This window comes from Sciurus vulgaris, assembly GCF_902686455.1.
Source record: "Sciurus vulgaris genome assembly, chromosome: 11".
Classification (NCBI taxonomy): Eukaryota; Metazoa; Chordata; class Mammalia; order Rodentia; family Sciuridae; genus Sciurus; species Sciurus vulgaris.
The window spans coordinates 67,498,965-67,571,053 of record NC_136472.1 but is presented as its reverse complement, the minus strand read 5'-3'; the positions used below and the strand labels follow the sequence as shown (position 1 = coordinate 67,571,053).

The 72,089-nt window shown below is 40.8% G+C and overlaps 7 protein-coding genes across 7 annotated transcripts in view; 1 reads left to right on the top strand and 6 right to left on the bottom strand.

Annotated features, from left to right (window-relative positions):
• Positions 1-43: 43 nt before the first annotated feature.
• On the bottom strand, positions 44-988 carry LOC306640491 (olfactory receptor 51I2-like; the record flags this gene model as incomplete). The annotated part of the gene is made up of 1 exon (XM_079104774.1): positions 44-988. The coding sequence occupies one exon, from the start codon at positions 986-988 to the stop codon at positions 44-46; it is 945 nt and encodes a 314-aa protein (XP_078960900.1).
• A 16,304-nt stretch (positions 989-17,292) lies between these two features.
• LOC306640482 (olfactory receptor 51I2-like) lies at positions 17,293-18,240 on the bottom strand (the record flags this gene model as incomplete). Its single annotated transcript, XM_079104765.1, has 1 exon — positions 17,293-18,240. One exon carries the CDS (start codon positions 18,238-18,240, stop codon positions 17,293-17,295), a length of 948 nt encoding a protein of 315 aa, XP_078960891.1.
• Positions 18,241-28,448: 10,208 nt separating this feature from the next.
• Positions 28,449-29,405, top strand: LOC306639854 (olfactory receptor 52D1-like; the record flags this gene model as incomplete). Its single annotated transcript, XM_079103550.1, has 1 exon — positions 28,449-29,405. One exon carries the CDS (start codon positions 28,449-28,451, stop codon positions 29,403-29,405), a length of 957 nt encoding a protein of 318 aa, XP_078959676.1.
• Positions 29,406-38,868: 9,463 nt separating this feature from the next.
• On the bottom strand, positions 38,869-40,425 carry LOC306640425 (ubiquilin-1-like; the record flags this gene model as incomplete). The annotated part of the gene is made up of 1 exon (XM_079104703.1): positions 38,869-40,425. The coding sequence occupies one exon, from the start codon at positions 40,423-40,425 to the stop codon at positions 38,869-38,871; it is 1,557 nt and encodes a 518-aa protein (XP_078960829.1).
• A 13,741-nt stretch (positions 40,426-54,166) lies between these two features.
• On the bottom strand, positions 54,167-56,203 carry UBQLN3 (ubiquilin 3; the record flags this gene model as incomplete). Its single annotated transcript, XM_079104700.1, has 1 exon — positions 54,167-56,203. One exon carries the CDS (start codon positions 56,201-56,203, stop codon positions 54,167-54,169), a length of 2,037 nt encoding a protein of 678 aa, XP_078960826.1.
• Positions 56,204-61,829: 5,626 nt separating this feature from the next.
• On the bottom strand, positions 61,830-63,650 carry UBQLNL (ubiquilin like; the record flags this gene model as incomplete). The annotated part of the gene is made up of 1 exon (XM_079104701.1): positions 61,830-63,650. One exon carries the CDS (start codon positions 63,648-63,650, stop codon positions 61,830-61,832), a length of 1,821 nt encoding a protein of 606 aa, XP_078960827.1.
• A 2,247-nt stretch (positions 63,651-65,897) lies between these two features.
• The window catches only part of LOC306639853 (olfactomedin-4-like), a gene marked incomplete at both ends in the record, with an annotated part of 6,969 nt that continues 777 nt past the window's right edge, over positions 65,898-72,089 (bottom strand). The window contains 5 exons of the mRNA XM_079103549.1: positions 65,898-66,621; positions 68,212-68,371; positions 68,755-68,920; positions 69,110-69,346; positions 70,180-70,332. Of these exons, the coding sequence (XP_078959675.1) occupies positions 65,898-66,621; positions 68,212-68,371; positions 68,755-68,920; positions 69,110-69,346; positions 70,180-70,332 (1,440 nt within the window). The remainder of the gene's footprint in view (positions 66,622-68,211; positions 68,372-68,754; positions 68,921-69,109; positions 69,347-70,179; positions 70,333-72,089) is intronic.

The following is a 72,089-nucleotide window of genomic DNA, read 5'->3' as shown; positions in this document are numbered from 1 at the left end:
TTAAATTTGTGGAGTTAAGGAGAATTTTCAACATGTCTTTTGCTCAAAACTTGGCTCCTAGAAATATTTTGCAAAGCCTTCGCTGAATCTCTTTGGTTTTGATAGAATAGATGACAGGGTTGAGCATCGGAGGCACAAATAGATAAATAAGGGACATGAGTGTGTGTACATATGGTGGGGCATGCTTCCCATAGCGTGCAGCCATGGACACGCCAACCTTGGGCACATAGAAGATGAGCACAGCACACATGTGTGACACACACGTGTTGAGCGTCTTCAACCGTTCCTCCCTGGAGGCAATGGCAAGCACAGAACGCAGGATGAGCACGTAGGAGAGGAATACCAGTGCAGAATCCAGGCCAAAGGTAGAGATGACAATGACTAAACCAAAGATATTACTGATGGTGACATCGCCACAGGGCAGGCGGATCAGATCTGGATGCAGGCAGTAGGCATGGGAGAGCACGTTGGCCTTGCAGAAGGGCAGCCTCAACAGAAGGAAAGGCAGAGGGAAAATCATGCAGAAACTGCGGACAATAGCAGACATGCCCATCTGCACCACACGGGCATCAGTGAGCACTGTAGCATAGTGCAGGGGGTGACAGATGGCCACATAGCGGTCAAAGCTCATGACCAGCAGGATCCCAGATTCAATGAAAGAGAAAAAATGAATGAAGAACATTTGGGCCATGCAAGAATTGAAACTGATTTCTCTGATGTGGAAGCAAAAGGTGGCCAGTACTGTGGGCAGCGTGGAGAAAGACACACCCAGGTCATTAACTGAGAGCAGGGACAGGAAGTAGTACATAGGCTGATGCAAGCTCTGCTCCTCCTTGATAATGAAAAGGATCAGGCCATTGCCCACAATGGAGACAGTGTAGAGGAGTCCAAGGGGCAAAATCATCCAGTGCTGGGAGGCCTCCAGCCCTGGGAGTCCTGTCAAGGTGAAAGGAGGCAACCCTGAGCTGTTGTGGGCGTGTCCTCCCATGCTGCACTCCTTCCTAGATGGTAGGGCCACAGGCCTGCAAAGGAGACAGAGGTACACTTATACTCCCTTGCACTTGTGTCTAGCACTCTTAGATAAAACTCTAACTCTTCCTCTGTTCAATTCATGGCTCTCATTTTTTCAAGACAAGAGAGAAGACACTCCTTTGTCACTACTTCCTCAACTCTGTGCCCATTCCAGAGCAAACCACTTGCTCATTAGACCACAACCTTCCTCTTCCCAGTTTTTCATGCTCTTGGGCCTCCACTACCTTGCTATGACTCCCAGCTCCCTAACCCCATAGTTACTCGTTTCCTCCATCCTCTCACCAGATGGAAGGTAAATGCACAGGAAGATGGATGTTCATGGAGTAATTCATCAGGATGTGCTGGACTTCCACCTTCCCTCCCTTTGCATCATTCTATCCATTCAGCTTACAGCACTGCTTTTCTCCCTGAAGAACTTAATTCACTGAAAGTAATTTCTTAACAAATAATTTCAGAATCAAATACTCTCTATTTCTTAAAACCATGGAATTAGTATGTACTTGTCTACCATACAGATTTGCTTTTCATCTGTTTTTTTCTCTGATAATGAAGACTGAGACATAAAATCCATACATCACTTTTCCTCCTCCTTTTCCTTTGCTCACTGCATTAAACAAGATAACAGTTGACTAAAATATTGACCCCAAAGTGCCTCTCTTAGCACCTTTCTCCATTTCCGAGTCAAGATATCACATTATCAAGCCATAACTGCCTCCTAATCTATCCCTAGTTTCTCTCTAATTTATCTCTAACTAAAGTGGAACAAATATTTCTAAAGAAAACTGTGAAAAATGCAATTCTCTTATTAAAACATTAAATGGTCCCTCATTATCAATTGACCAAAATCAAACTCATTAGCCTAGAATGAAGTCCCATTTTAATGTCAGCATTAAATCAACATTTCTCTCCTTGATTCTCAAAATTCATTTCTTCTTTCCTGCAGATACCCAGATCTGTCCACATGCTCTCATTTTAAACCTTAATACAGGATGCTCCTCGAGTTTCCCTGTTTACACACACTTGTTCAAATCATCTTCCATGGCTGATCAATACCAGTAGAGGTGAAGCTCCCCACCCCACAGAGACCTAGAGTACAGCTCCTACTGTGTACACTTCTCTGTCTACCCTGCATTACAGTCTTGTGAACCTTGTGAATAAAAATTCTGTACCACCATTTCCAAAAATTCAACCTTAACTCTTCTTTGTGGTTTCAGTCCTACTAATGCTGTGCTGACTGCAAGGGCTTCATCAGGGTTAGTGAAAATCCAGAGTGAATGGTTATCAGAACTCCTGGGACCAAAGATGTTGTACCTCTGAATATGAAAGGCTGCTCTTCCCTCACCTCCAGCCTCTCATCTGTGTTGGTTGCTGCACCTGTGTTCAAACCACCTCTTCCTTTGTTCTCAGGATGCACTTGTTTTCTTCATGCTGCATCCCTAGGCCCCCTTCCCACTACATCTTTGTTTACCTCTCTATGTAATTAAAAAACTCACCTATTTTGGAATCTTTGAGCATAAGTAGAATCTTCCCACATAGCTTCTAAATAGCCAGGATTTTTTGTACCTTAATAACAATTTTTTTTCTGAGGAAAATATAGAATGTGTATTTACACCAAGGCATGTCCTTCCAAAGTTCAGCCTGATGGAGTATTCCTTTTGAGAGAATAGTGTAGAAAGTAGAAAGCATGGTGGGATTTCAGAGACCAAGAGCAATGGATAGAAAATGCAGATGTGGAAATGTGATGAGAGAGAGAGCACTCATGTAAATAAATAAATAAATAAACAAATTGAAATAGGTGCAGGGTTTTCTTCAGATTGTCATATTGCAGCCCTCAGTATATCTAAGAACAGAATTCCTCAGGACCTGAATTTGGAGCTTCTAACACATAAATTGACCTACCGAAGAGAAGCCTTTGCAGGGAAGTTGCTGTATCTTAGCACTTGGAATTTCTAAGCCAAGAGTAGGTGGCTTATGATCTGAATTTAGAGCTTCTGAAACTTCAACTTACCTACTCGAGAGAGCTCTTACTTTGAAAGGAAGAGCAGAACTGGAAGCTCTGCATGCCCTGCTCATAGCCCACAGTTACCTCTGCCAACTCACTGGTCTGAGCAATATATGGCTGATTCCAGGAAGTCCCTTATGCTGCTTTCAGCTCAGGTGTTCACGGACTTCTGGGAATAGAGAACATCAACAGTGTTCCACACCTCCCTGACAGGTCTTTCATGTCCCATGAGCAGGAATGATCTGAACTTTGTAACTAGACCCTCATTTTAGAAGTAATTGGAAATATCTAACTAGATATCTCAATTATATATCTCATTAGTGGCAGAATGATAGTTATATCTTTTTCATCTAATTCAGTTGATGTCCTGCCCACTCTACACCTATGATCAAACCCACAGGAGTCTGGATAAAAAGAACACTAAGAAGAGAGTTCAAGCCATAAAACTAAGTTTCAGCATTTGAGTTTACTAGAACAAGTGAAATTCTCACCTGGATCATCCATGAAATTGACCCCCAGCATGACGAAAACTGGTTCACCATGCCTGACCAAGCAGAATGTGGTTATATCTCAAATATGTTCCTTTATTAATGAGGTATTGAGAACACAGTACTGTGTTGGTTTCTTCACAAATGCTTAAATACCTAGGCGATAGAGGCTACTTAATAAAGTTCAGCAACTGATTTGGAGTCAAGATTGACCACTTGCCTTGAGAAGGTGGACCTGGCTTTGAGTTCAGATTCTTCCACTGGTCTTGACAAAGTCTCTAAACCACAGTTTCATTTTTCACCCATAGTTAATAATCTCATATCACAGAATGATTGGCATGATTACGAGAGTGACTCTGTGGGAAGCAGGAAGCCCACTGGCTGCCATACAGCATCAGTGGAAGTTCATGGTTGGGTTTCAGTTCCAGAAATTAACTCTGAGTGTAAACACCTAGAGCAGACATTGAGCTATGTGTTCAGACTAATAAGAATAAATACTTGGAGTAGCCTGAAGAACTTAATTACAGGAAAACACTAGCAGATACAGCTGGAAGGAAGAGAGCTTAGTAACAGCAGGCTCACACTTGAACCAAACCAGGGAGAAAGTCACTTTAGAAAGTCCCTCTCGGTTTTCAAGATGGCGGCCTAGAGGGTGGCTGCATTACGTGTTGCTCCAGAACTCAGGATTCAAGAGAGGAGATATTGAGACGCTTGGGACCAACTCAAAGTAGCCGGGTGACTCTCACCCCCTGGGGGGGCATCCCGGATGGGACGGGGGTCCCGGAACGCAGGAAACTTTGTGAAGTAGAACTGCCGGCGAGACGCCCCTCCCCCCGCTGGAGCGCCATAGAGGAGGCCGGCGGCACAGCGCTGGGACTCGGAGCAGCCACTGGGGCTCCGGCGGCTGCCCGGGGGAGGAGAGGCGGGGAGAACTGTGTGGACTCAGGACACCAGGGCCTGCCCTGAGGAGGAGGAGAGGAGCGTGGCCACTTGGATTCGGAGAGACTGCGCCAGAGCTGCAGGCGGTTGCCAGAGGAGAAGCCGCGCGGCGAGCTGTTTGGAATCAGAACGACGCTTCTGAATCCCGGGGCCTGCCCTGAGGACGAGGAGGAAGAGGAGCAGCCGCTTGGATTCGGGCGACTATACGGGAACTACAGGCGGTTGCCAGAGAAGGGGCTGCGTGGCGAGCTGTTTGGACCCTGACCACTTCTGAACCCCGGGGCCTGCCCGGAGGAGTAGGAGAAGGAGGAGAAGGAGCGCGGCGGGTCCTTTGGACTCGCAGTGACTGCATTAGCGCTCCAGGCGGCTGCTCAGAGGAGAAGGCGAGTGGTGAGTTATTTGGTCTTAAAGTGACAGCTCCTGAACACAGGGGGGCTGCCTGGAGGAGAAGCGTGGTGGGACGCTTGGTCTTGAGGGACCACACCAGAGCTCCGGGCGGTGGCCCAGAGGACCCGTGCAGCGGGTCACGTGGATTCAGAGCCACTCAGAGGGACTGCTCCTGAACACCCGGGGGGTTATCTGGAGAAGGAGGAGGAACGGGCAGGGTCACTTCGACTCGGAGTGATTGATTGCCCCGGGCTACGGATGGTTGGTGGGAGGAGGAGGCACGAAGTGAGTTTCTTGGACTCCTAGTGACCGCACCGGCATACTGGGCAGCTGTCTGGAGGAAGAGGCCTGTGGCGGGTCTCTGGGACTCAGAGCGATTGTTCGGGGCCACAGGTGGCTGCTCAGAGGAGGGGCCACGCAGCCAGGCGATTAGGTGCAGAACACGGTCCCAGGATCTAGGAGGCTTCTGGGTGGAAGAGCCGCACAGAGACAGGCTTAGGGCGGAGCGAAGGTTCCAGGCCTATGGGCAAATTCTCTGAGGAGGGGCAGCCTAAGGAGATTCATCTGCGAAGGGTGAGGCTCCCAGGCCCAGGAGGTAGGGCCGGGCCCCTGGAAACTTTGCAGAGGAAGGCAGCCCAGCCCAGGCAGTAGATGTAAATTGAGGGGAACCTCTAGGAGGAAACTGACCAGCGAGACCTCCCCACCGGGTGAGTCTTCCCTGCTGGGTGAGGTTTCCCACAAGGACGGTAAAACCAGAGGCTCAGGCCCAAACAGGCCTTGCCTCAGCCCACAGCCTAGGTCCCCTTTGGATGACCATTGGTCAACAAGTGGAGGCACCTCTGCCCACTAGCAGGGAATATACCCCACCTGAAGGCCACCACTCCTAGAGAGGCAGCTTCCTTGTGGAGCACCGCATTATCAACCTCCTCCAAGACTTCAGCCTACTGAAGGCTAAGAGGGGATATATATAGAAATCTTCAGGGTCATTGTAAATCAACAGAGGAAATCTGCAATATCTCAGCGGTCCACTGATATCTGAACAACATGAGAAAACAAGGAAAGAAAATGCTGCAAACAAATCTAGATGTCACATCAATAAAACCCAATGACAGCATGGCAGAAGAAATGACAGAAAAGGAGTTCAGAATGTACATAATTAAAATGATCAGAGAAGCAAACGAGGAGATGAAAGAGCAAATGCAAGCATTGAATGATGAGATGAAAGAGCAAATGCAAGCATTGATTGATCGCACCAATCGACAGTTAAAAGAGCAAATACAGGAAGCAAAAGATCATTTCAATAAAGAGTTAGAGATATTGAAAAAAAACCAAACAGAAATCCTTGACATGAAGGAAACAATAAACCAAATTAAGAACTCCATAGAAAGCATATCCAATAGGATAGAACACCTGGAAGACAGAACCTCAGACATTGAAGACAAAATATTTAACCTTGAAAACAAAGCTGAACAAACAGAGAAGATGGTAAGAAATCATGAACAGAATCTACAAGAACTATGGGATATCATGAAAAGGCCAAATTTAAGAATTATTGGGATTGAGGAAGGCCTAGAGAAACAAGCCAAAGGAATGAACAACCTATTCAATGAAATAATATCAGAAAATTTCCGAAATCTGAAGAATGAAATGGAAAATCAAGTTCAAGAGGCTTACAGGACTCCAAATACACAAAATTACAACAGACCCACACCAAGGCACATTATAATGAAAATACCTAACATACAAAATAAAGACAGAATTTTAAAGGCTGTGAGAGAAAAGAACCAAATTACATTCAGGGGGAAACCAATACGCATATCAGCAGATTTTTCAATCCAGACCCTAAAAGCTAGAAGGTCCTGGAACAACATTTTTCAAGCCCTGAAAGAAAATGGATGCCAACCAAGAATCTTATACCCAGCAAAACTTACCTTCAAATTTGACGATGAAATAAAATCCTTCCATGATAAACAAAAGCTAAAAGAATTTACAAAAAGAAAGCCAGCATTACAGAACATTCTCAACAAAATATTCCATGAGGAAGAGATGAAAAACAAAGAAGCAAATCAGCAAAGGGAGGAATTATCCTAAAGGAATTGTCAAAAAAAGGAGGAAACAAGTTGTGTCAAACAAATAAATAAACAAAATTTTAAAAATGAACCAAATGACCGGGAAACCAAATCATATCTCTATAATAACCCTGAACGTTAATGGCCTGAATTCATCAATCAAAAGACATAGACTGGCAGACTGGATTAAAAAGAAAGATCCAACAATATGTTGCCTGCAAGAGACTCACCTCATAGAAAAAGATACCCATAGATTAAAGGTGAAAGGATGGGGAAAAACATACCATGCACATGGACTAGGCAAAAAAGCTGGAGTATCCATCCTCATTTCCGATAATGTGGACTTCAAGCCAAAGTTAGTCAGAAGGGATAAAGAAGGTTATTTCATACTGCTTAAGGGAAGCATAAATCAGCAAGATATAACAATCATAAACATCTATGCCCCAAACAGTGGCTCATCTATGTATGTCAAACAAATCCTTCTCAATTTCAGAAACCAAATAGACCACAACACAATAATACTAGGTGATTTTAACACGCCGCTCTCACCACTGGACAGATCTTCCAGACAAAAATTGAGCAAAGAAACCATAGATCTCAACAACACAATTAATAATTTAGACTTAACGGACATTTATAGAATATTCCATCCAACCAAGAGTGAATACACTTTCTTCTCAGCAGCACATGGATCCTTCTCTAAAATAGACCATATATTATGCCACAAAGCTAATGTTAGCAAATACAAGAAGATAGAGACACTAGCATGTATTCTATCAGATCATAATGGATTGAAGTTAGAAATAAATGAAAGAGTAAAACACAGAAACTATTCCAACATCTGGAGGTTAAACAATATGCTATTATATGATGAATGGATAACAGAAGATATTAAGAAGGAAATTAAAAAATTCTTAGAGGTAAATGAGAACAAAGAAACATCATATCAAAACCTCTGGGACACTATGAAAGCAGTACTTAGAGGGAAATTTATTTCATGGAGCGCATTTAATAAAAGAAGTAAAACTCAACAAATAAACAACCTAACACTACAGCTCAAAGCCTTAGAAAAAGAAGAACAGAACAGCACCAAAAGTAGTAGAAGACAGGAAATAGTTAAACTCAGAGCTGAAATCAATGAAATTGAAACAAAAGAAACAATACAAAAAATTGACAAAATAAATAGTTGGTTCTTCGAAAAAATAAACAAAATTGATAAACCTTTAGCCACACTAACAAAGAGAAGACGAGAGAAAACCCAAATCACTAAAATTCGGAATGAACAAGGAAATATCACTACAGACAGGATGGAAATACAAAACATAATTAGAAGCTATTTTGAAAATCTATACTCCAACAAAATAGAAAATTTCGAAGACATCAACAGGTTTCTAGAGACATATGAATTGCCTAAACTGAATGAGGAGGACATAAACAATTTAAATAGACCAATTTCAAGTACTGAAATAGAAGAAGTCATCAAAAGCCTACCAACAAAGAAAAGTCCGGGACCAGATGGGTTCTCAGCCGAGTTCTACAAAACCTTTAAGGAAGAGCTCATTCCAATACTTCTCAAAGTATTCCATAAAATAGAAGAGGAGGGAACCCTCCCAAACTCATTCTATGAAGCCAATATCACACTGATACCTAAACCAGACAGAGACTCATCAAGGAAAGAAAATTTCAGACCAATATCCTTAATGAACATCGACGCAAAAATTCTCAACAAAATTTTAGCAAATCGCATACAAAAACATATTAAAAAGATAGTGCACCATGATCAAGTGGGTTTCATCCCAGGGATGCAAGGTTGGTTCAACATCAGGAAATCAATAAACGTAATTCACCATATTAATAGACTTAAAGTCAAGAATCACATGATTATTTCAATAGACGCAGAAAAAGCATTTGATAAAATACAGCACCCCTTCATGCTCAAAACACTAGAACAAATAGGGATAGTGGGAACATTCCTTAATATTGTAAAGGCCATTTATGCTAAGCCCATGGCTAATATCATTCTAAATGGTGAAAAGCTGAAAGCATTCCCCCTAAAAACTGGAACAAGGCAGGGATGCCCTCTTTCACCACTTCTATTCAACATCGTTCTTGAGACTCTGGCCAGAGCAATTAGACAAACCAAAGAAATTAAAGGGATACGAATTGGAAAAGAAGAACTCAAACTATCCCTGTTCGCTGATGACATGATTATATATTTAGAGGAACCTGGAAATTCCACCAGAAAACTCTTAGAACTCATAAGTGATTTCAGTAAAGTAGCAGGTTACAAGATCAATGCCCATAAATCCAACGCATTTTTATACATAAGTGATGAATCTTCAGAAAGAGAAATTAGGAAAACTACCCCATTCACAATAGCCTCGAAAAAAATAAAATACTTGGGAATCAATCTCACAAAAGAGGTGAAAGACCTCTACAATGAGAACTATACAACACTAAAGAAAGAAATTAAAGAACACCTTAGAAGATGGAAAGATCTTCCATGTTCTTGGATAGGAAGAATTAATATTGTCAAAATGGCCATACTACCTAAAGTGCTATACAAATTCAATGCAATTCCAATTAAAATCCCAATGACGTACCTTACAGAAATAGAGCAGGCAATTATGAAATTCATCTGGAAGAATAAGAAACCCAGAATAGCTAAAGCAATCCTTAGCAGGAAGAGTGAAACAGGGGGTATTGCAATACCAGATCTTCAACTCTACTACAAAGCTATAGTAACAAAAACGGCATGGTATTGGTACCAAAATAGAAAGGTAGATCAATGGTACAGAATAGAGGACACGGACACAAACCCAAATAAATACAATTTTCTCATACTAGACAAAGGGGCCAAAAATATGCAATGGAGAAAAGATAGCCTCTTCAACAAATGGTGCTGGGAGAATTGGAAATCCATATGCAACAGAATGAAACTAAACCCATATCTCTCACCATGCACGAAACTAAACTCAAAATGGATTAAGGACCTCGGAATCAGACCAGAGACCCTGCAGATTATAGAAGAAAAAGTAGGTCCAAATCTTCATCTTGTTGGTCTAGGACCAGACTTCCTTAACAGGACTCCCATAGCACAAGAAATAAAAGCTAGAATCAACCACTGGGATAGATTCAAACTAAAAAGCTTTCTCTCAGCAAAGGAAACTATCAGCAATGCGAAGAAAGAGCCTACAGAGTGGGAGAATATCTTTGCCAATCATACTTCAGATAGAGCACTAATCTCCAGAATCTATAAAGAACTCAAAAAACTCTACTCCAAGAATTCAAACAGTCCAGTCAACAAATGGGCTAAGGAAATGAATAGACACTTCACAGAAGAAGATCTACAAGCAATCAACAAACATATGGAAAAATGTTCAACATCTCTAGTAATAAGAGAAATGCAAATCAAAACCACCCTAAGGTTCCATCTCACCCCAATTAGAATGGCGATTATCAAGAATACGAGCAACAACAGGTGTTGGCGAGGATGTGGGGAGAAAGGTACACTCATACACTGCTGGTGGGGCTGCAAATTAGTGCAGCCGCTATGGAAAGCAGTGTGGAGATTCCTTAGAAAACTTGGAATGGAACCACCATTTGACCCAGCTATTCCACTCCTTGGCCTATACCCAAAGGACTTAAAATCTGCATACTACAGAAATACAGCCACATCAATGTTCATAGCTGCTCAATTCACAATAGCCAGACTGTGGAACCAACCTAGATGCCCTTCAATTGATGAGTGGATAAAGAAACTGTGGTATATATATACTATGGAATATTACTCAGCCATAAAGAATGATAAAATTATGACATTTGCAGGCAAATGGATGAAATTGGAGAATATCATGCTAAGTGAGATAAGCCAATCTCAAAAAGCCAAAGGACGAATGATATCGCTAATAAGTGGAGGTTGACACATAATGGGGGGGAGGGAAGGGTTAGAGTTAGGGTTAGGGAGGGGGGCAAGTATAGAGGAAGGAACTACTGTATAGAGGGTAAAGAGGGGTGGCAGGGGTGGGGGGAAGGGAAAAAAATAACAGAATGAATGAAACAACATTGCTCTATGTAAATTTATGATTACACAAATGGTATGCCTTTACGCCATGTACAAACAGAGAAACAACATGTATCCCATTTGTTTACAATAAAAAAAAAAAAAAAAAAGAAAAAAAAAAAAAAAAAGAAAGTCCCTCTCACATTTCCAGTGTTCCTGAAAATGCAGGTACTTTTCAAGAATCCCTTCAGAGATAAATCAGAAATAGGATTCAGTGACTCTAGTAAACTCTTAGATCTTCCCACAGTCACATCAATCTCATGCACACAGGTCAGGAAGCTGTAAGGCCCCCAAAAAGGAAACCCCAACTCTGTCCCATGGATGGACGGCAACCCCAATCAACCGCAGGAGGCGTCACTTGATGCAAACCGCAAGAGGTGTTTATTCCAGCGCGCTGGGACCCAACTCAAGGAGTCGAGTCCCTAGCAGAAAATCTTGTAGGTTTATAAAGGCAGAAACCACACATCGGGAGGGGTCGCACATGAAAGGGAAAAGGGGGACAAAGCTGCCGGGAAATTTCAAAGGGGGTCTGGGTTTGCTGATAACATACAACATGTTTCACAATGTTTTACAACAGGCTGTAGATTCTGGTCAATAGTTTCTGGTAATCCTACTGTTTGAGCACTATCTAGCTATCTGGCTCAATTTGTTACTCTCTGTTTGGGGCTGTTTCTTGGAACAGCTTTAGGGGCTTTGTTCCCATTACTGGGAGGGTGACCTTAGGGAGTTGAGACAATGGGAGGGAGACCTTAGGGATTTGAGATAACTGGGAGGGTGACCTCAGACAGCTTAAAAAAATGTCCATTCTTTCAGAAGCCACCCTCAACCTGCTCAGTACACAGGGATTTTTCAGAATTCAGTGTCCACGGTTCCTTGTTCAACGTCTTTTTCTTTAACTTTTCCCATATGAACACAACACAACAACAACAACAACAAAATTTTTTTCAACTGTCACAGTGCCTACATTCAAGGTCTATGGAATAAGATGAATATAACACAAGTAATAATAAACCTGGACATGGTATTAGTCATGAGGTGTGTAGGTGAATAGGTATATCAATTCATAGTTCAATTAATGCAATGATGAAAGACACAGAGAAAATGTTAAGGCAGAACAAAGGACAACATGCAATATTCTAAGGCAGTCATAGAAAGTTTCCAGGTCACTCAGTAGTGCTGTCATCTCTTCAAGAATAAGTGAATATTACTGAGTGAATATTACTGAGGTGAATGAGGCTGGCAGAATGCCCCCCAAGTGATGCCTATGTTCTGAACCTATGAATATGCCATTTCATGAACTTTGAAGACTATTAGATTATGCACCATGAGATGGGAATTTTTTTCTTTTTCCTTTTGGATGATTCAGGTGGACCTAATGAAATCGCACAATCCCTTAACAGCACAGAATTTTCCAGGCTAGAGTCACAACAATGAGGCAGATGAGTCAGGAATTCAAAGCATGAGAGGCACTCAGTCCATCACTACTTGAAGGATTCAATTGGAAAGCGTGAGGATTAACATGGACAAAGCCACAACTGAATCCTTTGCAAAGGAATGGAAAACCTCAGCCCTACCACTACAGGGAACTGACTTGAACCAACAGCCTAAGTGAGCTTCAAAGCAGATTCTTCCCGAAATTTCTGACTTACAGAAATTATAAGAGATTTTGTCGTTGTAAACTGCTAAATGTGTGATCATTTCTTACAACAGCAGTAGAAAGCAAATACATTAAGCCTTAGGCGGCAGGAAGAGGAAGGCAGAGAACAAAGAAGTGTCATTCTTCACAGACTGGACATCACAAATGCAGGGATTAACCTTGAAAGGGAATGATCTGGAAACCTTTTATGACTGACTTAGAATATTGGAAGTTGTTCTGCCTTAACATTTTCTCTGTGTCTCTCATCATCACATTAATCGAAACTATTATTTTCTCAAAATGGATGGTAGAACACAGGGATTCGAAGACTTCAGAGTAAGAAATTAGATATTAAATATTCACCTATGAAGTCATAAATGGTGACAATGGTGGGGTCAAGTATTCTGCAGAATAGGGACTTTACCAACATTGCTTTGAATAAGATAAAGAGGACACACTCAGACTTAGTAATAGGAAGTTCAGAATTCCTGTCTAATCACATCAACATTCTTCTAAAATAAAAGGTAAGATTACATGATAGAAGTAGGTGATCAGAACACTTGGTGTGTTATGAGAGGGAAGAAAATATGAAATGTAAATATAGAAGCATCTTAAACAATATCTAATGTACATTACATTTGGACTACTTAATTAAACCATTGATTTTATCATTTCCTCAAATTTGTTCACCCTTTTAATTCACTACTTTTCTACTAAACTCTCTTTTCTTGAGAACCTCCACCTAGAGCTCTCTTCTCTTGCTTATCTCTGTATGAGTTGCCAGGACTGTTATGCAGCTGATACCAGTGGATTTGCCCTACTGTTCTCCTGCATTAAAATCCTGATTCCTGGGTACTAAAGATGTGGTAAAATCTAGGAGTCAGGATTTTAATGCAGGAGAGCATATTCTTAGCTCAGTAGTAGAGCACTTGCTTAGCAGGTACATGGCCCTGGGTTAGATCCTCAGCAAAAATTAAAATAGCAATCCTGATTCCTTGATCACATGTATTTCTTTTCTTTATCACACACACTTATCTGCCGAAGTTTCTTCCAGTTCACATTTTACTTTAAGTAATTTTTATTTTACTTTTGTTTTTGATTGATACATAGTGATTATATTTATTTAAGGGTTACTATGTTATGTGTCAATACATGTAAATGTTGTGTAATGATCAAATCAAGGTTATTAGCATATATATTACTTTAAACATTTATTTATTTGTGGTAAGAAATTTGAAATTCTCTCTTTCAGTTAGTTAGATATATACAATGAATGGATTATTTTTAATTATAATCATCTTATGCTGTAAGAAACCACAACTTATTCCTCCTGTCTCATTGTAACAATGTATCCAGGGACAGGGACCAGCTTCTCCCCATTCTCCCCACCGCTACTCTCTCCAGCCAGGGATTCCACATATGGATGAGATCATGAGTTATTTCTCTTTCTGAGACTTCTTTATTTTATTTAATATAATGTCCTCCAGGCTGGTTTCATTGGACACCATGTTTTTCATTCCCATGGAACCCAGTTTGCCTCTCCTTCCCTCAGTTCTTTGTATAGAACTTCAATGCTGCCAGGCACAGTAGCGCAGGCCTGTAATCCCAGTGATCTGAGAGGCTGAGTAAACATATCAGCCTTTGTTTCCAGTATCCTATGCAGTTTGATCCCAAGTTTGAGGCCAGCTCAGCAATTTGGCAAGACCCTGTCTCAAAGTAAAAGATGTAAAGTGTTGAAGATGAAGCTCAGGGGTAAAATGTTTCTGGGTTCAGTCCCCAGTAACAACAACAAAAAAGAACATCAATGCCATATACTGTGGGTGCCACTAAGTGTTCTTATTGTTCTTGGGGATGTTTAGTTATAAAATGATACAAAGTGACAGTTCTGATCCTCTTCATCTTCTCAGGATGGAAATATAGTCATTGTTAATCAAGGGACTAATGATGGAGCTTTCCTCACCCAAGACTGGCCATCCCTAGTCTTTCTTAAAGACACCAGGCACAATTCATATTGCAGTTCTAGAAGTATGGATTATGAAACCAAGCAGACTCTGAGCAGTGAAGACTGAATCATAGGAAGAGGTTAAAGCAGCCAAGACCTAGTACTGGATATACCTGATGACCTTGATGACCAGGGCGCTGCAATGGTGAGAATATGGCTGTAATCATAGCTCTCGTTGGCAAACTAGGTAATAGTCTGAGGAATATTTCCAGATAAGGAAATGTCGGATCCAGACAGAGCCATTAGCACTCCAATTAATCAACTGAGAAGATGACAACTGCCAACAGCAAATGTCTGCTGAGCCCCTTTCAGACTAGGAAGATTCCAAGACCAAGAGATGGATTCTGACTGCCATTATTATTATTTTTTTTTTTTTTGGGTGCTGGGAATCGAACCCAGGACCTTGTGCTTACAAGGCAAGCACTCTACCGACTGAGATATCTCCCCAGTCCCCCTGACTGCCATTATTTATGGAATGTGTTCTGGAAAACATTAACCTAGATGTCCCTGCATAGCTTTCACAGGCACATAAAAATAACTAAACCATGGCTTCAGAGTTCTGGAAAAGGACAAGGTAATTATATAGTGAAATCACATTTTTCACATATCATAGCAATAATTTCATTATGTCGTAGTTGTGATGGATTCAACATCATCAAACAACAGCAACCCAAAAATATTTATTTAAACACCTATTAAAAGTCATATACAATGACATCACTCTAGTAAAATTCCATAGGTAGGTCAGATAGTACATAAGCTATAAGCAATATAAACATCCCAAGTGTGTTAGTACAAAGCTTGAAATGTCGAATTTGGTTTTTATTCACTTATAATACATATGATATTTAAACTGACCAGTAACAAGACTTTATATAAAATTGTACTTCAGTAAAATTATAATCTATTTTAGGGTAAAACAGTATAGGACATAATAAGCATCAAAGTATAAAGAGCATGTCGGCATGCAAATATATGCAAATACAATCATTTTCCCACATTCTATTGTTGTTTTATAGTTGTACAAATATAATCATTTTTAATTCATTCCTGATTTATATTTGTGTGAGTCTGAAGTGTTTCAAGCCCTGTATTAGAGGTTCAAGAGTTAAATGAAACCATGGTCCCTGGACATGAGTTGCTTAGAGTCTAGCAGAGGTGACAAATTAACCAAAAAGATATGATTAAACAGGTATCTGAGTACAGTGGGAATATAAAACAGGTAATAAACAGCACTACTTAAAGTTAAGGTACAGAAAACTCTTAAACAGTTCTTAGACAATGGTTTGTGATTGTAATATTTTGAAACTAAACAGAATATTCCATTTATTCTTGCTGAATAAAAATAATATGAGAAAATTGACCAGGCACAGTGATGCACACCTGTAATCCTAGCAACTCTGGGGGCTGAGGCAAGAGAATTGCAAGTTCAAGTCCAGTTTGGGAAACTTATCAAGACCCATTCAAAATAAAAAAATAAAAAGGGCTGGGGATGTAACCCAGTGGAAGAGCAGCCCTGGGTTCAATCTTTAGTACCACAAAAAAGATAATAACAATAATAATAATAATAGGAAATAAGCTGAATAATTATTTTATTATCCAATCTTAGAGCAATTTATTTTAGTTAACTTCAAAACGAGCTTAGAAGGTATCTAAATCAGAGATTGGTGTCTCATTTCACAAATAAAAAAATTAAGACATAGAGAAGTTCATTCAGGTTGTAGAGGATCTTACTTCTCATTTACACTGTATCTGTAGGGGAGATTGTGGAGTCTAGAGAAAGAAGAAACGTTCAGACATGAAATTCTAATATGAGAAAAGAGTTCACATGCTTATCCATTAATTTGTTCAATCATTATCTTCTCATTTATTCATTCATTATCATTTCCTCAGACACTTGTTCAGGTACTCTTGCATTATTACACTAGCACCATCAGATAGCTTAGTGGAAGGCCCTTAGGAGGTTTTCCGTGGATGGATGGAATAGAATAAGAAAAGACTGCTACCCCAGGAAACTCAGATTCTGTCCGGGGAAAGCAGACAGATATGAAAGAGAGAGAGAGACATCTCAGGAGATAGAGAAGGGAAGGGCAGTTTAGTTTGTGGAAATGAAGCCAAGCACCTGCATACCTCCTGGTCTATCCCATGGGAAAAGAAATCCTAGGAATCCTAGAGCCTCCTTCTGACCACTTCAATACCAAAACTGTCAAAGCACATTTTTTTCAAAGACTGTGGTGTCAAAGACCCTGGCTGAGGATGGTATCAACAATCAATCACCCACACTAAATACATATTGAAAATGTTGTATTCTCATAATCACTCCTATCTGTGCCTCTGTCTCTTTTAAGAGTTACGCAGGCCCACAACCAGAATGCAACTAATATCTTAAATTTTGTTTCCAACTCCAACTCCTCTAAAATAGCCCTGTGATGATGCTCAGCATTCTTTTGATTATTTTTCACAAAAGACCATTTTTCTGCCTCTAAAGGACATTTTTTGTGGTTAATTTGTGGTTACAATCCAAGATGGCAGGTACAAACCTGATATTTAAACAAGCATTAATCCTAGAACTTGAAGGGCATCACCCACATTTCCTGATTGTGCTATTCCTACTGTGCTGGCTGGCTATTCTCCCAACACAAAATCATCCTGTGCTTCTAGATCTGCCAAGCAGTCAGAATCTGAACCTGAAAAGCATCTTAAACAGTCTGTGGCGTATTTCCTTTGTCTTAATGGAGTAGATGACAGGATTCAGCATGGGCGGCACAAAGAGGTAGAGGATGGACATCAGGATATGAACAGCAGGGGGCAAGCCAGTCCCAAAGCGATGCACAATGGACACACTAACCATGGGCACATAGAAGATAAGCACAGCCAAGATGTGGGACACACACGTATTGAGTGTCTTAAGACGCTCCTCCCGAGAGGCGATGGCTAGCACTGACCGCAGGATGAGTCCATAGGAGAAGAGGATGAGTGCTGAGTCCAGGCCAAAGGTGAGCAGCACAATGGACAGCCCATAACAGCTATTGAGGGAGACATCAGTACATGCCAATTTAATCATATCTACATGAAGGCAATAGGGATGGGAGAGAACATTCTGGGCATGGCAGAAGGGCAGTCTGTGCAGCAGCAGTGGGAAGACCAGGATGAGAGCAAAGCTGCGGAGGACAGTCCCCAGGCCCATGGTCGCGATGCGGGTATTGGTGAGCACTGCAGCATAGCGCAGTGGGTTGCAGATGGCCACATAGCGGTCAACACTCATAGCCAGAAGGATGCCAGACTCTGTCCAAGAGAAGAGGTGGATGAAAAACATTTGAGTCAAGCAAGCATTAAAGGTGATCACTCGGGCACGGAAGCAGAGGGCAGCCAGCACAGTTGGCAGTGTGGACAAGGACACACCCAAGTCATTGACTGAGAGCAAGGACAAGAAGTAGTACATGGGCTGGTGCAAGCTCTGTTCCTCCTTTACAATGAGGAGGATGAGGCTGTTGCCCACAATGGAGATGGCATAGAATAAAAGGAGAGGAAGGGATAGCCAGGGCTCCATGGCCTCCATTCCTGGAAAACCCGTCAGAATAAAGCTGGGAGCATCAGAGGAATTGATCCTGAGGTTGCCCATAAGAGGGTGGGGACATTAGTTATCAGTAAGGTGGGTCTTTCAGAGAAACTACACCATATGTTTAAGGTTGTTACTGTTCCTAGAGAGAAAAAAACAACACCAAAGTTTATAAATTGTGATTATGATGGATTTCATTCATGAAATTCACTGGTGGAATGGCCAGGTGATCATGAAGTAATAGCTATTGAAATAAAGGCTTCTTTTTTAAAACACTTACAGAAGAACAGATTGCAGGGCAGTCGCCCATCTCATCTGGTTTCACTGATAGCTAACTGGATGCCTGCCTTAAGGACATTCTGTTGGCTAACTTTCATACACCTCAAATTTCATAGCTATGATCCTATTTAATCTACTAGAGATGTGAACATTTACAGCCATCCTGCAAGATTAGCAAACAAATGTGCGAAAAAGGAAAGGAATTCTGGTGTCAAAGTTACACAGCTAAAATCTGAACTCTATAATTCCACTTCAATCCCAAGGTCCTCACTTAGTCCAAGACCCACCATGTTTAATATTTCAAGGTCTTTTCAGGAGGCCTGGAAAATAAATAGCTCATAAGAGGCATTATAGTGTTCCTGGTAAGGGTTTGAGTCCCACCGTAGCAACATAATACTGATGTTACGCTAGAAAGATTTCTTAAACTATCTCCTTTACTTATAAAATGGGGCAACAATAGAGTTGCTCTATGGATATATACATAAATATGTTAGAGGAGAGAGAGAAATTGAACTTGGAACATATACTACCTCTTAGTAAGCATTATAGATACATTGCTTTTAGTGTTATTTGTGCTATTTAAAACCATGCTTATATGGCAAATTTATTGGTTTTTGTGTTTACTTTAACAAAAAAGAGTATGTGTTACATAAAAACATTTTAAATCATATATCTTCAGATCACAGATTGTGGTACATCAAGCAAAATGAAGTACAAAGAATTGAGAAAAAAATTATAACATTAAAACATTCCACCCATCACCTTATTTTATTTTTTTAAGAGGGTTACAATGGTGGTGTTGCTCATATTTTTAATCGGAGTTCCTTGTAAAATGAAACCATCATTGTCAAAAGTGAAGGTCAAGCTTCAGTTGAATGTGGGACATACAATGAGAGTTTAACACAAACTCTAAAATACATCAGCTCTTAAATACAACTCTAATAATTTTTTATACCCCAAAATACATACATGATGACTTTCTACAATAAAATGTACTTATTACAAAAAATGTTTTTCTTCTACTCTTTTTCTTCGTAGCAGTTTAAATTTCATTGGGAAGTTTTTGATTCATTTAAAATTATGTATAACAATACAAAAGGAATAAAACTGTTTATCTCCTTATTATACCACTTCATTATTACAATTTTATAGTTCCCATTTAGGAATGATTTATGAGCTTCAGAGATATAAGCTTTAAAAATGGCATATTGCAAATACAAGTCCTGTGAATTGTAGAAACTTTGAAAGTGCACACAGGAAATTGCATTCCCACAGAGTAGGACAATATTATAAAGGCTTAATGCATATTTTCCCCTTTTTGTATATACATATGTACTCATTTATAGATTTGCAATGAGATCTTACCATACCTGCAATTTCATTTTAGTGAATTTTCATCTCATCTAAACAGAATTTCTCAATGTACCCAAAAAGTCTTGTAGAAGTAATTTGCTGTGCCAGTGTTCAAAGCAGAACTTTGCATTGCCTGCAGTACTTTTTGCCCTAAGGCTCTTTTAATATATTAGAGTCCTCTGTTTATGATATTGATTTAAAGAAGGAACCTGAAAAAAACGTCACTTGTCCTGTAATTAATTGTTTCCTCGTGGTGTCATCTAACTTGTCCTCTGAAAGTTAGATCTAGAAGCTTGAGGAATTAAATGCTTTTTACTATGGTGCATCATAGATGAGACTTCCATATAATTTAGCATACAAAAAGCACTTTGGAGGGAGCTGGGGTTGTAACTCAGTGGTAGATCACTGAGTTTGATCCTCAGTACCACATAAAAATAAATAAAATAAAGGTATCTAAAAAAAAAAAAAGAGTTCAAGGTCATTTAGGAAAGAAAAAACACTTTTGAGAGTAAAAGGGGGTGTTATTAATAATTATATAAAACAACAGTGTAAAGAGAACTTTTCTAGGCAAATCAAGACAATAGAATCAATCAAATCATTGGTGATATTGAATATTTTATGTTGTTTCATGTCAAAAGATCCTTAATATCTAGTTAACCCACCATTAGTGATTTTAATTGATCATTGAATTAGAGTAATGACAATCAGATTCCTCCATTGTCTGGTTACATTTTACTTCTAGGTGGCTCATAGTTAATCTACTGGTGTGGTATTCTTCAGCTCTATACAAACAAAACAATTAAGCATTTGCATGACAATTTTGGCAACAGTTAATAATCTTTGCCAGAATTAATATCATATTAATTTTTATTAATTAGGGTTTTTAAAATTTTTTATTAGATTTTTGTACAGTAATGTTTTAAAAATTTTTTCTACCTGCTGGCATTCTTCTGTAAAAGTAAGAGTGTTCATCAGTAGGGCCTATTTCAATTACTCTTGCTAGAAGGCAAGACAACTTGATTCTCTTAATTACCACTTTTCAAAGTAAGTTGCTCATGAATTTATTTTTAATGTTTAGGCTTTTGCAGCCCAGGAAGACTTGGAAAAGACCAAAGAAGAGTTAAAAACTGTGATGTATGCTCCTCCTCCCCCTCCCCCACCACCAGTCATTCCTCCAACAGAAAATGAACATGATGAACATGACGAGAACAATGCTGAGGCTAGTGCCGAATTATCAAGTGAAGGGGTGATGAACCATAGAAGTGAGGAAGAACATGTAACAGAAACACAGAAAAATGAACGCATAAAGAAACAACTTCAGGTATTTAAACTTTGTGATTCTATGCACATGTAAAAATAGTTTACATTTTCTCCATCTTAGATGAATTTATTTAAAAAGAACTTAAATTTTTAGGAGTCTTAATACTGGCCAGCCTTATAATTGGTTGTATTTGGCCAGTTATTTAATTTCTTCCATTTTATGATCCTATTAGCAAATGTTTGTTAACTAGTTTGTTAGCTTGACCCATTTTAGATGGTAGAAAGTAACTGTGTTGAAAATCAAATGAACATAATTATTAAATAGTATAAGTGCACTTTGACAAACATGTCCCGATTAATTCCACCTTATTTTTCCTATGAATTGATTAAAAAAAAAAATAGCATTCTTCCATGCCCATAGCAGACTACTGTTGCTCCTCTTACAAAGTTTCTCATCAAGGGAAAAGATGAGAAACATTACCCTACATCAGCCCAAGTGAGGTTATGAGAAGAGTCCCAAGGACATGCTGTTTCCTGAACAGTAGCATTGGATATGAAGCAGTGGGAAGGATGGACCTGATAATCCCTGGGAAATCTGTGCAGTGCAACAATCCCCCATCATTATTGTGCAAATGGACATTGAAGATTTTAGAGAAGATGGTCTCAAAACCACCCAACTTCTTGAACAACCCACCCAAGCCTCCTTCCACCAAGCAACACTGTTCACTATAAGGAAGTCTAAAATTACCTTAACTAAAAAAACTTTCTGCAGCAGAATAAGGTTGAATTTAGCATCTCTTTCCCAATGTACCTGGAAATGATGGAGTGCAGCTCAGTGGCCTCCGCCAATAGTGTTCTTTCTATTCCCTCTGTTCACACCAAGCAAAAAGTGGGAAAGAGAATAAGGAGAGACGTGACAAAAAGTGAGAGAGACAGAGGTAGAAGAACAGGGAAAATAGAGAGGGAGACATAGGCAGAGAAAAAAGGATGAAAAATATACAGGAAATAATATGGAGGTGAGAAGAGCCAGGTCAGGAAAGGGGAAGCATGATTAAAGGAGTTTTAGTGAGATAGATAAATAAAGCAGAACAGCTAAAAGCCATGCTCCAGCCTGTCTCCGGTGCTCTTGGAGAAGTGGGCTGTGCTGTGCCAGGCAGTCCAAGGCTATGGAAGACCTTACACTCACCACAGTTCACAAGACCCAACTTTCAACCTCTGAGCAGTAGAAGGCTGTAGCAAGACCTCATATCCCCTAGGCAAAGTCTGCTGGGAATAGAGGCTCCTCGCAGCAGGATCCCAGTGTTCAGCTCCTGCTACCTATTCCCTAAGGCGGTTCAGAGCTCTGTGCAAAGTCCAAGGCAACCGCCTGTCTTCTCAACCAAGCAGGGCTTACCTCTTACATCGTGTCTCATGGCTCCTGTTGTCCCATAAGTGATGTGTCATAAGGATCCTCTGCCAAACAAATATCCGATTTTCAAGGGGCCCAGTGCTGGTAAATAGTGTCCTTAAAACAGAAGATTCTGGCGGGGTTCAAAAGAGCTGAATTTAAATATATCATAAATTGTATTTACAATATAGGACATTGGTAGTGGTTTGGCCTCTTTAATCTCTGGTTTAAAGTTAAATAAGTCAGAACTATTAAAGGAACATTTCACGAAAAAAATATAAAGAAAGGGTGAAACAATGATTTTTTTCACACATTCACCTAAAAGGACTTTTTTAAAGTTGCGATTAAAAAATTTCTCGGTAAACTATGTTGTTACTAGAAAGATAAAAACTTCAGAATTTTAACTATTGTATTTAGTAATTATAAGTAAAATGCAAATGTTTCAAACTCATTGAATGACTTCTTTTTGAGGGTACAGGGTACCAGGGATTGAACCCAGAGGCACTCAATCACTGAGCCACATCCCAGCCCTAAATCAGGGTCTCACTGAATTGCTTAGCACCTCACTGATGTCAGCCTCCTGAGCTGCTGGAATTACAGGTGTGCACCACTGTGCCTGGCCACCAGTTGACTCATAAGGACAAAAATTTATGTCATGTGCACTTATTTGTGTATGTTTAGAGAACACATACATTAGAAGAAAAGTCATTATTCAATTAAAATTATTTTTATCCAATCTGTTTTGCAATTGTATTATGATTTAATGTTGTAAAATGTTTCCTATTTCTTAGTAGTATCTTGTTTTCTGTTACATTAAATAGTAAATAAGAATTATTGGAGTTCCTGCTGTGACTGGTCTCCCTGACGCGTCTGATTGTCCTCTGCCCAGAGGGCTGGGTGCGGGCGGTCAGTCAGCCCTAACTTTCCTTGTCTGGCCTTGTTGGGGAATGCTCCCTTCCCTTGTCACTGGTCGAGAAGAGCAAGGGGGCTTAAGACCCTGACATCTGGCACCCAATGTGGGGCCCCTCAAGGCTGATCTGCAGCCAAAGCAAAGAGGCAGTACTGGCAGATTGGGCCAAGCAAGTTCTGAGGTAAGGCATCCCTGAAAAGATGGGGCAAACACAATGTAAACATCTGTTACATTGCAATGGAGATTCACCCATAAAGTTACAAGGCCTTTGATTTTGTGTTATTTGCATGTCATGCTGTCTGATGTCATGTTTTGTCTGTATCAAACTGAGCGCTTCTAAAATTAAAATTTAAAAATGGATCCAGATACTTTTAATTCACGCGATTTAAAAAGGTTCAATTTAAATTGGGTAAAGTAATAAAAGTAAAATGTCTTCAAAAATAACTCGCAAGTCTCTAGGTGGTCAAACGAATAAAATGCTGATGTTAATAATAAAATTTAAAAAAGAATTATTGTGAAGTCTGACAAAATAAACTGGGTTATTTCGGATCTTTACGTGCTTCTCATTTATTCAATCCCAAAATACTATACAAGTACAATGCATACCTGTCCACATAGGTCCTGCAGGCTTACTGTCCTGAACGAGCTGTTGTCTTTCAGCTCCACCACCCTGTCTGTGCTCTGCCCTCCCATGCTCAGGTGGGACCACACTTTTCCTTTGCCAACCAGCTGCCTGTCAGGCTCCGCCAACAGGAAACTTAGAGGCATACGGGAACACCAGAAGAGGGTTAAGGGATCCTATTATATTTTGTTTCTGTGTCACCCAAGCACCTTTTTTTCCCCTAAGCAAAGCAGTTGATTCTCATAGAAACAGTGGTTTCTGCTTACATTTTTATCTGTCTCTTATTTTTAGACAACCTCATCATGTCCCTCAGATGTACAGCACCACCTGACTGGAATATCTCCTTAAAGATCTGTGTATTACTCTGTAGGTCCCCTCCTTCAGTTTCAAACAGCCAGAATCTACTTTCTTGGGACAGTTACTGATTATAGCAGCTACTCTTATTTATGACATAAATCCTGCATTGCATAAACAAAAGTCATTCCCAATTAAGTTATTTATGTGAATAATTTCTTACAGCTTAATTTTTGTAAATAAAATTAAGAATAACTTAATGTGAAACTTTCCTCACTCCATCAATATTGACTTGTAGACACATAAAGTAACTTTGGAAAAAAAAGAAAGTTCTATAATTCTCATTAAGAAAAATATTTCCAAAAACCTGTTTAGTAATGCATGAAATTTAAAGATTTTCATAATGCTTTTATTGAAGCTTCATCATGATAATTACTATAAAATATTTTTACATTGAAGTCTGTTATTTTAGGAAAAAAAATTCCAATTTTTATACATATTTTAAGTATGAGAGTTGTCATCATGAGATATTAAAGCAAAAAATGAATAGGTAGGATAATGGACCAATTCCAAGGAGATAAAACAATAATATTAAATTTCTGACATTGAAGAAAAACTTTCTCAATGGGTGCTGTGACACATGCCTACACTCTCAGCATCTGGGGAGACTGAGGTAGGAGATCTCGAGTTCAAAGTCAGTCTCAGCAACAGCGAGGCACTAAACAACTCAGTGAGATCCTGTCTCAAAATAATATATTAAATAGGGCTGGGGATATTAAGTAAATAATGGTAAATGTAATAATTTTAGAGTCTAAGGTTTCCATTGATATATTTAAAATAGCATATGACAGGTTAATTTTTAAATGTAAAAATCCACAATATACTGAAAATTACATAATTTTTTAAAATATTTAAGCTTTTAATGATAACTTCTAGATTTCAACTCAAAATTTCTGAAGGGGCATGTAAGTACGTTTAAAAATTTTAAGGAAATAACTAAAATGAAAATCGAAGAAAACTGATTTGGATGAATTTGAGAGGCGAAGGAATGCTATAAGAGCGTAGTGCTCTGAAGTGGAGGAGAAATGAATGAATCTGGAAGAGGGCTCTGATGAACATAAACCTTCCTGACATCAGCTGGTAACTGCCATGAGATACGGTGAATCGAGACAGAGACTGAGGTTATTTCCTAAAAGGACTGGCTTTGTGGGCATACAACATGGGCAACTGCAATAAGCCATGCTCAGAAACCTCCTGTACTTTGTTTGCTACTTTGCTATCATTGGAAATAATTATTAGTATTTTTGTCTTTGAATAAGCATTTTGTCCAGATGTGCAGGTGTCAGTGGTCTGAGAGTGCCACACTATGTGTACATGTCAATACCAGTATCTGCTGCACCATTCAGACCCATCTTTCACCATGCCCTTATAGGCACAGAATTCTGGCTGATTCACCTTGAGTGAGGATTCAAGGAGGCTCACAGAAGTCCAGATAAAAGGACAGAAAAGGGAGTCAAGAAAAGAAGAGAAAAGAAATAAAAATTGAGAATAAAGCATATAGATTAGATATTTAATTTCCACTTTCATTACAAAAATACCAAAAGGTTTTCCTGGCTCCTTTCTTCTTTTATCAACTGCTTACTTTCTTTCTCTTCCTCAACAGACATACCACAAATCAAATCTCTAGAGAAGGCCACCTGAGTTTTCACACCTTAGCATCACAGAGAGAAGCAATAAATAGTTTCACTTACCAAGACCTTCGACCAAAGAAGGCTGGAATAGAGAGATGAGCTGAAGACATGTACTGAGCTGAGAAAACTGAGAACACAGGTTGCATATTCAGACCCTCTGCTCCCTCATACCACACATCTGAACCTGCAGACAGATGTCACTTGCCTAAACAAAACTTGGTATCCAGGTACACACCTCCTGCCCAAGTCATTGCACGACCATCCTCTGCCACACAGCTTCACATGGATACTGCAGATCTTGATCAGAGCTCCAAACCCAGCCCGCTCCACCTGCAAGTGCATGTCTCTCATACAGGTAAGATCTTAAAAATCAGAGTTGCCAGCAACGGTGTCAGTTTTTAAAAAATAAAAATAAAAATGACCCATGAGTTAATTAACTGTCTTGCTATCTAGGACTAACACCAGAACCTCAAAAACTGGAGCCGGAGTGGTGGCTCAGTGGCAGAGCGCTTGCCTGGCATGTATGAGGCCCTAGGTTCGATCTCATCACTGCATATAAATAAATAAATAAAACAAAAGATCCATTGACAATTAAAAAAATCTATTTAAAAAAAAAAAAAAAAAAAAAAACTCAACCATCGTAGGACTCCGAGACACAATGCTGAGAAAACTTTGGGAGGGAGTCCTGTTGTAAAAAAAGTTCCCTTGTTTCTCCAAGGAAGGAAAATAAAACCTGCTCTTACCCTAACCTTTCTAGCCCTCCCATCCATAGCTGCTGAGAGAGCAGCAGATAAATTGCAACTACCATTTGAAAACATCCTTATAGAGCAAGAGCAGGCCAGGAAGAGAGGAGAGGGGGAGACTGTGATTTCAGCTCTCCAGACTCCACCATCCAAGTTTCTTTCTCCTAGTATCACAGGCCAGTGTCAAAGCCAAGCCCCAACACCTTATGCTATCATTGAAAATCTCACTGTAAACAGGAAGGGGCTCCTTAGTTGTCTTTGATTCTTTGGTGTTCAGATAGTGAGTTAAAAAAGGCTATTGGAGTGTTAGAATTGATATTAATTGAAATTGTTTCTTTGGAAGAGTTAGAAATTCAATTATTGACCATATTAGTGGACTGTGGGATAAGAAACAACCATCACACTCTGAAACTGAAGACAGGAGGTCTAATTTCAGTTCTGCAAGCAACATGCCTGTGATCTAAATTACATCAGTTCGTCTCTCTGAACCTGGTCTTCCTGTTAGAAAGGGGTATGAATGATAATTAAACACTTTAGAGTATATACAGTTAGGAGATAAAGGGCTTGTGAAAGAAGGAGGAGGAGGAGGAAGAGGGAGGAGGAAGGTGAGGTATTATCTAGAGAATCCAAACATTTAATAACTTGATATTTATCTTTGCTGACCTACAAAATTTGGTAAGCCAGATGATGTCTTTCCCAGTTTGGACAAGACAAACTGAGACACAAATAGGTATTGGGATTTTTCCTGTGCTGCTTAGTGAGCTGATAGAAAAGAAGAGAATGACTACAGAATCATGCCCTTTCTGAATTGAATTTTCTCAGAGAACAGAGAGATTTGTTACAGAATCTGGACTGAAACTCAGGTTTACTGGTATTCTCTTTTTTTAAGTACAAAAAAAATGTTAAGGAGACAATTCTATAATGCTAGGTATTCCTCTACAGTCAAAATAGAATTCTCCAGGATCTTTGTGGTTAGCGAGGTCAGCACGCTCTGCTTTCTCCCTCCATTGGTCTTTATTAACACTTACTATTCTAATTTGACCATAATATTCTGTTATTACACTGATGGGCTTGCAGGGTGAGCTGACTCTGACATAGTTGAGCATGTTATTGCCCCAGATAGCATAGAGGACTTATCTCACTCCTTCTATTATACCTACAGGACTGTTCCTATCATTATAGGTAATAAATTGGGAAGTATGTAATTATATCCAGGTTGTCTAGCTCCTTTTTTGTGTTGTTATTTGCTTTTTTGGTACCAGGGTTTTTAACCCCAGGCTACTTAACCTGAGTCATATCCCCAGCCCTTTTTATTTTTTATTTTAAGACAGGGTCTTATGAAATTACATATGGCCTGGTTAAGTTGCTGAGGCTGGCCTTGAACTTGTAATTCTCCTGCCTCAGTCTCTCAGGTCTCTGGGGTTACAGGCATGCACCATTGCACACAACTTGTCTAGCTTCTTACTAGGCACTTCAGGTGATATATAAAAGTAAGCACATGGCATATATCTGGGAAGATAGTTTACAAACAGAGAAAAAAAAGTCGAATCACTGTCAAAAAGTTAAGGGCATGTTGTCACTCAGTGGAATACTCTTGAGGTGCTTGAATAACACCTAACAAATATTATTTCACAGAAAGGTCATCTTTTCATGTAACTCAACCACATGCCTGTTGTTACAGGGTAGGCATACCATCAACCCTTGGAAGGAACTCTTGGGTTGCCAAGGAAGGATGTCAGCCTTCAACATCAGTGAGAGCAGTCTCCCAGCCACTCTCTTCCTGACAGGAATCCCAAGGCTGGAGTTTGCCCACATCTGGATTGGGATTCCATTCTGTGCCGTGTATCTGGTAGCTCTGCTTGGCAATGCTGCCCTCATCCTTGTCATTGTGACAGACAGTGCCCTTCATGCACCCATGTACCTCTTCCTTTGCCTTCTCTCACTCACTGACCTGGCTCTCAGCTCCACCACAGTACCCAAGACACTTGCCATTTTGTGGCTCCATGCAGGTGAGATTTCCTTTGCTGGATGCCTGGCACAGATGTTTTGTGTCCATTCTATCTATGCTCTGGAGTCCTCAGTTCTCCTGGCCATGGCCTTTGATCGATATGTGGCTATCTGCAACCCACTGAGATATACAGTTATCCTCAACAATACAGTAATAGGCAGTATTGGATTGGTTGGCTTAATCCGTAGTATAGCTGTTGTCTCCCCTTTCATCTTCCTGCTGAGGCGACTGCCCTACTGTGGTCACCATGTCATGGCTCACACTTACTGTGAGCATATGGGCATTGCTCGACTGGCCTGTGCCAACATCACTGTCAATATTGTCTATGGGCTGACTGTGGCCCTTCTGGCCGTGGGTCTGGATTCCATCCTCATTGCCATCTCCTATGCCTTCATCCTCCACGCTGTCTTTCGTCTTCCATCTCAAGATGCCAGACACAAGGCTCTGAGTACCTGTGGCTCCCACCTTGGTGTCATCCTCGTTTTCTACATCCCTGCCTTCTTCTCCTTCCTCACCCACCGCTTTGGCCACAACCAAGTTCAAAAGCATGTGCACATCTTTCTGGCCAATCTCTATGTGCTGGTGCCTCCTGTACTCAATCCTGTTATCTATGGAGCAAGAACCAAGGAGATTCGGAGTCGACTTCTAAAACTGCTTCACTTGGGGAGGATCTCAACATGAATTCTAAGTAGATGAGAAAAATAAATGGGTAGGATTGCTTTCTAGAGACATTTACATGGATAAAGATCTGTGACAAGACAAGACTGGATTTATGTGGGTGGAACCTTGGAAGGAAGCAGATTCACCAGATAAAATGGGAGACTGGTTATCACATTAAACATGTTACGTTCCCATGTTGAAGAATTCAGAATCTCCCAGAAAGATGATACCACTTTCACTATTGTCTCAAAAGCAGCTATGACCTAGTAAGGAATAAGTCAATTTCTCCTCTTAAGAAGACACTGGGTTTCATGGTAGGAATAATATCCTTAGAGTTTAATTGCTAAGAAAAAGATGTTTGGAGTCATTTTAATCTGAATTCCACAACTTAGCATGGCAGTTAAAGGCACCCAGGGTGAACTCACAGCACTTAGATTTGAACCTTGACCCCCTCCTCTTACTAAATTTGTTATTTTGAACATGTTGCTAAATGTTTCTATGCTTCAGTTTGGTCAACTGTTAAATATGCATAATATTAATAGCTAACTATTCATTTTATGTTGAGGAACACTTAATAATTATGTAGAGAAGACAGTGCCTTATGTGTAAAATGTTCAATAAAGAAATAAAATGAGGAAGTCATCTCCAATAATCATTGGGCAATTTGTTTTATTTCTGCAAAACCTTTATGTCATCTCAACTCACAAAGTTATTATCACAACATTCTATACTATTTAAACAGACAAGATAAGTGCTTAATGGGACCATATTTTCTCTTTCCAGTCCTGTGTTTTGAGGTCCATTTCCTTTCAGCCATGAAGTGTTCCATTGTTCAGGATTCAGGGGAACTGGCCCTGAATCAAATTTCTTTTTTAATATTCCTCGGTGTTTCAGTAATCTCAGTTCTAAAAGGAGCGAATCCACCAATACTTCAACCAACTGCTCAAAATGATTGGCCTCCCTGGCATGTGTCATAATCTTTTGTTGAATTAATAAATGACTGGCACCTTTGTGATGCTATTGAGACGAGTATTGAAAATGCATGTCTAAACTGCACTCAGGGGCCTATGCCTGTAATCCCAACAGAGCTCAGGAGACTGAGACAGGAAGTTCAGGCCAGCCTCAGCAAAAGGGAGGTGCTAAGCAACTCAGTGAGACCCTGTCTCTAAATAAAATACAAAATAGGGCTGGGAATGTGGCTCAGTGGTCAGGTGCCCCTGAGTTCAATCCTTGGTATCCCCCCCTCCCCAGAAAAGAAAATGCATGGTGTTTGCTACATAGCAGATATTCAGTTATTTGATTCTTATTCATTTATATTATACTGAAACAATTCATATGGTGGTACATCCATAGAATTATGGTAGATTAAAGAAGAGATTTTTTTCACCCAGGAAAGAAAGTACAGAAAAATGCTACAAAATCCACAGGTGAGACTAAAAGAAAAGAGAAGTTCAGCTCTGGCCACAGGGAGCAACCAAGTCCAACTAAAGAGCACAAGGAATTGTCCTGCCAGTCATTACTGGCACAGAGAAAGGCCAAGGAGAAAGATCAGATGTGTGGAGCTGTAAATGAGATTGGAAGAGAAAGAGGGACAAGACAGTGGTGCAGAAAGGAGGCAGCAGAAAGGACACTGAAAGAGCTTAAGGCAGCCTGGTGAGACTAGAATTCCAGGGAGCTTTAAAATCCAGGTCTGTTTGTAGATAAAGGCAGCCCTTAGAAGTTTTATGAATCAGTGTTTCTTGAAGCACTTGATGAAACAATATCAATCACTTATAACTGAAGTCTGAAGTAACGTGAGGCTGGTATTTAATGAGGGAAGGCAACATTTCCCAAGGTGACTCTTCCCTGACCACCAAAACCCATTTTTACATCTCCTTCCCTACAGAGGCATGCTAGGTTGTTATGTGAGTACTCAAAAAAAAAAAAAAAAAAAAAAAAATTCACTTTTTGAGGATAGACAAGAGTCCAAGTCTGAGATCATGTGCCAGTGACTCAACTTGATGTGTGTGAACTGGCCCTGGCAGGGTCTTAAGCAACTCTTCTGGACCACTATGAAAGTGTGTGTGGTTTTGCATATAACAAAACCAACCACTTTATAATAATTCTAACCTTGGAATCTTGCTTTATTGAATATACTTTTTTATTTTTGCTGTAATCCTTGCTCTTTCAGTTGGTACTGAAGGAGACCCTCTGAACTTTGTTTTAAGGGATTTGGCCCTAATAAGGCATTGAAGTTTTCCTGTGAAGTTCTTCCTAATTCTGTAGTCCATCTCAGAGCCAGATTTCAACATACCCCGCCACTCCCAAATCTATCTATCTATTTAAAACACACACACACACACACACACACACAGAAGCACACAGTTACACACTACCCCATATGCACACTTTTCCTACATAGAGAGTTTTAAAAGAAAAACAAATCATTCTCTCTGGTCCCCGAGGAAACTCCCCCTATTCTCCCTCTCTTCCTCCCACTCCATATCCACATTATTCTATTTTGTTTTTAGATGCTAATAATGATTTTCAGCAGGGGGGGGAGCATTCAATTTGCTTTTTTTTTATTACAAATATGTAGATTTTTTTTTTCCAGTGAGTTGGATGATTCTCTGAGCTTCTCCTTTCTAAATGAGGTTCTAAACTCCCAAGGAGTTAGAAACATAATTTTTGTCTTCTCTGTGCCAGGGTCTATGACACACTTTCTGTACACTGATTTCAGGCAAAGTGATTGAATCCGACTGTGGAGCAGCATAAAGCTAAGAACACACTCTGAAATCCAAGAGCTGAAGTTCCTATATCTATGTCAGTCACAAACTGTATATCTTCAGGAAATTATGGACTTTCTCTGTGCCTGCTTCTTCAACTTTATAACCTTATATAATTTGTCTTAGTGTTTGAAAGAACAAATGTGGCTGCTATATCAAGAATAGAGAAAAAGATGTGAGGCAAGGATGGTAGCAAAGAGACGGTTTAGAATGCTATCATACTGATAATGTGAACATTATCAATATCAGAATGGTGTCACCCATGTCAAAGCTGAGTCAGGATGTTAAGCAGGGACAGACGTCAGCACTACTGCAGACTCCCTGAAGGACTCTTTTGCATATTAACTTGTGACCAAAATTTTTGCCAAGGACATTTCAAGGTGCCACTTGTTACATACATCACAAGGACAACTAACCAGATATAGAAGAATACTTGCCTGATTCAGTCTCTAGGAAGTGAAAGAAAATAGACAAGAACTTCAAAATGAAGAGGTCAGGGAGATTAGGAGAAACTAACAAAGGAAACCAATAAGGAAAATTCTTTGAAAGAAGAATTAATTTAAAAATGTGTAAAGCCAAAAAATATAATGCAAAGTGTTTCAAAGAACAGGTGTGACCTACTGTGTCATATGTAAGAATCACTCCAGGACTGAGGCTGGTAGGATAGTGACTGAGGAATGACTGTTGGATTCAGCAAGGCAGAGCTCTTTGGTTACCCTGACAATATTTGTTCCAAACTTTGTAATAATGTGGGCAAACAATTATAGTATGTCTAAAAAAAAGAGAGAGAGAGAGAAGCTCATTGCCTTTGCAACTGCTATTCTGCTCCTAAAATACATGTCTGTGGGCCCCATGTCTGCTCTCAGATGTCCATGTTATGTCTAAACAAAAGTAAGAATTAGAACTACCCAAAAAGTTAATGTAAGCAACAGCCAGGTGTCAGGATTCTGGATTCCCACAGCCATATTTAAAATGGGCCCACTTGTGTAGTACTGTCAGAAACTTGAGGTACTGGGAAAGAAATAAGCTCATGATTGACCAAGTGGTATGTCCAGTGTTAGAAAACAAGTCCTATGGTGTGCACCTAATACTTTTCCATCACACCCACAACAATCTACCACAGCTTTTATACTACCCTCAATATCTTAACTGAAGGGTTAGAACACATCATCCCCAAGGTGAAGCAATCCCAGAAGGACATTTGAGTACAAATCTCCTGGGTTTTAGTCCCATAGATGACAGAATTGAGCACAGAAGTCACCATGCTTAGAGGTTAGGCGGAAAGATGTGCACATGCTAGATGGTAAGTGGAAGCAAGGAAGGAGAAGAAAGCAGGGATGTAGAAAAGGAGGGGGACACCAAGGTGGGAGAACCACCTTGAGTACCACAGGTACTCAGAGCTTTGTGCTGGTGTCACAGAGTGGAAGACCAAAGACAGTATGGAGGATAAAGACACAGCAGATGGCAGTGAGGATGGAATCCAGGCACACGGCCAGCAGAGCCACAGTCAGCCCATAGACAATATTGACAGCGATGTTGGCACAGGCCAGTCGAGCAATGCCCATGTGCTCACAGTATATATGAGTCATGACATGGTGGCCACTGTAGGGAAGTCACTTCAGCATGAAGATTAAGGATGAGACAATAGCTATAGTGTGGAATATGCCCAAAACGACAGTTCTGACCATGACAATATAGTTGAGAGTGGTCGTATATCCCAGTTGATAGCCATGTATCAATCCAAGGTGATGGCCAGGAGAACCAAGCAGTCCAGAGCACAGATAAAATGGACACAAGCCATCTGAACCAGGTATCCACAAAGGAAATCTCACCAGCATGGAGTCACAAAATGGCCAGCATTTTGGGCACCATGATGTAGCTGAGAGCCAGCTCAGTGAGAGAAGGCAAAGGAAGACGTACATGGGTGCATGAAGGGCACTGTCTGTCATAGTGACGAGGATGAGGGCAGCATTGCCGAGCAGAGCTAACAAGATGCATGGCACAAGAAAGAATGAAGAGTCCCGACAGGGCTACCCTCCCTGAGACCTTGTCAGACTGAAAGTTTCAGAGAAACCTTCACTAGTGATATTGAAGACTGTCTGGATCCACTTTTGATGTCAACCAGCACTACAGCTGTTACTTCAAGGAAAAAAGCTAAGCAGCCCAGTTCCATTATTGAAGCACTTTTTCTCTATATGTATAGCTTAAAATGCTTCACAGCTACCTCCATTTAATTATTAAAAAAAAGTTCTTCTTACATTGTCTCTCTTTTACCATATTTACCATAACTATAATATACTTTTTAAATGTAAACTGTCAAGTTGAAAGGGGTGTCATTAGGTAGGTGCAGACTTCAGGTAGTTAGGCACATCTTAGTTCTTTAGTCACTGCACTTTGATTCCTGGCTATATTCCTTCACTTCTGTATCTACATACTTTTAAATGAATTTAGCAGACATCTATTTCTTGTTTGAGTAGCTTATCAACTTTGGATAGAGTGGACACAAAATATTTAGGCCAGGCATCCCCCATAGGAAATCCCAACTTTTACAGCATCCTTTGACATACTTGTTCTTTATTTGGCCCTCGGTCTATAACTTGTGACTTATTAGAAGCAATTACTCCAATAGACCCCCACTTCTGATGTAGTAGTTCCACCCTCCAAAAGGCAAAAGTTTAAGTTTCTGCTGTTTCAAGTCCAGGGCATTCTGACCTGATCAGATCCTGTTCTTTTACTCTGCATTCCACGCACTGCGGGGGACAAGAGGAGGATGCTGGGATTAAAAGAACCAATTTAGGCTGGGGAGATAGCTCAGTTGGTAGAGTGCTTGTCTTGCCAGCACAAGGTCCTGAGTTCAATCCCTAGTACCGCAAAAAAATAAAAAAAGAACCAATTTATTTATTTATTTATTTTTATTGTAAACAAATGGGATATATGTTGTTTCTGTTTGTACATGAAGTAAAGGCATACCATTTGTGTAATCATAAATTTACATAGGGTAATGCTGTTTGATTCATTCTGTTATTTTTCCTTCCTCCACACCCCTCCCACCTCTCTTTTCCCTCTATACAGTCCCTCCTTCCTTCATTTTTGCCCCTCTCCCACCCCACGTTATGTGTCATCATCCACTTATCAGCAAGATCATTCGTCCTTTGGTTTTTTGAAATTGGCTTATCTCACTTAGCATGATATCCTCCAATTTCATCCATTTGCCTGCAAATGCCATAATTTTATTATTCTTTATGGCTGAATAATATTCCATTATGTATATATACCACAGTTTCTTTATCCATTCATCAATTGAAGGACATCTAGGTCGGTTCCACAATCTGGCTATTGTGAATTGAGCAGCTATGAACATTGATGTGGCTGTATCTCTGTAGTATGCTGATTTTAAGTCCTTTGGGTATAGGCCAAGGAGTGGGATAGCTGGGTCAAATGGTGGTTCCATTCCAAGCTTTCTGAGAAATCTCCACCCTGCTTTCCAGAGTGGCTGCACTAATTTGCAACCCACCAGCAATGTGTGAGTGTACCTTTTTCCCCACATCCTCTCCAACACCTATTGTTGCTTGTATTCTTGATAATCGCCATTCTAATTGGGGTGAGATGGAATCTTAGGGTAGTTTTGATTTGCATTTCTCTTATTACTAGAGATGTTGAACATTTTTTCATATACCTGTTGATTGCTTGTAGATTTTCTTCTGTGAAATGTCTATTCATTTTCTTAGTCCATTTGTTAATTGGATTATTTGTGTTCTTGGCGTAGAGTTTTTTGAGTTAAAAGAACCAATTTATAATTAAACACACACACATGGATGGAAAATGAAATCAATACCCTACATCTAGCAAACATTCCACAAGAATAACCATAATATCTCAAAAGTGAATGGCTTCTAATTTTTAAAGAATGTTTGCTAGGATTGTTATTATCTCCCTGTTCCCTGGCTTTTCTGCAAGTGTCTCATGATGGAATATATTTTAAGGAACCACTTACTGAATTTCTCATTTTTTCTCTTCCCAATAATAGGTAACATTAAAGGTTTCTAAGGATATTACATTACAAAAAACAGTCAATTTTTTTCCTTTAAAAAGGAAGTCATTTTATCATATTTTGTGATTTCCTTTTACTTTTACATTTCTATGAATAAACGTCTGTATGCAGACTATATGTCCGTGATCGAAATTGTATATGGTTTTGCATTATAAATCTATAGTTGGCACTTCTATTGAGTAGAAATAATTAATCCTCTGTGCCTCTAACTTTAAGGTTGCATGACAATGGAAACATGCATATGGGGCTATCATAGTTTTCTACAGTATTACATCTCCCACTGGTCCAGTTTCCTATCCTTCTTGTTATCTATTCTTACTTTAGTTTATGATGCCACAATGTATCTCAGTGACTGTTTTTTTCACAGTATATGATAATATAGGTTGATGAGTGTAAATTTAAATATTGTGGGATTCATTCCACACATTCTGCCCAGCATCCTTCCCCTTTCCTAAAATTTTAATCGTACCCCAGCACTGGTATTGCAGAAAGGACTTATTTTAGTAGATACCACCACTCTTCTTCAAATGTAGTTTTTCCCATTGCTCCTCAGTTAACTTCGTCCTACTAGAGAACTGATCAGGTATACAGGGCCCACACAGTTACTAATAGCTTGAGGGATCTACAGCCTCTACTCTGGACTGGCACCATGGATATAGCACAGAACAATTCTTCTCCATGGTTTCTTTTTGGAAACCAAAGTCCAAGCTTGCACTCACCACAGGTGGGAGGCTTCTGCAGCTTCATCAAAGTCTACTTTTTAAATTTCTGTTTTGGACTCCTTTATCATCCTGAAGCTACAATTCAATAAATTTAATAGAGAAGGGAGTGACTTGTGAACATCAGTAAACTACTATCCATCAAGGTACAGCAGGCCAGAGCACCCAATAAGACTTGCTAACAGTAATGCCAATAATGTCTTCCACCCTACTCAGGGGTCTAACCACTGGGTCCTGGATGATGATGGAGGAGGAGGAAGCCTACTTCTAGGATCCCAGAATGCTTCCCTTTCTATCCTTCTTACTCTGTCCCAGAGACTCTCTCCTCCCTTGGACAAAACACAGGTAACTGATTTCAGAAATTCAAACCAACAGCTTTGAATAAACTATGTACTGGGAAGCGAGGCCCCAGAGATATTTGAAGTACAGTCCCTCACCCTCCACAACCATCAGGTCTTCAGACTCATGGAGCATCACAGCATAATTGAGTCACAGAGCCCGTCTCAGAGATGGGCATCCTCCCCAGCCTCAAGGAGGCATGGAACCCAGCTGTTCATCCACCCAGACTTGACTGTCTCCCGAGGCTCACTCTGCAGTTTTCGTATTTCATTTCCCCTTAAGTAATTTCCAAACATGCTTCCTCTCTCCCTTCATTTCTTTTATCCTTCTACATGGTTGCCTTTAGTCACTGATACCCTGAAGCGTGCTCCATCTGCCTACTCTATGAATCACGTCACTAACAGATCAAAAATTTGCAGTAGAGGTGGATTGGGGAATTGTTGTTGACATTCACTGAGGTATAGGAAACAAAGAATTTAGAATAAGGATGGTCCAGGTTTGGGGGGGGGGGGGTGGAAATGCTGAAATATGTTTGGAAATACTGAGTCAAAAATTCCCCTGAGATACTCAGAGATAGCTGAGTAGACTGGAAAAAGTACAAATATTAAACTAATTATTATAGAAGAGTCATAGTTGACTATGAAAATGGCTAAACTTTATTCCTCTCTGAAAGAGGAATAAAGAAAAAATGGTTAATATACTCTCAAGAAGCACCATTCAGTAAAGGAACCATTCAGTAAGATTTTAAAAACACATTAAAGGAAACATCTCCAGGAAAAACAAGTCCATAGATCAAATTCTGTAAAATATTTTTGCAATGTGAAATATGGAACAGTTTCTGCACTTTAAGTCTCTGGTTGCAGAGGGTGGTGAAACTCCACCACCGGAAGGGGTGGTTCTTCATACAAGAAATTCAGGTGCACAACCCTCAAAGATCAATTTCAATAACTGATAAGATAGCAGAGTTGAGCATTTTGCAGGTTAAAAAGAAGCCTGCAAAAAAAAAAAAAAAAAAAAAAAAAAAGATATAATGGTGCTTCAAAAGTAGTAGAGATCCTTCCCAGAGCAGGATCCTGGACATAGGCAGATGCCAAAGGAAGAACTCTGAGAGGGAAGTTACACATTCTCTGAAATATTGACAGACTGTACCTAGAGACAAAGAAAACAGTGGTAAAAGAGTGAGCAGTTTCAAGAGCCCTCAAGGAAATTCATGGTTTCTTGGGATAGCAAAGGCCAGAATTCCTTCAGAGTCATTCTGGAGTGAAATAGAGATCACTCAGGATTTTCCCACCTCAAGTTTAAAATTTTAAAAGACTCTGAGATTGGAGGTATGAGAATAGATGAAGTTCCCCAAATCGTCAAACATGATCAATACTTTTCCACACAATGCCCCATTCGCCCACCTACCCCTCAATTTACATCACACACGAGATCCAAGCAATCTTTTTAATGTAGAACAGGCTTGGGCAGTGAGACAAGAGCTGTCCAAATATGCTCACAACATGAGTAAGAGGAATTCCTAAAATAAGTGACTTCCCTCCTCCTCCCCTTCCCCTTCCTTTTCTTCCCTCTCTCTAGGGTGGTGCATTGTGGGCCTCAGCCAGAAGCTCCTAGGCTTGTGGCATCCCTAGCAGTCTCTCAATGGCAGCATAGATGTCTCCATCTGTGGCCATCAGGGCCTGCAGGTTGGCATCATGATTAGCAAAACCCAAGGCCTTCAGCTGCTCAAGTTCTTGGTGGTAGCGACCTTCGGTGAGGAGGTATGAGGACAATGAGGACTGAGTAGACTGGGAACAGGCATGGACCAATTCATGAAGGAACTGAAGAAGGGCCAAGGTGGGTTGCATAGGGTTTTCCCTATGACCTTGTCTTCCACCCCTATTTTCTGCGACTCCTCTAGCCCCACGTGGTCTAGCTGGGTCCCGTAAGAATGGTCCTAGCGCAGGCACCTCCCTGGACAGTATCTGTAGGCCTTGCTCTATCTGTATCAGTGCCTGCAGTGCTCGTGGATTGGTGAGAATGGAAAGTAGTGGTATTTGATGATGCAGGGGACCGCCAGTTGACAGCTGGTGTAGCATATTTGGATTCTGCTGTAGGGCATGCAAGAGTCCGCGCAAAATAGAGGGTGAAGGTCTCAGCTGATTGGTTAGAGAATTTTTCTCTACAGACTGTAGGCTGTCCTGGGAAGGAAGCTCTTGGCCAGAATGTAAATCTGGAATACCAGTCCTGTGCCCTAAACTGGCCTGATTCGAGGCCATGCCCCTGGCCTGGGTAACCACTCCTGTACTGACCTCTTGTTCCAATGGCCTAGCAGGCACGGAAGCGGTGGGGACGGTGGTGGTAGTATCAGAACTGCCATGAGCATTGGTTTCTCCTTTGCAAGACTCTGAACCTGAGATGTGGCCTTTAGAGACGACCAATAGGGCCAGAGTGGAAAGCATGAGCTGCTGGAGATCAGAGCAGACTGGACGCATGGCATTGTCACCACCTGGAACTGCCTTCAAGGCCTCCAGCCTCTGCTTCCCTGCCTGCAGGAGCTCCTGCTGCTGGGCTCGCTTCTGCAAGGTTTCCAGAGTCTTGAGAGCTGAGTCACGTTTCTGCACTGGCCTCGAGGATTCAGGAATGTGGCTGCCACTTGCTTGTTTCTCACTTTCCAGACCTTGAATTAAAGGGTCTTCTAAGAACTGCACCACAGACTCTGGTGCAGTCATCAGGAGTTGAGTCAGCTGACCAAAGAAGTCAGCTAGATCAGGTGAGGTCCGGGCCAGCCGACCCAGCCTGGCGAGCATCGAAGCCCCGTCAGAGGCTGGTGGATCAGAACGATGGGTACTGTGGCCTGTGGTGCCTGGCACAGTTCCATGGATGGCTAACCCTTTTAAGCGAGTCCTCACCACCAAGTGGACCGTAGTGCCATCCAGGATGCCCCGCTGGCTCAGTATATCTTGATCCCTGAGGATTTTTCCAGTGAAGATGAGTACCAGTCGGTCAATGTCACAGTGAAGGCGCTTGGAGATCTGCTTTTTAAAGTAACGAACACTACTATTTTCTGCCAGCAAAAATTCCTGGCAGTCCTGTGGGGTCTTGACAGACACTCGGATGATACGTGATGATGCCTCCCTACCAGACACCAGCTGGCTGTCCCCTGCTTCTTCCCGAGCCCGTGCCATATTTCCTTGAGGACAGAATGCCACGCCACCTAAGGATACTGTGGGGGACAGACCTGTAGAAGCCTAGATGTGGCACTGAGTACACGTGGGTGCTGGGATCAGCAGATGTCCAGTGATGTCCTTTCACCCACGTCCTGCAGAGGCCACCTCCCCAGTGTAGCCCTGCAGCCACCTGGCTCCCTTAGAGGGGGCAGTTACTCCACTCTTGAACCAGCCTTTGGGGATATGGTGTCAGTGATGAGGTCACAGTTGAAAGGCAGGCATGAATGGGGGAAGGGCAGAGGTCTCTACAACCTGCTTGAGGTTGGGCTTTCTTTATGATGTGATTTTAATAGCAACAGAAAAATAATTAAGTGTCTTGTCTAGATGTATGTTTCTCACCAGCCTGTGCCACTATTGAAAATACTACCAGTGGTATTTCATGAATATGGCTGAGTAGGAAAGTCACTGATCTAAGCATTAGCTTAGGAAGTACTGATTCTAGTCACTAAATTACTATCTACCAATGACCATGGCCCAGCCAGGTTCTCAAGTCCTTTTTTCTGTATCAATGGAATGGTAATATGTATCATTAGCCCACAGAACCTCACAGAGATCAGTAGGCAGCTTGCACTCTGAAGCCCTTCAGCGTTGAAGGAATCCATCTACATGTTTCTAAAGACACCTTCATGTCCCCCAAGAACTTGTAAGCAAAGTTGCTCTCGGGGCAATAAACTAGGATCCCAACTCAGAGGATCAGAGCTGAGACAAGAGAAATCATAGGAAAGTAACAGTAAGAATCTGGGTCAGTATGACTTAACAATTATTAGATTTAAGATAAGATATTTACTGAGGATACTTGCCAGTTGGGAGGAGACATAGTTCAGCTGTAAAAGCAGAAAACTGAGTCTCTAAGGCACTGTTTGGATCATGCCAGGCAAAGTCAAGTCTAATTCCTACAGAAACTATCGGTGACAGTGAAGATAAATACATCAGGCTATCTTAGGTTGGTAGCACTCTCACTACTATGTACCTAACCCTTTTCCTGATTCTGAAATTTGAAGGACTACAAAATCAAAATTTGGTTGCCTAGAATGCCACCTGCAAAAGATCCTGCTGGGTGTAGGCCACATGAGCATTGAGATCCTTCTGCGTGATTTACCATATATCAATCTATGTTCTTAAACAGTGATTTGTGTTTGTTTGTTGTTTGTTTTTTGATACTGGGAATTGAAGCCAGGGGCACTTTACCACTGAGCTAAATCACCAGCACAGCACCTTTTTTTTTTTTTTTTTTTTTTTTCTAATTTTAAGACAGAGTCTTGCTAAGTGGCTGAGGCTGGTCTCAAACTTGTGATCCTCCTGTCTCAGTCTCCAGAGTCACTAGGATGACAGGCATGCACTGCAGGCAAACACTGATCTGTTTGAATCGGCATCTCCATTGTCCAATCAATATCGAGATGAGGTAAGTTGTAAGCTCTGAGTTTAAAACGACTTCCCACTCAGGAATTTTTGTAATGCCTCGTGGCTGGCTGACACCCAGTCAGGTTACTGGGCCACTCCTGATAATGCCCAGACTCCAAACAGCTTTTACCCTGACAAGTATTCGAAGCACACCCAGTTGCTTGGGGGATTCCATTTTGGTTGCCCCCAGGAGAAGCAGATATTTTAATCGATGGTTCTGACTATCCTTTAGGAAATAAATTAATGTGCAGCAGGGGGTTCAAGTATCAATAACCACCTTTTCATATCTGGTGTTTCCAGGGGATTTTCCCCTCCTAGACCTGAGGTAAACCAACCCTTGTTCTCCTCTTCTAGAGGTTCTATTGTCAGTGTTTGAAGACCTGGATAGGAGCAAGTTTTCAGAGGGAAATCGAGAGTACTCTTTAGAACCAAATTTAGTTTGAGGTCCCTATTAGAGTTCAATAGGATGACAAGTCTAGAGTCGTGTGCATGTCAAAGCACGAGATGATGCAGACCTGCTGTTCCTCAGCATGCATGGTGTTATTGGAAGCCATGGAAGCAGCTCATCTAGACCAACTGCAGACGGGAAAAACAGTGTGGGGCCCAGAACTGACCCATGTGCATGACTGTTTAGTTTTATAGAAATACAATTACTCTTGGGTCAAAGAATAATCAAAGTTTTAAAGTTATCTAACAATTTAAAGTGCTAGAGAGGTATCAGGGTCAATTTTTCATATGAAGAATTTAAGATTTATTTCAGAAGGTCAAGAGATTTAACAATGGTTTCATAGTAATACAGCACTTTCTGTACGCAATAGTTGCACTCTATTCTAGAAATTTAGTCTCTAGGAGACTTGCAAACTACCAGTTTTGTATTAATCAGCTTTCTGTTGCTGATACAAATACCTGAGGTTACTTATGAGAAAGAAGAAATTTATTTTGTCTCATGGTTTCAGAAGTTTTAGTCCCCTATCAGCTGATTCCATCACTTTTGAGCCTATGGCAAAGAAGAACATCATAGTGGGGAGCATATGGTGAAGTGAAGTTGCTCAGCTCATGGTGACTGGGAAGTAAAGAGAGAAAGGAAACAGGTCAGGGTCCATATATCTCCTGCAAGGGCCCATCCCCAGTAACCTCACTTCCTTCTACCAGGTCCCACCTCTTAAATGTTCCACCAGCTCCCAAAAACAACACTGGCCATGGATCAATCCTTCAACATGAGCCATGGGGGACACTTAAGATGCAAACCAAAACAACTTTCTTTGTAAGTTTAGGCTCAAGTGTGTCCAATGTCAGATGAGCAGCCTTAAGGGATTCTTTAAAATGGGGGAAGGAGAATGGGTATCTTGTGGTTGAGGCAACTGCCTCGAGACACTGGGTTCCCACCTGCCCTCCTTTCTTCTTATCAACCAGAGACAGAAACTAAATACCACAGTTTGAAGAGCTAAAATGGGGGATGGAAGAGAAGTAGGGTGTGGGAATGGGAAAAGGAGAATATCTAATATCTGCTGCTTTAGGTGGCAACATGTCCAAAAGAAAAAGAAAAAAAAAAAAAAAAAAAGAAACTTAACATACATCCCTAGCAGGTACATATGCTTGAGGTGTAGCAAGCATAATATACTACTTATTGATTCTAATTCCTAAGCAGGGAGAGAAAAATTAAAGTTAAATAAACTACATACACATATATACATTTTAATATCCATATGTAATAAATCGATGTTATATACATAAGTACAATAACCAATAACTAAACTAAAACTAAGTTTTAAAAACTGAAAAGAACATGTTAGTCATATCTAAAAGTAAAATATTTACTGACTAGTGATGAATAAAATTTATAGGGTTAATAGCATTAGGTTTCAGGTGGGAAGCCTTGGTGTATAGATAAAAGGGCCAAAATTATGGCTATAGTAATCCATCATAAGGCATTCATTAATATTTTCCAGAATTAAGAACAGGCAATAGAATAGAGGAAAGAGAATGGGGGACCAAGGAGAGGAAGGAGAGAGGAAGTAATGGGGATGGAAATGAAGCAGATTATATTCCATGCTTATATAATCAATCATAATGAACCCTGCTATTATGCATATATAATGCACTGATAAAAACATAAACAAACAGGTAAAAATTGGCTATCCAATGGAGAAGGAATGTACATGATCCCCCTTCATTGTTACTTTTTTTTTATGTTTTAATCCTTGAAGTCCCTATTGTAGTTTACATTGAACCAAATTAATTATTTTAACTGAGGATTCATGGAGTTTCATCTTATCAAACCAACTTTGTAAGTGCCAGGGCTTATTTTATTTTTTTATTAATTTTTTTATTTGTTCTAATTAGTTATATGTGATAGTACAATGCATTTATGCATTTTTATAAATCATGCATAAACAGAGTATAATTTCTCATTTTTCTGATTGTAACTGTTGGATCACATCAGTCATGCAGTCATATATGTACATGAGGTAATACTGTTTCACTCTGCTGCCCTTCCTGCCCCCATATCCCTTCCCCTCCCTTCACTAGAGTTACTTATTTTATTTTTATTATTTATTATTTAGATTATCAATTCACAATATATAATATATAGGGGCAATGGATATTATAAGAAAGGAAAATTTAGACAAGGCTGGAGTTAAAGTGAAGCTATTATGGTTTAGATGAGATGTCTCCCAAAAGCTCATGTGTGAGGCAATGAAAGGAAGTTTAGAGATGAAATGATTGGGTTAGGAGAGCCTTAACCTAACCAGTGCATTAATCCACTTAAATGGATTAACTGAGTGGTAACTATGAACAGGTACATTGTGATTGGAGGTGGGTCAGTGGGGGCATGTCTTTGTGTTTAGATTTTCTTCATGGTGAACAGAACTCTCTGAGCTTCCTCGTTGCCTTATCCTGAGCTACTTCCCTCTGCCATGCCCTTTCACCTTGATGTTCTGCCTCACTTCTAGGCCAAAGCAATGAAGGTAGCCTTCTATGGACTGAGACCTCTGAAATGTGAGCCCCAAATAAAATTTTGCCCTCTAACTTAAAAAAAGAATCTTTTATTTGTTGTTTTTATACATGACAGTATAATCTATTTTGACATATTTATACAAACGTGGAATTTATCTTATTCTAATTAGGATCACAGTTATGTGGATGTACATGATGTTGGGATTCACTGTGGTGTATTCATATAGGTACATAGGAAAAGTTATGTCAGGTTCATTCCGCTGTCCTTCCCATTCCTATGCTCTTCCCTTCCCTTCACTCTCCTTTGTCTAATCTACTGAACTTCTATTCTTCCTCAACCCCTTGCCCTTATTGTGTGTTAGTATCCACATATCAGAGAGAACACTCGACCTTTGGTTTTTTGGGATTGGATTATTTCACTTATCATGACAGTCTTCAGATCCATCCATTTACCAGCAAATGTCATAAAGTCATTCTTCTTTATGACTGAGTAATGTTCCCATTATGTACATGAACAACATTTTCTTTATCTATTCATCTGTTGATGCACACCTAGTTTCTTTCCATAGCTTAGTTATTGTGAATTTGTGCTGCTATGAACGTTAATGTGGCTGCATCACTGTAGTATGCTGATTTTAGCTCCTTTAAATATATACTGAAGTGTGGTATAACTGGGTCAAATGGTAGTTCCATTCCTAAGTCTTTGAAGAATCTCCATAGTACTTTCCAGAGTGGTTGCGCTGATTTAGTCTCACCAGCAATGTTTGAGTGTACCCTTTTCTCTACATTGTTGCCAATCTGCATTGTTCCTTGTATTCTTGATAATTACCATTCTGATTAGAGTGAGGTGAAATCTCAGTGTAGTCTTAATTTGCATTCCTCTAATTTCTAGACATGTTGAACATTTTTTCATCTAGTTGTTGACTGTTCATATTTCTTCTTTCAAAAAGTGTCTTTAGTTCCTTTGCCCATTTCTTGGTTCGATTATTTGTTTTTATGGTGTTAAGTTTTTTGAGTTCTTTGTATATTCTGGAGATTAGGTGCAGGTAGCAAAGATTTTCTCCCATTCTGTAGGCTCTCTCTTCACATACTTGAGGATGTAGTGTAGATCACCCTCTGGATTAGTCTGACCGAGTCCTCAACCTCTGATTTCTTCATACCATCAGACACCATGGTACCACCTGAACTTTGGGTTCTTAGTCCCCCTCTCTGATTTGCCCATAGTGAATCAGTTCTGGTGGCCTCTGGCACCAGCAGAGGGTTTTCTTATTTTATCATATCCAAACTTCTGAGTTCCCAAACTCTCCTGAGAGTCCAGTATTAAATCCCAGTGAAATCCCTCTTTTCACTCCCCTTACTGAGAAGCTATTTACCCACATTCCTGGTCTCATGCCATGGAGCACTTAGAAAGCAACCTCCTCTACTCCGCCATCTTCCTCTGCCTGCTCTCCTCCTCTAAAATCATTCTTGTCAGGTCTCTTGTCAGTAATGAAAAAACTGACTAAAACAGAGGCATGCCTCTTTTTATTCTATTTTATATTTAGTTACCCACTTATAAGGTTTAAATTTGGTAGAATTCCCAAATATAACTATAACTCAAACTCCATTTTGACTAAAGGCATGAAGTTGTGTGAGTCACTGCATTTTATCATGTTAAAGTTAACTCTGCACCTTTGTGCCAAATTAAGAAGCATAAAAACTGCCCTTTTACCTTTATTATATTTTTAGTTGTTGATTTTTAGTTGTTGATGAAACTCTATTCATTTATTTATTTCTATGCGGTTTCATTATGTAAATTCTTTAGTATATAAATTCAGTATAAAAATATTTGGTTTCTGATTGTATCAAATTATGAAACTTTGTTTCCCCCGAAATCTTCCCCCAGTTAATTTCACAACCAAGCCAGCTATAATCAGAACAAAATGGCAAATTTGTCATTCATTCCTTCCTCTCTTCTTCCTGACAGGATTATCATTCAGCCAGTTGTTCATGTTCAAAAGTAGGAATCATCCCTTGCTTCCTCTCTTTTCCTTGTGTTTCTCATATCTAATTTATCAGCAAGTCTAAAATGCCCTGAATCTGACCATTTCAATATGGAGGGTGCTGTCAGTACAGCAACAGCCTCCAACCCTGCTTCCTACTACTTCCTCTCTTGTTTTACATCATCAGTTCCTACAAAAGCCAATATGATCTTTTAAAAATTTAAATCAGTTCCCCTCATCTCTTTACCCCAAACCACAAAGGTTTTCTGACTTGACTTGAATTAAATATATACACCTGAATTAAATATTTATTAAATATAAATTTCTTACCCAGTTTAAAGATCCCATGTTTAGGCCCGGCCTGTGTCCCTGATCCCATCTCCCTGCTCCAGCCACAGCAGCATTCTCATGTTTCTGGGAACACCGTGAGCTCATTACTGCTTGTTAATCAATGTCTGAGAACTTTTGCTCCTGAACTTCACTCAGCTAACTCCCTTTGTTCGTCACATTTTAGTTTAAATGCTTTCCTCTTTAGTTGTGTTCTTCCTAATTACCACCATGAAAAGTCCACCTGTCAATTCTGCTTCCTTACCCTGTTTCTTCTTAGCTCCCCTTTGCCTGAAGGAATATTATTTGATAGTGATAAGTTGCCTGTCCCATCTTTCTGGGTTCCATGAAAGTGGTCTGGAACATCTCTCCCAGCACCAAGAATAGACCTTGGTATAGAGAGGATGTTCAATTAATATTAGCTGGATGTATAAATGAATAATCAATTTCTTCCTTTCCTTACACATTCAATTTTATTAAAAATTTCACCAAGAATACAAATAATCCAATCAACAAATGGGCTAAGGAAATGAACAGACACTTCACAGAAGATGTACAAGCAATCAAGAGATATATGAAAAAGTGTTCAACATCTCTAGTAATAAGAGAAATGCAAATCAAAACTACCCTAAGATTCCATCTCACCCAATTAGAATGGCGATTATCAAGAACACAAGCAACAACAGGTGTTGGAGAGGATGTGGGGAAAAAGGTACACTCATACATTGCTGGTGGGGTTGCAAATTAGTGCAGCCACTCTGGAAAGCAGGGTGGAGATTCCTCAGAAAGCTTGGAATGGAACCACCATTTGACCCAGCTATCCCACTCCTTGGCCTATACCCAAAGGACTTAAAATCAGCATACTACAGAGATACAGCCACATCAATGTTCATTGCTGCTCAATTCACCATAGCCAGATTGTGGAACCAACCTAGATGCCCTTCAGTTGATGAATGGATAAAGAAACTGTGGCATATATATACAATGGACTATTACTCTGCCGTGAAGAATGATAAAATTATGGCATTTGCAGGCAAATGGATGAAATTGGAGAATATCATGCTAAGTGAGATAAGCCAATCTCAAAAAACTAAAGGACAAATGATCTCGCTGATAAGCAGATGAGGACATATAATGGGGGGTGGGAGGGGTTAGCATTAGGGTTAGGGTTTGGTTTAGGGTTTGGGATAAGGAGGGTGGTAAGAATGGAGGAAGGAAGGACTGTATAGAGGGAAAAGAGGGGTGGGAGGGGTGGGGGGAGGGAAAAAAATAACAATGAATCAAACAACATTACCCTATGTAAATTTATGATTACACAAATGATATGCCTTGACTCCATGTACAAATAGAGAAACAACGTGTATCCCATTTGTTTACAATAAAAAAAAAATTCAGAAATCCTATCTGCAAATTATTATTTTTATTTTTACAGAATGCGTTTTGATTCATTGTGCAGAAATGAGGTACAACCTTTCATTTCTATAGTTGTACACACTGGAGATTCATACCATTTGTGTAATCATACATGTACATAGGGTAATGATATTTGTCTCATTCCACTATCTTTCCTTACCCTGCACCCTACCCTCCCTTCTTTTCCCGCTACACAATTTAACATTCCTTCATTCTTCCCTTACCTCCTCCACCCCTCCCCATTATGTATCAGCATCCACTTATCAGAGAAAACATTCAGCTTTTGGTTCTTGGGATTGGTTTGTTTCACTTAGCATGATATTCTCCAACTTCATCCATTTACCTGCAAATACCATAATTTTATTCTTCTTTATGGCTGAATAATATTTCATTATATAGATATACCAGTTTGTTTGTTTGTTTGTTTATCCATTCATCTGTTGAAGGGCATCTAGGTTGGTTCCACAATCTAGCTATTGTGAATTAAGTTGCTATAAACATTGATGTGGCTGTTACTGTAGTATGCTAATTTTGCATCCTTTGGGTATAAACTGAGGAGTGGGATAACAGGGTCAAAAGATGGGTCCATTCCAAGTTTTCTGAGGCATCCTCATACTGCTTTCCAGAGTGACTGCACAATTGCACAATATACTCTTAATCACCCACTTCTAATTCACTTCTTTAGTTGAGAAGCTTAAACTAAGCCAATGTTAAGTCTACATTTCTCCTGAAATACTGCTGGGGTCTTCTGAGTTGACTCTGCTCCTACCCTTAACACCTGCTGTTCATTCTCCACCCAAGATGAAAAGGAATGCCACGCTCCTTGCATGAGTAACAAAGCTCTCCTGGACTTGCATTCACAGGTATTTCCCTTTTCACCCTGAAGCAATCTCCCTAACCCCTCTGCACTGTAGACACACTGGTTTTCTTTAGTAATTTCTCAAATATATGCAGCTCTATCTAAACTCAGGGCTCCTTTTATACTTTTCTTTTGCATGAAACATGCTTCCCCTGGCTCTTTAAGTGCCTTGCTTTCCCCTACCCTTCAAGTCTGGGCATAAATACCTCCAGAAAGACACTCTGAACACCTTTCTAAAATGTGTAGCTCTCTCGTTTTACTTTATGCCCTAGCAAAATGCCTTATTCTCTACATGAAATTTATCCTAACTGCAATTCAATAATTCTTTATGCAATAGAAAATCATGAAGAATAAGGATTAAGAGTATGATCTCAGTCAGGCATGGTGGTACACACCTGTAATCCCAGCTACTTGGAAGACAGAAGCAGCAAGATCACTTGAGCCCATGAATCTGAGATCAGTCTGGGCAACAGAGTTAAGACTCTGTTTCAAAAAAAAGAAGTATAGCCTCTAGAAAGACTGGTTGGTTGAAATCCCGGCTCCAGCTCCATTAAATTACTCGCTGTGTATCTTGGACTAGACCCCTAACATTGCCATGCATGAGTTACTCATCTGTAAAATATATATAATAATAGTGTAGGGTTATAATAAGAATTAAATGAGTTAATATATGTAAATGTGGTACAATAGTGCCTAGTTCTTAGTGAGTATTCCATTAGCGTTAACTATTACTTCTGGGGTCTATCAATTCCCCTAAATCATAAATTTCTTAGAGCATATCTTTCTGCTAACCATTGTATTCCAGGCACCAAGCACAGTTTCTGACATATAATAAGTATTCAGGAAATATTTATGTAATGAATTGAAAAAGGCTGCTGAATAACTTAGAAAGTTTCATGATGCATTACCAAGCTAAAAGGGCAGATTTATTAAACTACGTGGGAAGACAAACATCATTGTATTAGTGCTAACTGGTAGTGGAATTATTTTTTCTTATATTCTTATTTTACTTATGTATATTATCAACAATTGACATTTACAAAAATACGTATTAGAAGAATAGAGACTCAGCTTTTATCAAAGATGCTTTCATTGCTTGCATAAGAATCAGCACAATGTCTACCTGTATTAAGGATTCATACTATAACTGGAGACAGGATAATTTCACCACAGCAGCAATACCATTAAGAATAGATAGTGGAAAAAAACTCTACTTAAAATAAGAATTAAAATGTAGTGTTTAAATAAGCCCAAAATACGTCAGACTTCAATGAAGAACCCATAATGCTTTACAGAGAACGAATGAAACCTCAATAGAAGGAAACATTCCCTATTCTAAGAGAAAAGATGGTCTATTGTAAATTTCTCAATTTTCTTCTAATTTATAAGTGTGATGGAAAGCCAATCAAAAGTTCATTGGATCTTTTCTGAAATCTGATATCCCCTATGAGGTGTATTTGGAAAAATAAACGCACAAAATAAGTTAATGGTGTTTGACAAAAAAATAATGAGTTAAGCATTGGGTCTTTGTCATTAAATATTTTAATGTTAAAATACTAATATATGAAATAAAAAGCAAAGCAGAAGAAATACACATACACACATATGTAGGATATGATAAAGAAGGTATTTCGATCCATTGTAGATATTTGCAGGAGTCAGGGGTCCAAAAATTCCAATTAAATGCCACAAATCCTGTCCTGCACCACTTTTGGGGGATAAGAATTGAAGCATAGACTAATTTGTTTTGGTACCACTGTAAACAGTACAAGCTTTGGAAATGAGAAGTCCTGGCTCTAATATGAAGAATCTTTATAACTTTAAGCAAAGTATTTCCCTTTATCATATGCCTCAACTTGCCTCTTGGTAAATTAGGCATAATAATACTAACTGTACTAAAGGACTGTTATATGAAATCTGACTTAAAGTGTTTGGAACAGAGCCTTACATATAACTGCTAACTGCTATTAAAATTAAATTTAAGTAGCAAGAATTTAAAATATCTAGAAAAATATGGGCATACGTGTATGATGGAAATATTAGAACTTGCTTAAAAAGGAAAGAAAATGGTTGCAATTTCTATTATTCTGATAATACCTTTCTCTTAAACTGCAGTCTGCCTCCCTAGCTATTTGTGACACAGATTAACAATGTAGATTGAACCAGTCTCTTTTGGGGGGGGGGGGGGCAGTGCGTGCGCACGTGGGTGCACGTGTTTACTTTCTAGCAAATTTCTTGTTCTGAAGAACGGGTGAGATTTCTTTGGAAGGATCCAGGCACTAGGCTCAGTATGATCAAAGCTCTCTGAGACTGTCTTCTCTTCTGCGCCTATACAACTCCCATGCCAAGGCCAGATACTTGATCTTGGACCTCTGCTGATAGTGCTAGAGTTAGAGCAGGAACAACAGACAGGAAGTCCCAGTGACCAGCACTTTGAGCAACATCAGCCTGCAGGGATCTCCTCTCCTCAAAATTCCAATAGTCTTTATTCTTCCAGACACAAGTTCTGGTCCTGTGGCATTGTCTACTTGATTTCTATTTACCCAGTCTCCACAACCACTTGGATGTCAGTGGTGGGGGTGTGGTGAGAAAGGATGGTTGGATTTGATCAGCACACACTGTTTGCAGATATGGAAATATCTCACTGAACTTCATTAATATGTTCACTTAATCTGTGTTAATATTTTTAAAGAGCATATGACAAAAGAAAAATCCACTAAATTAACACTTTCCTCCCTGGCCAGGACTTTTCAGACCTAGCCTACCTGCAGTAGATCCTGGAAAGCTATGCTTAATGTCACATGAGACTTCAGGATTAGGACCCAACTGGAAGTCAGGTAAGAGCAACAACACTTCTTTCCATGAGGTTTTCTCAGATCTACTTGGCCTTCCAAAAATGGAGATTATAGGTGGCATTGTACATCTTCCCCAGTTAGACACAGCCCCAAAGGAAAGGCAAGACTTTCCTCTTCTTTTCCCCAAGATACAGTTCTTTTGATTAGAACAAGAATTTCCACTTTGATGCAAAACAGGGGGAAGTGAGAACTTAAAGGCTTTGCACCTCGCCTAGAAATTGAAACCTAAATCACTGGGATAAATTCGTCCCAAAAATGTATCTCATTTCCTTTAAGCCACATGCCAGAAGCTCAAAGGCAGACAGGCTTGTCTAAATACCGGGTGCTACAGGGGGAGATTGTTGCTTTCAGTTTATGGAAGGATGACACAACAGAACTCTGATACTTAAAGACACACCCCAGCCACTTTAACTATAATGGTACACTCCATCAAGGACCCTTTTCCTTCTATAACACAGCATAAATACTTATGCTTACAGTGTTTTAAATCTTTTATCAGACTGTGTTTTGTACATAGATGTGTAAATGTGTGTATAAAATATGTCCATAGGAAAGCATATTTAAAGATATATATATATATATATATATATATATAGTGCATTTGTGCACTTCTCAATAATTTGTGTTCTCTGGCATATTATGTGGAAAGCATTGTTCACTTGATTGATTTGTTATAAATCTTTTACCATAAAAGTACTTGGGCAATGGGAAGTATTTCTGAATATGAAAAATAACTTAGGTGCCAGAGGCACCTCCTATGTTAGTACCTCCTACTCAGTGTCTTTATACATATGGTTCCTCTCTTCAGGCCCCTTTCAAAGATTTCCTACTTCCCCCTCACCACTTTGTCAAGGTTGGGCCCCAAGTACACACTCAGAGTGGCTTTTTCTATCTTCTGAGTCTCAACTAACAACAAGCCCATCAGGGCTATTTTACAGCTCTTCATCTTTTTATCTCAATCTGTAATGATGAATAATGATTATTTCTCATATATTGTTAGAACAGTTCCTGCTACAACCCCATAAATTTGTGAGGGCAAGATTATCTCTCTTTTATGCACAGTGAATTCCTAATAGCTAGCAGATACTATGCACATGGTGTGTACTTGATTTTTTGAGCTAGAAGTTGCAAGAAATCCAGTCTCGGAATATAACTGCAAAAGACATATAAACTAGGTGAGATTCACTAAAAGAATTCACCCTGAATCCTCACTGCTCTCCCTCTGTGCACTCAGGGATCAGAGTCAAATCCTGAAAGTGACAGCCATCTGTGGCATAGTCTTCAGGGATAGGGGATATAGTAAACTACATTGATTCTTCTACCAAGTGGTGGTTGGGACCCCTAAAATGCAGACGACATGGTAATGGCAACTACTACAGGACATAGAATCTCGAAGACTTCTGGAAGGACACCAGGAAAGCCTCAGGTCTCAGTCTTCAGAGGGTTGCAGCATATCCCCTCCTCTGTCTCCAGGCCTGACTCTTCTAAATTCAAACATTGTACTTTCTTTCCTCTCTAAGACCTTCCATTCATAGAGACAGCACTTATTGCTAGTTCTCTTCCCACATGCTCCCCTTTATTCATCTCCCACAAGAATCAGACTCAAACAGTGGCTAACACTAGAGATTGGATGTAATTGCATCTCAAGACAGGGATACACCGAGCTCAGACGGGGGCCCCATGGTAGTCCAGTGATGGGGAGGTTAGGTCACACACAGTTCCCCCACCCTATTTCTGGCTCTTAATCTTCCTCATCAAATCTGGAACAACACTGTCTCCACAGTAAAGGGCATCATAGTAAATTTGGTTTATAGTGCAGTTGTATTCAAGAATGGGAGAGCTAGGGTAATAGGATATGGGGAAAAGGCACAGAGGGAATGATATGGTCTGAATGACTAGGACTCCTACGACTGCCTCAGCTTCTCCACAGCAGCATCTACATCACCCCCTGTGGCAATGAGGGCCTGAAGATTGGCTTCAGGGTTCAGAAAGCCCATGGCCCGCAGTTGCTCCAGTTGGGCCCGGAAGTGAGCCTCAGGCTGTAGCTGTTGGGGACTGGCACTAGCTAAGGCTTGCAACATCTGGAGAAAGGGAGTGGAATGGAAACCTAGCTCTGCAGAACCCTGTGCTGGGGAAACCTGAGGAGCTGGAGCTGGGCGGGCATCCTCAGACATAAAACCACCTTCTCTAGACTCTGTCCCTCCTGCCACACCACCCAGCCCTGCTAGGCAAGGCATGAACCAGAGCAGGAGACGAGGCGCTTCAGTAGCCAGGATCTGCAAACCCTGCTCAATCTGCAGCAGGGCTTGCATGGCACGAGGGTTTGCCATGGCTGCCTGAAGGTGCAGCAAGAGAGGTAGCTGCTGATGTATCTCATCCTGCAAATGGGGGGCCTGATTCATGCCAGCAGGCCTCAGAGATCTTGGATATCCTGGTGGTGGTATCCAGGGAGGCTCAGGGACTCCAGCAGTGGTTGCCACAGGGGAAGGTGATGAAGGAACAAATGGAGCCCTGTTGGCAGAATCACCAAGCCCAGAGACAAGATCAGGCATGTTGGTGCTGTGGTCAGTAGAATCCTTCCCTGTACGGTCTTGGCCTCTACCTTGTCCAGTACTGCTCTCTGAGGGGTATCTTAAGAAAGCTGGACAGGAGGACTTTCCCTTGATTGTTACTGACTCTTTAGGAAGAGATTGACCTGACCCAGGTTCCTGGGATGAGGGTGAAGTTGGAGGAATTCTGTTTCCTGGTGGAGGAGATTCCTGGCTTGGACTTAGGGTAGGTGCAGTTCCCTGAAGATACATTCCCAGGGACTGGGGGGTCTCATGTAATTGCTGGAGATAATCATAGAGCCCTATGTTACCCAGAAAGTTTGGGACCCTATTTCTAATTTCAGATGTCTCCTGGTCCCCAGACTGCCTTCCTCTCCTGACCCCTGAACTTCCATATGTGGAAGTCCAGGGGTTGGGAAGAGGGTCACGATTCTCTGTCCTTGAAGGTTGGTTGCTGCTGCTGGTGGAATTAGTAGTTGTGGTTGTGGCAAAAGGGTTTCCACCAAACTGCTCCTGTACTGCATTAAGCATTGGGTCCATAATATCTGTGTACATGGTGCGAAGCACATTGTAGCCACCAGGGATGCTCTCCAGGTTACTGAGTGCCCTATCCTGGCTACGCATCATCTCTTGCATCATGGCAGGGTTACGAAGAAACTCCAGCGTCTGCCGCATGATTTCAGGGTTGTTAAGAATATGCCCAATCTCAGGATTGTGCTGGATTAGCTGCTGCATATGAGGATTGTCAAGAACCAGCTGGCGCACCAGGCCCGTGTTGGACAGCAGACCCTGGATGAAGGGGTCATCAATTAGCTGAGCCACAAACTCAGGCACTGATACGTGCTGCCACATCAGTGAGTTTGGCTGGTCAGGGAAGCTACCAGAGGTCAGACCCAGCCCGTTGAGGCCTGCGAGGACACCTAAACTGAAGGTGGGTGGCCCATCTGTGGGATAAATGGAGCTTGGCTGAGGGAGTGATCCAGGACTTGGGCCTGGGGTAGGGACTGAAGCAGCTGGGCACTCAGGGCCCATGGCTCGGCGCTGCATCTTGATGACGAGGTGAACGGTGAGGCCATCTCGCACTCCACACTGTGCCAATGAATCAGGGTCCTTGAGGATTTTTCCAGCAAAGATTAGGACCAGCTGATCAGGGTGGGCCTTAAAGCGCTGAGATATCTCCTCCTTCAACTGCTGGATGGTGCATGTGTCTGTAACTGAGAAATCCTCCTTGTCCTTGGGCGTCTTCACCGTCACCTTGATGAGGTGGGGGTCCTGGACTGGTGCTGGGCTACCCTGTGGCAGAGCCTCTCCACTTTTGGCCATGGTTGGCAGCAGGAGTCCCAGGTCTGTGGGGACACAGCTGGGGGAATGGGAATGGAAGACCAAGATCATCCTTTCAGGCAGTGATGAAAGTGGGAAAGGTGAGGATGAAGAGGGTCTTGGGCCTCGGGGTAGGGGAAGCTGTGGGGTATACATGGAAGGGGCCATGAGGCTCCTGGGAGAGGATGCTTTTGGAGGAATATGAGATTAAAAGGTGTTGGGGTCAGGGAAGGTAACTCTGGGACTCTGGGGAAAAGGTCATCTGCTGATGATGATGGGGCAAAAGTAGGAAGAAGGGCCCGGTGTGGAAAACATACCAATCAGCTGTGGCCCCGGCCTTCTTCTTATGCAGGGCTCCAAACCGCCCTCATCTTGCTTCACAGCCACCCCTGAGACCTTCTGGGCCGGAACCTACTCCATCAGGTCACCTCTGTGACCTCAGGACTGACATCATAACCTCACACAATGGATTCTGAAGACTCCTCCAAGGTGCTCTCCATCCCGGGGAATTTCTAACTCCCTCCTTAACCTCTTTTATTTCCTTTGCCCCAGTTGCTCTTTTCACAGTGAGGTCCCTATGCTGCCCATTCTCTCCCAGGCCAAGAGCCCTGCTTCCACACAACCTCATATGTGTTACATAGAGACTTGAACTAGGATTGGGCGATTACAAAAATTTCTTCAGTTCAACAAAATTCAGCTTCTTCCTATTTGAGGGGCTTCTTTCTGGCATCCTATGTCCCTGTTTTCTGTCTAATTCAACATTAACCATGAATTCTTTCTACATTTTCAAAGTATCGATTTGGTGATGGATGAAACTGGGATTATGAGAGAGGTGTCAAGGATGACTTGAGGTTTTTTTTTTTAAATATCTCCCAGAGAAACTCCAAGAATGAACTAGATATTTATTAAGATAAATACAAATAAGCAGGTTGTTAAGCAGAAAGCAACATGTTATAAAACATATATACGTATAAATGTGTATATGCACATATATGTATAATATGTCTATTTTATCTAAACGGAGATGTAGGAAGGTAGCTGAATATTTTAAGACGAGTTCATAAGCATTTAGAGAGTGCTTAAAATCATCCTTTGGCTAGGATTAGCTAGTTAATGATCATAGAATTAAAGAAGGATAATAATTTTAAAAACTTGGTCTTGTGGCTCTACACCATTCAAAAGTCTGAAGTATTCACACACACATACACACACACACACACACACAAAAAAAAAAAAAAAAAAAGTTGAGAGGAAATAAAACAGTAAGGTGGGAGGGAGAGGAGGGAGATAGGCAAAGCAAACACAGTAGAATGAATCTAACAAAATTTTCCCATGTACATATATGAAAACAACAAAGTGAATCCCCCTATCATGTACATCCATGAGAATGGGACTCTAACTAGGATAAGATATATTCCATACTTGTATAAGTATATGAAAATGGATTCTGCTGACCTGGGGTTGTAGCTCAGTGGTAGAGTTCTTGCCTAGCACATGTGAGGCACTGGGTTCTAGTCTCAGCACCACATAAAAAAATAAATAAAATAAAGCTATTGTGTCCATCTACAGCTAAAAATATTTTTTAAAAAATGGATTCTGCTGTCATTATAACTAAAAAGAACCAATAAACTTTTAAAAATGAGAAAGAATTATCAAATGAAGAATTGCAAAGAGGAGCAAGTAACCAACTCTATTAAATGATGCTGGTCAGTCAATAGGATGAGGACTGAGAATTGACCACTGAATTTGATTTTAAAAAATCTAAAGATCATGTTGAGACCAGCTTTGAAACAGTGGTGAGGCAGACAGCTTGACTGGCATGTGATTAAGAACAAATGAGTTGGAAATCAAGAGGATCCAACAGGTTACTATAAATGAGCAGAGGGGATGAAGGCTAGAGGGAATGTGGGGTTTAAAGGCTTTTTAGTGTTTCTTGTTTTGTTCTTCCATAAGATGAGAATAGCGCATGATGTTTTTATTTTGATGGGAACAATTCAATGAGGGAAAATAATGCAGGAGAAAAGGAAAGCACCCACAAGATTAAATCCTCTGACAGGTTACAGCAATGGGGAGCAAGTGTCCACGTAGAAATTTTGCTTTAGGAACATGGACAATTTATTCATGGTAATAGAACAGGAGACACATGAATAAGGTACAGGTATAAGTTAATTGCTCATTTGGCAGTGGATACAGGTGCAAGTGGCTTTTGATTGATCTCTTTTGTCTTTTTGTTAAAACAGGCAAAATATCAGCTGAAATTCAGAATATAAGTGGACATTGAAGATTTGAGAAAAGCAGAAAAAGGTATGAAATGGGCATCTAAAAGGATAAGATAATGAATTGACTAGGCCAAAGGATCTCGGTGTGTGGTCTCCAGACCAGCAGCACCTGGAAACTTAGGAAGGGGAAGTTAGGCGCCCCCTGTAGTTCTATTGAATCAGAAACCCTTGGAATGTAGCTCAGAAAGCTAGGCCTTGACACACCCACGGGTTGATTCTGATGCAGATTCTAGTGAGACTCATTGCCTAAAAATGAGCAGTTAGGATTAAGGCTTTTGGCAATATATTTGAATCTAACTTGTCAACAAGGTTGTATTTCTTTCTCTACCTCCACAGAGATTAGGCAGTATATGAGTTTAATAGGTGATTACTATGACAGAATGGTCGTACTGACGGATTATGTAGTCTTGAAGCTAGAGAATGAGGGTGAAGAAGCAGTGAGAAGGTGCAGGAATGACACCTGCCCACTTTAAGACCATCGAGAATGAAAGAAGCAGCCATCACTCTGGAGAAGCAATGACTTCAGTGGCCAGACATGTTATACAAAAAGATAAGGGAACCTTTAGAAAGAAAGTTGTACACATGAGTGTTTTGCTGTTGCAAAGGTATGACTTCTAGAATGCAGTTGAAGTACAGAGAGCTTTAGAGAATTGGTGATGAAGGGAAAATTAGATCAGATAAGGAATTTTCATAGTATATTGGGATGAAAATAAGAAAGATAACATGGGAGTTTGGGCTTCTTTGTAATAAATGAAGGTAAACAGTTTAAAAGAGAAATTCTAATGGAGAAATAAAAATTCATGTTAACTAACTTAATTTCTTTCTCAAAACTTACCTTTTTGGTAGACAGTGGAGGTGAAGTATAGTTTTTTGTCGTGGGCTTGCCAGAAGTACTGGGAACTTTGTGGGCCTGTCCTTCATTCTTGCAGATGGTAATGTCAAGGGTGGGGGGAAGTGATCTGTGAGAAGCACACAAATCTCTGAGTCCCCTTTAGAGTCCAGGATCTGTCTAGAGTCTCACCATCTCTGCTGTTCCCAACCTAGCACCACACAGTACTATCTCTCGCCTGCTCTATTATAAAAGTCCCCTACTTGGTTTCCTTGTTTCCCTGGTTTTTATCTAACAGAGTCCATTCCCCACTCAGCAGTCAGACTGATACTTTGTATTATAGTACTCCATTCCTTTGCTCAAAACTCACCAGTGACTTCTCTTTTTTAGAATGCATTCTTTGTGACTTACAATTTTTAAGATACAACTTTAGTTAATGAATTGATTATCTCATTCTCCATTTCAAGTAAAATCGAGAAGCAATTGTTAGTAAAATTATCTATTAAACTTCAAAAGTATGACAGAACTTTAATCCAAATCAGAAGATATTCAGATAGTCAAAGAAGCATGTTAAAGGACAGTGTTGATTTCTATAAAAGTAAAGATGAAAAATGAGAATCATCTGGCACAATCATAGTGTGATTGAAGGAACAACAGCAGAGAATAATGAACACTTGGGTTTAAATTTCAGTTTCGGGGGATCTTATGGTATATTTTAATGTCTACGATTAATAAATGTGCCCACCAGTGACTCTTTTATTACATTCATAGTAAATAAAATGCAAAATGCTCACCAGGCCTACAAAGTTTTTCACAATACCTCTGACCCTGTCCCTGGTTTTGGGTTGTGTTGTTGTTGTTGTTTTGTTTTTTGTTTGTTTGTTTTGGTTGGTTGGTTTGGTAGGTTGATTGATTGGGAGGGTTTTTTTGTTTGTTTCTTTTTGTTTGGTTGGTTTTTGTTCACTGCACTTCAGCTGCATAAACCTCCTTGTTATTTTTCAAGCACAACAGGAATCCCCTACCTCAGAACTTTTATTCTCATACAACCTTCTCTGCTTGGATCATTCTTCTGCTGGGAATTGCATGTTGTTTCCATTTCCTTCTGGTTTCAACCTAAATGTCATCATCTCAGATCGGCCTTCCCTGATCACTCTGTTTAGAGTAGCTTATCCTAGTTCATTTTTCTTCACTTTCCACCACCTAATACATCTAAAGTTAATTTCGATTCTGTCTATATCCTCATGAAAGAAATTAAACTCCACAGATGATCTTTATGTCACTGCTATTTTTTCAATACCTAAAACCATGTTGACTTCATAAATTAAAAGCTTATTAACTATTGAACAATTGAATAATTGAACCACAGTTGTTTGTATACCCTGCCAGGCTGGGACATCCCAGGTGAGACAGGAAAGGAGGTGGACCTTTGACAACCGTGGAAATCACAAGCTACAGCTGATATACTGAAGGGTGTGAACATGGTGCTACGTCCCATGGAGGACTGGGTTTGTGGTGACTGAGATATTCAGTGACGACGGCAGCAGCTGCACCTCTGTGTGCTGAAGGAACAATAGTAACTATCCACCCAAGTCCTCTCACTGGCGATTAGTAAGAGGCCACAATTATAAGTTCTCATTCAGGCCTGGTTGATACGTGAATTCTTCCTACTCTGACCCATCGGGCCATTCCTTCACTTTCAGACATGAACAGTGCAGGTTTAAGAAATGTATGATTACATGTGGCTTAGTTTTGAGTGCATCTTTTCTTTTCCGTAGCACTGAACGGATACCTACATCAAACAGTTCAACTGAGAGACACTGATGAAGTCAAATGGAAATCCTAGTGTTTTGCCTAATTTTGTGCAAAGTGCTCTATTTTGTTTTTATTGTGAAATCATGACTTCTGAAATCACTCAGCATCACCAATGATGACATTTAAATTTCTCAGAAAATGGGATATTACAAGCAACATCTGTTTTATGAGGATCATTATGACTCCTTAATAAAAAAAAAAAAAAAAAAACAGGACAAGAAAAAAAAAAAAAAAAAGAAAAGAAATGTATGATTAAATATCAGTTTTTATGACTAAGCATCTGGGTCTATGTAACATTTCCCTTTCGGTATGAGCATTTTATGTTTATCTTCCCTTACATGTGGGTCTGTTTACATGTCTGTAGGTATTTATGTGTATCTGTGTGTGTTTGCACTTGTGGTAGGCTATATATGCATGTTCTTGGTTATTTGAGTATATGTGCAACTGTGGTTCCCTTCATCTCTTTATTAATATGTGCATGTGGTGTGTGTGTGTGTGTGTGTGTGTAAAGACCAGGGTATCAAATATATGTAGTCACTTTTCTGAAAAACAAACAAAACCAAACCTCAGATGAGGGCATGTAAGTGCAGCCATTTTATTGACAGATCTTGTAGCCATGACCAAAGTTTGGTATTCACAAGAGAAAGCATTGGTTGCTTTCTCCTTTTCCAAGACTGTTCCTGGTTGGAAACATCAGAAGAGGTTTTAAAAAAAAAAATGCAGATGAGGTGATCATGAGTCAGAAGGCAGGTAGAAAGCAGACTGGTAGGTGCAGTAGTTAGAATCCCTGGGATCTCTTGAGCTTGCGAATAGCAGCATTAGTGTCCCCTTCAGTAGCAATGAGTGCCTGTAGATTGGCATGGTGATTCCCAAATCCCATGGCCTGGAGAGATTCCATCTGCTTGCTGAAACGAATCTCAGGGGCTTGTAGAAGGTGGGAAGGGTCTCCAGCTAGGGATTGTAACTTCTGCAGGACTGTTCCAGATGTGTGGCAGCACTCAGCTCTCTTGGACTCAGCCAGATCTGGCATATTCCAGGCCCAGGGCACTGGGTCAGGATAGCTGCAGCTGGGGGCAGAAAGACAGCCTAGGCCCCATGAGTAAGGTGCAACCCAGGGCAGAAGAACAGGAGCCTCTGTGGCCAAAAGCTGGAGACCCTGCTCGATCTGCAATATCGCTTGTGATGCTCTCGGGTTAGTGAGGGCTAACAGCAGGTCAGAGAGCTGTGACTGCTGCAGGAATGTGGGCAGCTGCTGTCTCCACTGTTCACTCAGCTGGGGCATACTCATGAACATCATCATCTGAGCTGCCAAGTGGGGATTATTCATGAGTAACTGCATCATGCCTCCTGTGATCTGAGAGCTATTCTGCTCATCCAACAACTGGAGATCTTCCTCCAACCTCTGTTCAGAACTATCTATAGAGACAGTGGCATCCTGGTCTTCCTCTTGGGGTTCCTGGGTAACTTCTATGATAGGCAAGGCTGCCATCTCAGTGCCATGGACAGGGCTTTGGTCTTTGGTGGAGATCGTGGCAGCATCGGTCCTGAAAGCGTGGTTGACTCTGTTTGGGGTGGCATTGGTTGAGGTGATGGAGGAAAAACCCCGAGAACTGGTATAGATGACTCGGGCTGTAGGGAGCTGTGGGAGCTGGTCTCGCCATTCCTGAGATGGTGGTGGAGTTGGGGGTGAGGGCTGTAACTGTTCTGGCACTTGTCCTGCCAAGAGAGCTGTGAAAGGGTTGCCCCCAAAAGGATCTTGCAAATTGTTGAGCATTCGGTCATTGGAATCAGTGTAGCTCTGGCTCAAGGCATTGTTCCCACCTGGGATCGTCTCGAAACCCAGTGTATTCAGTGGATGCTCAGGATTCTGTGCAGGTTGCTGGGTCTGCATTATCTCTTGAATCATGGCAAGATTCCTGGCTAACTCCAGAGTCTGATACAGGATCTCAGAATTGTCAAGGAGGTGGGAGACTTCTGGATTCTGCTGCATCAATTGCTGCATGTCTGGGTGTTCGGAGATGAACTGCCGCATGAACTCCATGTTGGACTGAAGCCGTTGGATACTAGGATTCTCCAGTATCTGGGCTATACAGTCTGAACTGTCCACTTTCAGTTCCTGAGTATGTACTTTGGATGCATCAGTCTTCACGAAGAGGTCTGACTCCACGGGGGTTTGACTCACACCGGGAGATCTGTACACCCCACTGCTGTTTCCTTTGGTGTTTCTGTCCCCATGGCAGGACTCTTTGGCTGACAGGTTCCTGGAAGAATGGGCCAGGGATCTGGAACCATGCTTGGATTTGATGACCAGGTGGATGGTGTGGCCATCTACGATGCCCCTCTGGCTCAGTGTGTCATGGTCTTTGAGAAGGCGGCCCATGAAGACCAGCACTAGTTGGTCCATTTGACATTTGAAGTGAGCCGATAGCTTCTCCTTGAACTGCCTCACTGAGGTGTCATCAGCTACCGTAAAGTCTTTCAGGTTGCCTGGTGTCTTCACTATCACTCGAGTGACACTTGAGATAGTCCTGTCTGCAGGCAGACCTGGAGAACGCCCTCTTTGGGGCGTTCTGGGTGTTCGAGAGATGACATGCGTCATGGAACTTGGTGGGCAGATGGGGAATGAGTAGAAGCAGGGGCAGAGGGGTGAGGGCAGACAAATGTTTCTGCTGGCCTTCGCTGTGGGTATTCTGTTCTCAAGCCACAGGCTAGTTTTCTTGCTGTCCAAAAACAGATGAGTAACTGGACTGGGGCCAGTATTTTTGATGTTGTACCCTCACCCCAGTTCTCCAGATGTGGCCCAGCTGAGACCTGGTGTGGCTACTAATTCATATTGGCACAGGGTGGACTAAGAGGTGATGATGCCCCTCACAGTTGCCCCTCCTCTAGCCCCACCCACCAAGGGCATGACCTCCTCAGAAAAGGGATATTGTGATGTCAACTTAAGCCTCACAGTATGTCAGGACTAGCTGGGAAAGATGGATATATTTGGGAGTAGGGCCCGAATCTCTATTATAAAATAAAATAAGACAATTTTCCAAAAAAAAAAAAAATGAAGATAAAATTCCCCAGCAGAAAAAAAAAAAATTTAAAAACACACATATACACAGATGTTTTTGTGTGTGGTGTGTGTTTCATGTGTGGCACTGTGTATAGGTTCTTTGAAAAGATGTTTGGCTTGTCATACAAAACGTGGGATCTGCTGAAGCAATTAACAAAACCACGTTCCTAAACACAAGAATGTAGACTATGCCACCAGAAGGAGCTTGTTAGTTTTATTAGTGGTCTGCAAAAAGTGGGCCTTAGAAAGGAAACTGGAAAGAGAACACAGATCTTATGTGTAAGGGGAAATCATGTTTTTCTCTGGGGTCCAGAATTTGTTTTCTAAACTTGAGAGTTTTGTCATGTGGTGGATAAAACATTCCCTCTTCTCTAAAAAGCAGGAAAAATGCTAACTGGAAGGCTTGCTATAGGAGTATTACAAACTGAAGGTGAGCGAGCCACCACTTTCAACACATGATTTCTTTGCATAATTCACATGTAGCCATCACAATAGAACTTTTAGGGTGATTCATTTCAAGGCTCTTTTTCAGGTTTGAATGCATGTCTTTATAAAAAAAAATTTTTAAATAAACATTTATGGGGAGAGACAACTATAAATCAAAAGGTGAGAGTGGAAGTAGTCAGTAGTGTAATTCCTAAGGGGACAGAAAGTTTCAGGCAACTGAACAGTCAGATTCTCAAATTTAGAGATAGTGGTTGATTTTTATTTGTGTAACTGATGAATTAACTATTGATGGGTATGCTAAAATGTCTACGTTGATATTTGGGTATAGACGGAGTTACTGAACATAAAAGAGTAAGAATCGTGTGTCTTCTTAGATGCACATTTGTGGATATATGTGTTGTGAAAGTGAATCATACTTTGGGAAGACTTCAGCATCTGAATCCTCAAGCATTCCATTCACCTGCCTCGACAGGGAGAAGCACTGTGCAGATAGATAAGGGAAATGGGAAGAGTCCAAGTCCATATGTTCTCAGTTGTGTTGAAAACAAGCAAAAAAAAAATCAGATATTGACTGAAAGACTTTCTGCAGACACACCTAGCATTCTTTATTGAGAATGTCTGGACCTACAGCCCAGTCCATGTCAGATCCAGTAGTTACCAGTTGCTAACTTCCTAGAGTAGGATTCAGGCTTAAACCTCTCTTTCAGCAAATATAAAAGTGAGATTAATTTAGGAAAGTAAAAAATTTAATCTTCAAGACCAAGACCCTACCTCTTTTCTCCCTAGGAACCCCACAAAAGGGATAAGAGTGGTAACTTCCATATCCTACTATAATCACCAGCTTCCACGGATCATCTGCACTGGAATTAGATGTTCTTAACTGACACTGGGAATTCTAAGTCACATAATCTACACATAATCTAGAATTTTAGGAGCTGGATTCATAGTTTTAAAACACAGAACATGTGATGCCAAAATATAAGAGTGGATAACACTTTCCTAACTAATTTTGAGTGTGTGAGTGTGTGTGTGTGCATGTGCATACGTTCATGTGCGAGGGATTGAAAAGACAGTTTATCTCCCTGCCATCACGCTCGGGGTTGAACCCAGGGCCTGGTGCCTGCTAAACATGCTCTCTACTTGTTTCTCAAGTAAACCTTCAAAGACTATTATTAAAGGGAACCTTAATGTGTTGATTGGGGTATGAATTATATAAAGAACTAATTACATAAAATCAGTGTATCTCAATCACTTAGTCTATGACCATTTTGGAGAGTGGTCCTCCTGGAGGTGAGAAAGAAGACACACTTCTATCAATGCCCGGCCTAGCCTGGGGTCTCAGGACCTAGAGGGCTTATTAGATTTGACTGGTTTGGGTGGAGCACGATCCCCAGAGGGCCTTTTGACTGCTAGTCTGGATAGTGTGGGCTTCAGTGTCAGGAAGGTGAGGTCATAATGCACCAGGTAACCATCATTGTAGACATAGAGCTTGTGGTCCGAGGGGCAGTAATTGATGCCATGCAGGGTATCCAGCATCTTGTCCAAGAGGATGCTGAGGTGGCGCTCCTGCCCACTGGTGGTATCAAAAGCATAAAAGATCTCCTCTTGGCGAGTGCTTAGTGAGCGCAAGGCATAGAGCACACCACAGGCCATGAAGGCCCCTGACAGGGCTGGCTTATACTGACTGGTGTGCCAGGATTTCTCTACTTCCAGGGTACTCTCGTTGAGACGACTCACAACCAGGTTGCCCTTGCTCTCCTCAGTAGCATAGAGCACCCACAGCCCCTTTTCATCACCAGCAAAATCTAAGTCCTTCCAAGGCACACCAGCATAGGAGAAGCGGTTATCATAGGTGGCACCAGGCAATGGGCGCCGCAGCACAAGGGTATTGGAAGAAAGATTCACCATGGCCATGTCATTTGTGCCATAGTAGTTAAAGTACATGAAGTTCTTGTACACAGTGTTGCCACTGCCGTCACCATAGCCAATCTTCCACTGCTCATAGTTCTTCATCATCACCAGGTCATTATAGGACTTGTGTAGATTATAGTAGTCAAAGTACCTAGGCCAAGCCCCGCCCCACATCAATTCATTAGATGAAAGTAATAAGCAGAATAATACAATACTATAAAATGGGGAGGTTAGTGGGCCAATTAAGAACAGAGACTTAGGAGTCAAATAGAATTGAGTTTTAATCCATCTTCTTTTACTTATCATATATCATGACAAAATAAATAACTGTTAAAAATAACAGTAACAATAATAATAAAAACAGCAACAGCTACAATACCTGTTAATCACTATATATGCATTATCTCATTTAATTATAATAAAAACCACTATAAGGTACATTTTATCCTTTCAGATTAGGGGGCTAGGTCTAGGAAAGTTTAAGTAATATGCTCAAGTTGTCACAACTTATAAATTTTCTTAGTTTGTTTGTTTTTGCAGTGCTGGGGATTCAACCTGGGGCTTCACACATAATATGCAAGTGCTCAGCCACTGAGCTACACCTTCTGCCCCTAGCTTATAAATTATATCTGTAAAAGCAGCAACAGAAGAATCTACTTCATTGATTGTTGGAACTAATTGGGATAATGCAAAGGAAAAAAATATACAGTATCTCAAAGTACAATTAACAAATAATAGATATTATTGTATTCTTCTTATGGACATTTTTTAGTACCTAGACTCCACTGCTTTGAGATGCAGGTATACTACAGTATCTGGAGCTGGATTCAGGGAGTTGATGATCATGAGGTCACTCTGGAAAGTCCCTTAAATTATTCAAGTTTTGAAAATTCTTATTTCTTAACTCCAAGAAGTGGGTCTTAACTAGAATTTTCAGAGGATTCAGAGAACCAAGTTATATTTCATATGCTACCAAATATTTGTATGAATTGAGGACATTATTATCACTAATGCTAATCCTTCTGAGATAAGACTCAACTGAGCTCTTCAGTGACTGGCTCAACCCACATTTATCTTTCCCTCCCTTGAGCTTCTGCCCAATTGGTTCAACACCATATGTCCACAGGTACTGATTTCAAACTCTCCATGACTAGTGCCTAACTCTTTAACCAGACTGACATAGTGAAGGGCTCCTTCATCTATTCATTGATTCACTTAGCCTTTATTTAATCCAACAAATATTTGTCAGTTCATACTTTTCCATGCAATGTTCTCATATATTATCCTCATTTTATAAATGACAAAAAAAAAAAAAAAAAATGGATCCATTTCTCCAAGATCACTTAGCTTAGAGAATTAAACTCAGATCAGTTTAACTCCAAGTCTCAAGGTTAGCCAGGGCCATTCTCTACATTTCTTCTGAGCAGGAAGTTAGGATTCTGAGATCAAGTGTAGAAGAATTTGTCCTTAAGATAGGATCAGACCAGAGATGAAACCATGATAAGATTCTTTAAGTTTCAGACAGTGGATTTTTGAAGGAAGTTCAGGAAAGTCTGGGCCAAACTTATTCCTTGAGAAAAGTGTTAAGAGGTGACATTTTAGGTCTAGGCCAGATAGTCCCAGAAATACACCTAAAATAGAGAGAGGAAGCTGTGCTGGAGCTGCAAAGAAACCTGCAAAGCAAAAGGGATGGCACATGTGGAATGAATCTGATTGCAGCAAACTGTCATCCAGGACTCACCTGCCATCTGCACGCAGAGGGGCCACCCAGTAAAGTGGGGAGTCTGAACCAGGAGCTGAATCTCGGCCCCAAGCTCCTGCCTTGTGTGAGAGGCCTCTCCAATTGAGCTGCAGCACAAGGGGTCTACTGACTTTCTGGAGCCCTCCATGGGCACAAGAACCTAGAGAGAAGAGCAGGAAAGGTCTGAGCTAGGTGCAAAGTATACAACCCACAAAGAGAAAGATGTCAAATATAGTAACAATGTATACATATACCATGTGTGCCTATACCCCAGTGCATATGCAGGTTCCTTAAGAGGTCAATTTTGAATAAATAGAGATCAATGTGTGGGTTTTATTATGAGGTGTTTATATGATTCGTATCACCCTTGGGTAAAAAAGTATACCAATCTTGTTCTGCATCCCTCAATGTCACAAAGAAAAACAAGGAAATTGAAGATTTAGTTCCCATCTACATCTACATCTTTACTGCACTCTCACTCTGCACTCTCAATACTTGTTGCTGGGGAAACAAGACCTTGGGAAATTGAGTATGTGTACTCACCAGGGGGCAGGGGTGGACCAGGGTTTCTGGAGGCCTGCTCTTGCTCCTTTTCCCTCTCACACTCATTTAGTTGGCCATGGAGTACATCCACCTCCTGTTGGAGAGCTCCAAAGCTGTGCTGATTAGTGTCAGCCAGAAGTTTGAGTGTAAGACTGGCATTAGTCACCTGAGGAAATGAGACACCAGGGATGTAGATCATAGATCTGAACTTAAGAATTGAATTCAGGCTCTCCTATTTCTCAGTTCTGGGTCTTTTTTCCCAGAAAGAAGTAATTTTGGAATTTCCAAATATGTGAGATTCAGAAACACAGGGGGCTGTGAAAGGAAGGGAGTGTTTATTAATCTACCCCCATACCTGGTCCTGGAGTTGGTGGAGGAGGCCTGCAGCCCCACCTGCAGCCCAACCTACTCCTCCCTTGGTCTTAAGCTGGGTTGCCAACTTCTGTGCTCCCTCCAGCTGCAGGAACAGCAGGTCGAAGCCTGGTGTCTCATGGAGAGAGACAATGGCACTGGGATTCCTGATCTCCTGTGTGTGGCTCATTTCCAGTGCCTGGTTTTCTTGATCCTCAGTGGCACGTGCATACTCGCTGGCCTGGACATGGGGAGATGGACAGGCAGTACTTCCAAAAGTCAACCCCCATGTCTCTTCCCATCTATTTACATCCTCCCAGGGCCATGCCACTTACAAATCACTCCCAAGTGTATCATCTCACTTGCTTCTACTCAGTCCTTTATGTGGGCATTAGCATTACCCCTGTTTCACAGCTGAGGACACTCATATTCTTTTCACTGCAGGAAAAGACTTCTTATCCCACACCAGGTTTATCTTTTTTTCCCCTATTCTGGTTATAGCCACTCCTGAGAACTAGATTAGTGAGTGAGAGAATGAACAGAAGGACTCCAAACTTCCAGTTGACCACATCCCTCAACAACTGAAGATACACCAAGCAATTGACCATCTCGCACTGTTGACACAACTCTTCTGTTCATTTATCCTTGTTGTAAGAACAATATTAAGCTTGCCAGTCTGGCCCAAAAGTCCTTCCACCCAGGGTTTCTGTTTTAACTCTTCAATTCCTTGTTCCTGCCTTCTTTGCATTGGTCATTCCACTTCTAAACTTTGGACTAGTCTATTCTTGTGCCCAAATTTTCCCCTGCTCATCTTCCAGGTACCCATATCCTCTAATTCACTCATTGATGTAGGAAGCACAGCTACATAAACCTGTCTATACTGTTTCTACTGGTGAGAAATCTCAAGATAAGTTCCTAATTTTACTTTTTTTCTAAGGATTAATTTCAAAGATAAGGACTATGCTTCTTCCAGTTTCTTCTCTAGTGCCAGGACTCAACCCCATGCTGGATCCAAGGGAGGCTGTGTTTGGATAACTCTGAGCTCCACCCCCAGCTCACACTTCCAGCACTCACCCTGAACAGCTCCTGCTCATACTGGCTAATGAGCTCCCGCGCCATACTTTGTAGTTGCTCCAGCTGCTGCAGAAGGACCGAGTTGTTGGGCAGATGGACCACACAATGGCATGTGCCACTTGCATCCACAGAGTTTGACACACCTCTAACCAGCTGCAAAAGCATGGGCACGGGCACACTAAATGTAATGAAGTACATTGGACCACAACATGCTATTTGCAAACATGAGGCAGGAGAAGAGGCTGACCCTGCTCTTGAGTGCCAGAGAAGAGTTCTTTCTTCACTTGGGGGGTTCTTCTTAACTTGTGGACACACCTTTATCAGGGGTTTTGAGAAATTTTTTCTTCAGTACTGGGGATTGAACCCAGAAGTGCTATACCACTAAGATATATTATTCCCAGCCCTTTTTTAAAAAAAAAGTTTGTATTTGTTCTCATTAGTTAGTTATACATGACAGTAGAATGCATTTATTCATTTTGATAAATCATACATAAATGGAGTATAATTTCTCATTTTTCTGATTGTACATATTATAGAATCACATTGGTCACATGTGCACATGAGGTAATAATGTCTGTTTCGCTCTGCTGTCCTTCCTGCCCCCACACCACTTCTGCTCCCTTCCCTCCCCTCTACCTAATCTAAAGTAACTCCATTCTTCCCTAGTGCCCCCCACCCCTATTGTGAATCAGCGTCTGCATATTAGAGAAAACATTCAGCCTTTGGTTTTTTGGATTTGGCTTATTTAGCATAGCATGATATTCTTCAACTCCATCTATTTACCAACAAATGCCATAATTTCATTCTTATTTAAAGCTGAGTAATATTCCATCGTGTACATATACCACATTTTCTTTATCCATCCATCTATTGAAGGGCACCTAGGTTGATTCCATAGTTTAGCTATTGCCTTGAGCTGCTATAAACATTGATGTGACTGTATCACTATAATATGCTGATTTTAAGTACTTTGAGTATAAACCAAACCCTTTTTTTTTTTGAGACAGGATCTCACTAAGTTCATCAGGCTGGCCTTGAATTTGTGATCTTCCTCAGCTTCTCAAGTAGCTGTGGTGAGATCTGCATCACCACACCTACCTGAGTCTTGGTCTTCTAATTTCTTCTAATTGAAGTTTCCAAACTCTAGCTTGTATTGGTTGGGCCACCCTCACCCCATCTCAGCTGCAGTTTACATAGCTGGAAGTCAACTTTTCCTTAAGCCTCTCTACAAGAGAGCAAAGCTGGCTTTCAGAGAAAGGGGAGAGGCTTAAGGAGCTTAATCCTGTCTCAACATATCCCCACTCTAGGGATTTGACCAATCCTACAACGTTTCCTTGTCTTAAAGTCACCAGGTAAAGAGAGTTCCTAAACAGCAACAAAGGGAATCAGCAGTAACAGCACCACAAATCATCAGATTCTGGACTAATATTTAGCATTCACAGAAATGTGACATGAAGTGAATTGCAAAACATATTTTATATTTGAAAAACAAGAGGCATCTGAGACTTTTAAAATATCTTAGAAAGCCACATGATTAACAAGTATTGAGGCTACAAACTGCCCTTAGGTTTCATGTTTACTTGAGATCCTGGGCTCTTACACCTAATGAAACTATAGATCTCTGAGCTTTGTGGGGGTGGGTATGCAGTACAGGCCTAAAGGGTGATATTGGGAGGCATGTCCGTTGCCTTAGCTCAGTAGAATAAAGGAGAATGTTCTAGGGCTAAGACATGCATTATTTGAAAATCTTCTTTCCTCTCATATTACTTTCATACTCACATAGATCCCAAACCCATTAATTCTATAAACAGAGTTCCTGAATTCTAATTTTAGTTCTTGACATTGGGTTAGCTTGACACTGTGTCCCAGTGTTTTCAGGTGTACAGTGACAGAAATTATGTCATTTGTCT